Here is a 72,089-nt window from a genome sequence, read left to right on the forward strand (position 1 = left end):
TAACATTCCAAACACATTTTTGAAGACTTGACACTTTTTTTTTTTTTTTTTTTACTGAAAATGTTGCTGAATTATTATATTGTAAACCTAGGTTTATTCATTATTTTCATTGGGTGGATATTGAGAAATCTCTAAAACTCTCCTCATTTGCCATACATTTCAGTGGTCTGCTTGTGACTGTTTCTTCTCATTCTAAACGTTCTAGATTTTGTCACAAATCCTAAACAAGTCATAACCTCCTACCTTTAACCCTTATCTCTTATTGCATTATATCTTATAACTCCTCATTCACAATACTTACCCCAAAAGCAAACAGGAACGCTTAGTCACTCTATTCTTAAAATATGTTGAAGGCCAAACATTTAAAGCAGATATGAATTGTCCAATATTCCCACAATGTTCCAATGTTCCCAACATTTTTCCATAATGTCAAAAAGTGTTTATATTTTTTGTTTATAATTAAATTTTTCTTTTAATCATGTTGGTGATTTTATTTTAATCTTAATCATGTTGGGGGATTTTAGTTTTATCTTACATTTTATTGTAATCATGTTGGGTGATCTAGAAAGGTGTAACCACAGACAATTTCTTTTCCTAAGGTCACAACACTAACTCAGTTCTAGCATTGCTGTTCCTGCTAATACTGTACATATTACTTTGTCATGTTCCTCCGAGCTAATGCTGTAAAACTATTCCATTCAGCCACCACTGCACTATGTACTCTACATCTCCATAAAAGTTCAAACCAAGGGTCTCCTGGATTGCGCGACACATCCTGAACCAAATTAAAAATGCTAAGGGGAAACTAGAAATGCAATCCTGGTTTACATCAAATTTATATTTTTCTGAGAGTTTATTTCTGCTTTAACCCGTCACCACCTTGACCATATTCATACACCGGCAACCACCAGCTGGTGATCTCTGCATGTCCATTGGCACCTTCTGGCTGGTGAACTCTGCTAGTATTGACATTCAGCTTTAGAATACCAGATGGATGGGTATAGTATCTGAGCTGGATGGATGGTTACTTTCTGTGAGAAGCTTTGCTTTTATTAAATTTCTGTGGATGACTTTTTAATTAATTAAAAAGAGAGTACAACTTGTGGCGTGTTGTGGATATAACGAGTGTGGTGGGAGGGGGGAAAAGGAGGCCAAAATGTAATTTCTTTGTGGGACAATTTCCATATGATGCCTGAACATTGAAGTGGAAGATTTAACTCTTAATTTACCAGAAAGCACTGCTGAATCTCCTGTAATATAAATAGGTCTCCATTGGAGGTGAACTCCTGGACTGGCACATGGTGTCAGAGGTGGCACATAGTTTTGAAAAGCATGGCACATCCAGTACTGTATGCAGAGTGGAACGTGTGTTGTTAATCATGTTGGATTGATGGGATTGCACATTATCTACCTGTTTTTTTTATATTCAAGTTTTTTGTGCACACAGGCTTTTTATGAAATTCATTTTTTGGGGCTACATCTATTTCAAATGGAGAGGTTTGTACAGTATATATGTAATGGCGGGCTCCTGAAGAGCACGCGCTATGCATTTTTCAAAGTTAAACCATACCTAAACTGCAGTTTGGTTTAGGTATAATTGTCTAAATTGGACCTCTACATCAGTCTGATTGGACTGTGAGATGTTCAGCCTGGCCACAGGGGGCAGTGTCTCTTGTGGCAGGCGTAGAACTATGGTCTGGTCATGGGCTTAAGTTACTCTTTTTCGGAGCCAGGTCAGTGGGAGTGGCCCTCTCGCTGTGCCCTCTGGGAGATGGTATTTAAGATGCGGACGTCACGTGGTTTGGGGTTCCAGTCCAGTATGAGGTTCTGACTTCATGGTCCTGGTCCTCCTGACCAGCCCCCAGGAAAACTATGGGCCTGGGGTGCGGATCCACCCGACTTTAATGTCTCAGGGCTGGCTAGCCCAAGGCAAGGAAACTAAAGGAGGATTCTGAGGTGGTTGGGTGCTGTCTCCGATTCGGGAGAGACCCAGTGTACTTCAAGCATTCCAGGGGAGGACTCTTTAGAAGAACACCACGGACGGGTTGGTTTTCTTAACAAGAGCCTGGAAGGGCTGAAGTAACCGAGAGAATGCGGTCTTGTGGATATTGCCAAGTGAGCTGAAAGATGCAGGTATCCTACAAGTGTTCTACAGATTAGTTTCCCTACGTGTTCTGCAACAACGTCTGTGACAAAGACTTTGTTCCTGAGTAAGCACCTTGTTGGCTGCTAGGCCTTGTGAGAGAGGGACTGTCCAACCTGAGTGATCATCCAGCTGTGAATGGCTATTCTCTGGATGCAGTCAAAGTAAGCAAGTTCTTTAACGTTTTTGGACTTTGACATAGAGAGTACCTGAACTTCCTTTTCCAACCCTCTGATCCCAAGTTGAAAGACTGTTCAATGATTTGAGTTTTGCAAATAAAATCCATTCAACTGGATCTATTGTCAGTCTCAAGTTACTGGGCCATCTACCATGGGACATCCCCTAGACGTGTCACAAGGAGAACCCCAAAAATAAGCTCAAAAACAACCAGTAGCTCCTTTGGGGGTTATGTTATGTTTTTGATCACATGTATCCGATACATAATTTCTATCACAGATTTTTTTTGGATAGTGGTCAACATTTTGTTTGGTATTTTTATTTGTCAGGAAGGTGAACCACTTTTTTAGTCTTGGTTGGCTATACTTGTTTGCTTTTGCGTCACTTTTTTTTTTTAGTTTTTTCTTTTATTAATTTTATTATTTTGGTTTTTATGGACAGTAGTTGGTAGTAATTTTATTTTTACTAAGCAACACTACTTTAATTTCCTTAGCTCTCAAATCAGCAGCACTACAGTCTTGCAGTACTACGCTCATGGTGCCAAAATGAAATTTTCTATTTTTGAGTTTTAAATGGACAATTTATTCACAACAGATATTTTATCTTATGAATGGCAATGCATTGAATCACTCACTAGCCCTCACTTTGATATCCACCTGGACATGCATGACAATCTTTCCAAATGTGAATTATTTGGTTCTTATTTGGTTCTCCTATTGTAACTATGTCATGGTTATGCAATAGTGTTCGTCTGCTTACCTGTCTCCATGTGTTCATCTCTAGAGACCAGCCGACCCTCACCTGACTGTTTTTGTAATCCATCCTCTGGCATGGCTCCACCCTAGCTCCTATCAGAGAACTCTATATTAACCTGTGCACTGCAGGCCAACCCTGCTGATCAACCTTTGTGTGTTAGCTTCCTGTTACCTGCCGTGTGCTCTGCTGTTGTTCCGTTACCGACTTTGGCGTGTCCTTGACTATCCCTGTTTGCCTGTGATCCTGACCTTTTGGTGTGTCCCTGACTATTCCTGTCTGCTTGTGGACCTGACCTTGGCTTTGTCCCTCACCATCCCTAACCTCCTATTGCCTACTGTGGGTGTGAGCTGGGGGACCCTGGGGGTCGCGACCTGGAGCCAGTTGCAGCCAAGTCCATCCTCACCACTAGAGGCTCTGGTGAATACCTGCTGGCTTTTAGACTCCGTGCCCCAGGGAATCTTACGCTCTAACCCCGATGGGATCCATCTTGGTGTTCTGGCGGCCCTGCCTTCCTATCACCTTGACCCCTGTCCGCAGCAGTCAGCCGTAGGGTCCACAACCTTGTGGTGCACTCCTGATCCCTACAAACTACCATTAGGATGGTTTTCCACTCTCACTTTTATTATTATTATTATTATTATTATTTATTTCTGTATTATTAATATTATTATTATTTCATTATATTACAATATAGGATCCACCACTGTGCACCTATAACTAAAATACCAAGCAAAAGTTGAATTGGCTTATAGTGCAAAATCAAAAGAGAAATGAAAAATAACCTTTAAATCAAAAACACTTTTAAAACTGTAAAATTAATTTCCAAATATTTGTTTTGATTCTAGATTTTAAAAGCTAAGATGGAATCTGGTTTTCAACAATTTCCAGACACTCAGAACAAGTCTTCTGTCAGTGAAGTTTTCATTGTTGGGTTCAACATTCAAAATTACAGACTTTTTCTCTTCAACATGTTCTTAATTATCTACATCCTGACTTTAGCATGCAATCTCCTGATCATCTTGCTGACGCTCTTCTCTGAACTGTCTCGTTCACCCATGTATGTGTTCCTCTCAAACCTGTCACTGTCTGAGGTCTTGTTTACCAGCAGCATTGCTCCCCCCATGCTCCATGTAATACGTAGAGCTGGTGCTACATTTCCTCTTGTTGGCTGTTTCATACAGTTTTTCTTATTCGGGTCATTTGCCAGTGCAGAGAGTTTTCTTCTCTCCGTAATGTCCTATGACAGATTTTTGGCCATCTGTAAACCTCTCAATTACAGTTTAATTATGAATCCCAGGCTGTGTCTTTCTTTGATTCTTGTCTGCTGGACTTTGCCATTTTTAATTATGTCCATCCCTTTAAGTTTACTAAAAACATTGAACTTTTGTAGCTCGAATATCATTGACCATTTCATGTGTGACTTCAGTCCTTTACTGAAGCTGTCTTGTTCCGACACTTCCTTTGTTGAAATGGTTGCATCTTTGCTTTCACCATCAACAACCATGTTGCCGTTCCTCACAATCGTAACTTCTTATGGGTTTATCATCCAAGCAATCACCAGGATTTCTTCAGCAACGGGGAAAAATAAAGCTTTCTCCACCTGCAGTTCCCACCTTGGAGTGGCCTCCACCTATTATGCCACCATGATTGTGGTCTATGTGGTTCCACCTGGACATTTATTAGTTGCAAACAAAGTCCTATCTTTGCCCTATACAGTCATCGCCCCTCTACTGAATCCGTTCATTTATACCCTGAGGAACCAAGAGATCAAAGCAGCAATAAAGCAAACTCTGAAATCTAGAAGGAGAATATAAATGTTCAAAATGTTTACTTTTTGTTGTGGTCCAAAAAAGGAAAAAGAAACACAGTGCCGATTGGCTGTTCCTAAATAATTTAATATTTACTAACAAATACATATTTTTTCAAAATACACAATATAATAAGCATGTGTTTATATAGAATGGCAAAAACATCTAATCTAACTGAATTGCTCTACAACCACTGACTCCACGTATTGCCAAAACTATTGAATTGGTTTGATTGGTATCTTTCTGTTTCATTGGTTACTGGTGTTTTTTTGGGTTTTTTTTAAGCAAGCTCTTCCAGCCTTGATTTTACTCTCTGTGGCAACACTTTGTTTATGAAGTTGCCGGGTTATGTTCGGCTCTTTTGGGTGCATGTACCAAGAATTCCACCATCTCCAGGTTTCCTTGCCTACTCAAGATGCTCCGATGCCCTACAGTTTACTATCATAGTCGGCACATGTCTGCTTATCAGTTTCTTCATGCTGGTTTTGCTCTTGTCATCTTGACAAAACAATGTTGATTTTTGGATGTTAATACTTTACTGTGAAAACTCTTAGCCCTTGTACACACGATCGGAGATTCCGACGGAATGTGTCCGATCGGAGCGTTTTTTCGGATATTCCGATTGTGTGTGGTATGCATCGGACTGTTTCCATTGGAATATCCGTCAGAGCAAATTTTCCAACTTGCCGGAAATATTTTCCGACAAAATGCTCCGATCGGACATACTCCGTTCATGTGTAGCCTACTCCGACGGACAAGGTGCCACGCATGCTCACATTCAAATTCCGACACGGAAGTGCTCGTTCAGGTAAAACTACTGCTCGTAATCGATATAGCACATTCGTCAAGCTGCAATGTTAAAAATTCTTTCATGAGGCATTTTGTATCCCAGCAGGTTATGCATTGCTGACGGTGATAACACCCGCTTCTTCGACACTCCGGAGGCTGCAGCGGCGTGGCTGGATGCCCGCTGATTATCTGTGGTCAGCGGACGGGGTGGCTGAGCGTGATCGGTGGGTGGTAGCCAAGTATCCCTCTTCTTCATCAAAAGAATAGACCCGAATGGACCCCTGACACCATTTGTCCTCTGTCCCCGGCGCTTTCCTCCCCATTAACTCCTGGTTTGCCCTTAATGATTGCTTATTTGTCTTGCATTGCGGGATAAACTGCCGTTACTCCTGCCTGAGGAGCTTCACTGGAAGCCACTGACTTAACCCACCTTCTGGTTGGATGCACCCCCTGTTAACTCCACCCCCCCCTTTTCCCCCTCCAAGGGGAAGGACTATACCCATCTGTGGCCCACCATCCGGGGGTCTCAGTGATCTGAAGAGTCTACAGTTATGGGATGAAACCCTGCATCGGTTTGTATGGCTCGATGGCCTAATGTTTTGGTCATTGAACTTGGTTCGTATGATGTTGGGGTAGGGTTTTCTGTGTTTTGTGGGGAGGGGTTTTCTTGCTTTAAAGCTAAGTTTACATTTACTGCTGCTCGAATATTGATGAATATGTGTACTGAATTTGGGTTGGCCTGCACCTGCTGGTTCTCTAAGATCATCCTGATTTTGTTTCCCCCTGAGGTTCCATGATGGCTCCCTCAGATACCGAGTCGCTGACTATTATATCATGGAACGTCAGGGGACTCAACTCCAGATACAAACGTTCACTACTATTTCAATATTTAAAACTACATAACCCTCACATAGTCCACACACTTGACCGGTAGCAAGGTTCTGGCTCTGAAAAAACCCTGGGTGCAAAGGGCGCTGCATGCGACCTACTCCTCGTACTCTCGAGGGGTATCAGTACTGATTAGTAAGCCAGTGCCTTGTGTGCTCCATGACGTTCACCTGGACCCCCAGGGTAAATTTGCGATGGTGGTATTGAGCATTTATAATAAGAAATATGTCATTGTTAACGTCTATCTGCCTCCTCCGAGCCAGATGCACGTCCTGTATAACTTGTATGAGAGGTTGGCTCCGCATTCCCCAGCGTGTGTCCTGTTTATGGGAGATTTCAACGCCACCTTGTCCCGTGATCTAGATAGGCCCTCCCCACAATCGACTTTTAATCCTGATCTTGGTACGTGGGCCCAGGCAACAGATTTCCGGGAGGTGTGGAGATGGCTTCATCCCCGGGATAGAATGTACTCCTGTTTTTCATCCACGTTTAAAACATCCTCCCGGATTGATCTGGCGTTTGCTAATGACCTCCTCCTGGCTAACGTCCAGGAGGCTAGCTACCTTCCCTCCGGCTTATCGGATCACCACCCCCTTAAGTTAATTGTTCGGACCACCAAGATCAAGAATAAAGCCCTCTGGAGGCTACAGCCCCACTGGATCAGTAATGCGGCAGTTCATGATAGAGTTTCTCCCTCCTTGCAGGACTACTGGGTGCAAAATGCGGGGTCAGTCTCCTTGGGGATGACATGGGATGCCTCTAAAGCCTATGGTAGGGGACAGTATATCTCTGCAGTGGCGGCTGTTAGAGCAGAACTTGGGGACAAAGTGTCTGATTTGCAGCACAAAGTTGAGGAGGCACTGAATCAGTACTCGGCCTCGGCAACGGTCCCCAACTTCGAGCGCCTTTCATCACTTAGGCGGGAATTACACCTCCATGTCGCAGACACTACCAGGCTTGGTATACAAGACAGCAGACAGAAATACTTCGAATATGGTGATAAGAACAGCAAACTGCTAGCTATGCTGGCGCAGCAGGACAGGCCTTTAGCAGTTATACCAGAAATACTCACGGCAGAAGGGACACTGGTTACCTCTCCGGAGGATATTTTGACTGCCTTCACCAGGTTTTACTCCTCTCTGTATGTCTCCTCACTCCCTGAAAGCTTTGACCCCACACCAATGACCTTGTTGTTAGATACGCTGGCACTGGGATGGCTCTCTGACACAGAGCGACTACTCCTTGTCTCGGAGATCACACCAGAAGAGGTCCTGACAGCCATCAGGTCTTTCCCAGCAGGGAAGACCCCAGGGCCGGATGGACTACCCATAGAGTATTACAGAGCCCACGCGGAGCTGCTTGCCCCCAGGCTGGCTCAGATGTACCGAGCCTGTCTTCAACAAGGCTCCCTGCCGGCCTCTATGAGAGAGGCCCATATTGTTCTCATTCCGAAACCTAATAAGGATCCAAAGCAATGCGCCTCTTACAGGCCGATAGCACTCCTGAACTGTGATTTAAAAATATTGACTAAAATTCTGGCCACTAGACTCAATACAGTAATCAAATCTCTGATTGACTCCGGTCAAACAGGCTTTATGCCAGGTAGGTCCACTGACATCAATATCCGCAGATTGTTTTCTAACATTCATGCCCCCCATGATAATCAAGGTACTAGGACCATTGCCACCCTTGATATGGAGAAAGCATTTGATACAGTGGAATGGGTGTATCTGTGGGAGGTCCTTAGTAGAATGGGTTTTCCACTGCGGTTTATTGCCTGGATACGTACACTATACACCAGTTCCATGGCATGCATTAAACTGAATGGCTCCCTGTCACCCTCGTTCCCCCTGCAGCGGGGTACCAGGCAGGGGTGCCCTCTCTCCCCGGCCTTGTTCGCCCTAGCCATGGAACCTATTGCTGAGGCTCTTCGGAGTTCGGCCGAGGTCCGTGGTCTTCGGGTGGGCTGGCTGGAGGAGAGTGTGGCCCTCTATGCGGATGATCTTCTGCTTTTTTTTAAATGATCCTGGTGACTCTCTGCGGGGCGCACTTGGAATCATGGATGCCTTCTCTGCCTTCACCGGGTTGAAGGTGAATTGGCATAAATCTCAGCTCAATCTTGAACCTGTTCTGATAGAAATCAAGTCCAAATTAAAGGCGTGGGGCTATCTCCCCCTCTCTCTTATTGGCCGCATAAACCTTCTTAAAATGAAGGTCCTTCCCAAACTTACATACATATTTAGGAACTCCCCACAATGGCTGACTAAAACCTTCTTTAACTCTCTGAAACAACTTTTTCTCTCCTTCATCTGGGGAGCCAAGTCCCCTAGATTCAAATACACCACGCTCACCAGGCCTGTGGGTAGTGGAGGGTTAGCTCTTCCTGACTGTCACAAATATTTCCTAGCCACTCAGCTTGTAACCGTCCACTGGTGGCTGCAGCCGGACTTGACCAATGCTGCTACGGTCCTGGAGGCAGCTATAGTGGGGTCTCTGGAGGCCTTAAGGGGGTTGGTTTTCAGGGGGCCAAAAACACCTCACTGCCTCACCCCTTCTATGCGCACCACTTTAAGGGCGTGGACGGTGGGAGAGGCACTGAGGGCGTCCCTGCCGAACTCCTGGTCTCCTCACACCCCCCTGTGGCTGAATCCTAGCCTTCCACAGTTTAATACCATCCCGGACCCTCAGGCCTGGGCCAAGTGTAAAATACTGACGCTCGAGCATGTTGTTACCAACGGGGAACTCACTCCCTTTCATATCCTGCGTGATAAATTTAGTGTGCCTACATGGGCCCACTTCCGTTATCTTCAAATCGCGCAGGCTTATCGCTGTCAATTTTTGGGACAACCGGTCGTACTGGAATACTCTGAGCTTGAATCCGTCCTTCGGGTAAGAGACTTGGAGAAACCCATGTCTCAGATTTACGGGTCCCTACTGGTTGCGGCCGTCCCCGAGCTGTCCTCCGTCCGCAGGAAATGGGTGGAGGACATACCGGGGCTGGATGAAGATGACTGGAGGGAGATCTGGGATTTTCCGTTCTCCCCTTTGGTTTCGGCCAGGGACAAATTGGTCCAATACAAAATTGTACACAGAGCCCACTACACTCCCCACAGACTGCACCAGATGTCGCCGACGCACTCCCCGGCGTGCTGGCGCTGCTCCTATCAGCCGGGAGACTTCCTTCACATTTTCTGGGCTTGCCCAGCGATTGTATGCTTTTGGAAAGAGGTTCTCCTGGTGATAGTTAAGACCACTGAGGTTAATATTCCTTACGATCCTAAATATTGTCTGCTGGGGCTAGTGGAACAAATGTCGATCCTCAGGGCAAGGAAAACACTCATATCCCTGTTACTCTACTATGCACGCAAGGCCATCACCATGACCTGGAAACAATCGTCTCCCCCCTCTATCAAATTCTGGAAAAACCTGGTGAATGCTAGCTTACCCCTCTATAGGGCCACCTACTTGAGCAGGGGTTGCCCACAGAAATTTGAGAAGGTGTGGAATTGCTGGTTGGATGATTACACTACGGCAACGGATGTAGTGAATAACCCATAGTTCATCGTTATAGGTGTAGTACGGTTGTAGGCTGACCCACCTGCTCTTATGACACCCTATCCGGTCATTTTAACACTTAGCACGAATTATCCTACAATATCCTCTCCCCACAGTGGGGTATAGATAGATAAGGTTATGTTTGTGTTGATTTGCCCTGTTGCGGTCGGTTTCTGCATCAGAGGCAGAATATATGTTATGTAATGTGCCTTTTTGTGGCCTGTTGCCACATTTGGAAGTTTGCCCCTGTGTGAGTAATGTTTGGCCCCTGCGTGGGCAATTTTCTATGTAACCAAAAAATTCAATAAAAAAGATTTTACAAAAAAAAAAAAAAAATTCTTTCATGAAGTGCATTCTCTTGTTCTTTACAATGCTGCAAGAAGGAACTTCTTTTGATGCTCATAGTCACACACACTTCTCCCAAACGTATTTCATGACTCTTTTTTAACCATTTCTGGAATACAATTTTGGATTTCGTCACATCTACACAATTTTATATTTTCTTTATTCTTTTTTGGCTGCATTTTTTTTTCATAAATATCTCCTTTTTTGACAGTTTGCTCATCTTTCCATTTTTGGGGGTGTGTTTTGTGTGTCAACTTACCACAACAACATTATTATATTTTTTTAGGTTTTCTTTTGTAATCTACAGGAGGTTGTTTAGTGTTGGTGCCCCTTGTTATTCATGACACTTTGTATTTTTGAAATGTACCTGCCTGCTCACTAATAAACTGGCCTTTTTGAAGTCAAACACATACGCAAGTATTTCTTACAACAAACAAAACCTTTATTTAGGTGTCAGTAACAGATAAAGAGGGAGGCAGCGCTGGAGAAACTGGGGAGATTAACAAAGCCTTTGGCCCCCAAGGCACACATCTACTATTTAAATGCAAAACTTGGTAGCCTGAGGAGTACATATCTGAGGGAGAGAAGTCTGGTCCTGAAGTTCATGAAACCCGGAACAGCAGCAGATGACATCTATGTTCCCAGGCTGTGGTACTACAACAGGCTGCATCTTCTGTCAGACAAGACTGAACCCAGGTCATCACTCTCTGTTCTTCCTCCAACGCTTCCTTCCAGGCTGTGGCTGTGGTGCTGGAGGTGTGGCAGAAGGAGGAGGAGGAGGAGGGGCATGGGCCAAATCACACAAGTGTGTTATTTGTGTCATTTGGCCCAACAGATCCTTGTTGAGGGTGTGTATAATTACCTCCTCACACAAGAGCTGTTGCCCCTCCTCCATTTTCTCAAGCTTGCACGCAGCCAAGGCGGTAAAGGCCTCTTGATAGGTGGGTTTGGCTTGGAGGGCCACTGATGCCTCCCCAATCAGCCTCAGGGCCGACTCCTCCACATTTCCCCCCTTTGTCGCCCTTTTGCGTGGAAGGCGGAGGGGAGGGACCTGGCATTCTGTGAGGCTCCTTTGCCCGCCCACCACTTGGCTGCCGCTTACCCCCGCCTCCTCCTGGCTGCCACTTTCTACAGCCACCTCCTGGCTGCTGAATTCCACACCCTCCTCCTGGCTGATGTCTTCCTGTGTATGAAAAAGGGACATAGTTTTAGTTTTTGGTTCATCAAACACACACAATTTTCACATCAATACTGTTGCAAACTGTTAACCAATACAAAAGACTATCATTCTGTGCCCAACATTTTTCTTTCTTGTCCCCAAAGTTTTGGCCACTACTGTCTATTGATATGTGGAACACTTTCGAAAATCAGCAATTAGTGAGCAAAAATCAAGTTAACATCATTCATTTATACACCCAAAATATGTACAACAATACTATACCTGGCTCAAGCTGGGCTCCCCCAGTTCTTCCTGAGTGGAAGGTCCAGGTTGGGCGTCGGAAGACTCATCGGGTGTGGAATGTAGCATAGAAGGACGCGTGGAAGGAAGAGTAGAGAGTGATTCTCTGACCTCAGCCTGGTCTGACAGAAACTGCATCCTGTCATAATACCACATCCTGGGGACATAAACGTCATCTGCTGCAGCTCCAGATTGCATGGATTCCTCTCCTTCAGATATGTACTCATCAGGCCACCGATTTTCTTTTTTAAATAGTTGACGTCTGCCCTGGGGACCACCGGCTTCACAAACTCAACCAGTTTCAACATTGCTGCCTGCCTCTTTTGTCTGTTACTATATTGAGGGTGTGTTGGTTGCCACAGGCAGGGCATGTCTCTGTATTTATCGATGAACAGAGGGAGGAAGCTATGATTGTTGAACCCGTCCATAATGTCTGCAAGACACAACACAAGACAAACCCTAATGTCAGGCTAAACTCCACTAATGCAGGCCTCAATCTAGAAGCAGTATAGCCTAGTGATGTACCAAGTTAAAAATGTTACCTTCGTTTGCATGTTCGTCACCTCAGCTTCTCCCTCTGTTCACTGATCGTATGGACGACACACGCGTGTTGCGTTTTATATACAGTGCGCATGCGTGAAACTCCACCAGCCCCTGACGTTCTTTCTAGACTTTTCCCCGCCCCTTCACTTTCAGCGCAGTGGGGAGAGCAGATGGCGGAGAGAACGCAGGTACGCAATCACAGTTCAAATAACGAGGAGGAGGGTGAGGAAAGCCCGGAGCCTGAAACGTCCCAATACAGGAAGAGAAGATTTAAGGCCTCAAATATGTCTTTTGGAGAGATGTTGGAGATGGTGGACATATTGAAAAGGACCGACTATGATGGGAAGTATGGACCTTACCCAAACCCAAATATCAGAAAGGCTAAGATCATGACTAAAGTTGTGAAGAGTCTTCATAAGAATTTTGGGGTACGCCGATCCAAGGATCAACTGAGAAAACGCTGGTCAGACCTTAACCTGAGGGAGCACGAGCAGTACATAAGGATCAAGCGTGTTCTTGGAAAAAGTAAGTATTTGTCGTGTGTTCATATGCTTATTCTTGCTTGCATACTGCTCCATGTGCTTTGATTTCATGTTGTGCATTTTAAAATGGCCACTTTCAAGTTCATAGTTTCATTCGTTCGTAAGAAACATCGTTCTGCAGGTAAGTATTCCAGCTTAACAAAATGTCCACAATAATGTTCTCACCTTGGAACTCGGCCAAAAAACACAATTGTACAACACTTCCAAGCAATGTTTCATATTCCTATTTCTGCCCTCTGTGTGCTAATTTTTCTTTTTTTACATTCTCATAGGGGAGAGAAGACTCGGCAAGTATGAGGACACCAGGGACCACACCCCTCCCAAAGAAGGCCAAATAACAAAACCAGAAGCAAAGGAGCAGGAGGAGGAGGAGGAGGAGGAAGGAGAGATTGTTAAAGTTGGACAAATTGTCACCACAACAGGTGAGTGTAGGAGAACACAGCTTCCGGTAAGCTCATTAATGTATATCACCATATTTTTAATACATGGTGTGTTTTTTTGATTTGTTTTGTAGGTGATGTGGAAGAAGAATCCCGTTTTACCAGTGAAAGTGCCAGTATACAGCAAAACATCAATGATGTTAAAAATAAAATGAAGAACATCATTGATGTTTTGGGGAGAGTGTGAAACAGCCCAAACTAGCTAGGGTTTTAGTTTTGCTATTTTAAAACACAACTTTTGTATTTTTAGAAAATCCAAATTTGGAAGATGCACAGAGTGTGTAAACATGCGCTATCTCCCATCATGGGGGATCAATGTACGTGTCTTGTGTAAAGTGGCTGAGATTAAGGGGTTGCAGCCCCAAAACATGTACATTGATCCCCCATGATGGGAGATAGCACATGTTGACACACTGTGTGCATCTTCCAAATTTGGATTTTACAGGGGTGATACCCCATGTGATGAAGGCAATATCAGCCCAGTTTGTACATACTCATGTCTGATATTGTCTTCACTTTTCAAAGTTGAACTTTGTAAGTTCTTGTGTTCTGTATTTTACGGTTTGATACATGCCTGTTTACACAAAAACACCAAGTAAACATAAATTATCTGAAAGACTGTTTTTGATACACACAATTTGTTGGTTTGTTGTAAAAACATTTTCTAAACACACATGTGAATGAGCTTGGATTACTGTATAAAGTAAAATTATCATCAATGTGTGGCTTCCTTTTTCATTGCGCCAAAGATGTATTTGGAGTAAAATTTTGGAGTGCGGTGAGAATGGGTGTTATTTACTAAAGGAAACTCCACTTTGCTCTCCAAGTGCAGTTTCAGGTGTACTTTTGCAGTGCACTTGTAGCGCATAGTGGATGTGCCTTTAGTAAAAAACACCCACAGTGAGGTGTTAATTTGGACAATCATGCCATTTTCCTGCCATGGTGCTGAAAATGAGCACAATTTTGGTCAGTAATGCACTACATACATTAGTTTACAAAAACAAAGCGTGTGTGTAGCAGACCCACAACATAATAAGATTATCTGAAGAATAGACTGTCCTCTCAGCTCGCTCTGAAATTGGGTTTGCACTGTTGGTGAAAAAGGCACAACAAGAAAAAAAAAAAACTAAATTTACCTAGGAGACACCTAAAACCAAGCCAAGCAGTAAATGAAGGAGTTTCAAAGAAAAATGTATTGAGAAAATGCCTCTCAGACATTGTCTGGCATATCAATGGCCCCCCTACCCACAAAGTAGTCCATGTATTGGGTTCTAACCTCACGGGCGCTTTGGGGGGGCAAGCCAGGATGAGCAGGTTCAAGACCCGTGAGGTTATCATCATTTTCAAGCAAGTCTGCTTCTTGTTGGCCAACTGAGACCGCATAGTTCGCAGAAACTTTTTTAAGAAAATTGTGCAGAACACAGCACGCCAGCACTATGTGATTCAGTTTGTATTCCGCCATGTGAATAGGCGTTAGAAAAAGGTGGAACCGGCTGGCCAGTATACCAAAAGTGTTCTCCACCACTCTTCGGGCTCTGGACAGGCGGAAATTAAAAATCCTCTGGTCTGAGGTGAGGGCCCTCATCGGGAAAGGTCGCATCAGATGGTTCGCCAGGGCAAACGCCTCAACCGCGATGAAGATGAACGGGAGTCCTTCCTGATTCTCCTCTAGGGGTGGCAAGCCCAGACTGCCACTCTGGAGATGCCAGTAGAACTCCGTCCATGCGAACACTCCACCATCCGACATCCGTCCATTTTGCCCCACGTCCACATACAAAAACTCATATGTCGCAGACACCACCGCCAACATCACGATACTATGAAACCCCTTGTAGTTATAATAATACGACTCCGAGTTGGGTGGTGGGACGATGCGGACGTGCTTTCCATTAATTTCTCCTCCACAATTGGGAAAGTCCCAACGACTGGCAAAGTGGGAGGCCACAGTCTGCCATTCCTGTTGCGTTGAAGGACACTGTGGAGTGAAACAAGAACCAAAATTAGTAATTTAAACAATAAACATTGCAAGCAGATTAGACACCAACATTTTTGGACCGAATTAGTCTAACATTTTGGAAACTTGAGTATTTAAAGCCTAAAGTCTAAGGTCCCCTTATCAGAGTCATCACCCCCCATCCCTTCCCCACCCCCCATCCCCCCCATCTGATGGGCCCTTGCTAAAAAATGAGGGGGGGGATGTTTTGGACAGGTAACCCTCTCCACTTGATTGAGAGCTGAATGCCTAAATAATGTGTGATACTTTGGGAAGCCCCTCCTTAGTTACACTATTTGCAGCCCACCGGACAGGTAAGAAGTGTCATAATACCAAAAAGAAACCAAAATGGAAGCACATTTTGACATTCTGCTATCACATATCAAGATAATTAACCACTTGCTTACTGGGCACTTAAACCCCCCTCATGCCCAGACCAATTTTCAGCTTTCAGCGCTGATGCACTTTGAATGACAATTGCGCGGTCATACAACACTGTACCCAAATGAAATTTTTATAATTTTTTTCCCACAAATAGAGCTTTCTTTTGGTGGTATTTAATTACAGCTCGGAGTTTTATTTTTTTCTAAACAAACAAAAAAAATGCAAAAAATTAAAATAAAATTATGTTTAATAGTTTGTTATAAAGTTTTGCAAACAGGTCATTTTTCTCCTTCATTGAAGTGCGCTGATGAGGCGCCACTGATAGGCTGCACTGGTGGGCACTGATAGGCTGCATTGGTGGGCACTGATAGGCTGCACTGGTGGGCACTGATAGGCTGCGCTGGTGGGCACTGATAGGCATAGTTAAGGTGGCACTAATAGGCACAGATAAGGCAGCACCGATGGGTACAGATAAGGCGGCACTGATGGGCAAAGATGGGCACAGATAAGATGGCACGGATGGGTAGCACGGATGGGTGGCACGGAAGGGTGGCACTAAGGGGCACTGATAGGTACCACTGATAGATGGGACTAATGGGCACTGATAGGTGGCACTGATAGGTGGCTCTGATAGGTGGCACTGCTGGGCACTGATGGGCGGCACTGATGGGCACTGATGGGCACTGGTAGATGACACTGATGGGCATGGATATGTGGCACTGGGGTGCAGCACCTTTGTTGAGGCAGATTGTTGGCACTGCTGGGTGGCACTGTGGGCACTGCTGGGTGGCACTGCTGGGTGGCACTGTGGGCACTGCTGGGTGGCACTGTGGGCACTGCTGGGTGGAACTATGGGCACTATGGGCACTGCTGGGTGGCACTGACAGGGGGCACTTATATTTTATTGAGGTGGCACTGGCAGGGGGCAGGTGGGCACTGGCAGGGGGCAGGTGGGCACTGGCAGGGCTGGCCGTGATCGGCTCCATTGTATCACATGATCAGCTGTCATTGGCTGACAGCTGATCACGTGATAAGGGGTCGGGATCGACCCCTTGCTCGGATCGGTGATCAGGCGAGTCTCATAGACTCGCCGATCACAGAGCGCGCCACGCACGCCCCTCAGGGGGCGCGCAGGCCGCTCGTGCATGGGACGACGTCAATAGACGTAGTCCCGCCAAAGGAGGTCCGTGCTGTAGCCGTCATTCGGCTATAGCGCGGGTCTCAAGTGGTTAATAGGGGAAAAAAACAAAAAAAAATAGCATTTGAAAGTATTGAGGCAGGCCCTTGCACTACATGCTTAGGTGAATTCATCCATAAATGTGAGCAGCAAAAAGGTAGGTAGAGTGTGTATTGGGTTTGGTAAAGTCATCAGATAGAGGATTGCTATCAGCTGAGCTGGCAGTTGAGGGGAAGGGGGTTCCTAATGAGTTTGGCACAACCAAATTTTTTTTGAAAAGTCACTCTGCATGAATTGAAGCATACACATCACATTTGTAGACATTTTAGGGGGTGTTTAGGGGAAAGCAATACTATGGTGCTGACAAAAAACATTGGTAAGTGACTAGACTATAGTTTTATGGGCCAAGAAGAGCATGGTGGGGAAGTTAGTGAGGCAAATATGCCTGAGGACAAAGGGGCAGAGTATATGAATTAGAGCATATTGCAATGATGGTAATTAGGGAATGAGGAAAGAAATGCAAGACATTAGCAATCATGAAATACATAGAATGTGATGTTAAAGGTTAAAACTTACCTTCATATAGTCTTTCTGCAGGACCTGAATGATGGCAGAACAGGTCTCTGGAATAATGATCCCCAGAGCCTGGGGGGAGATGCCTGTAGAGAACTTGAGGTCCTGAAGGCTTCTCCCTGTCGCCAAGTAGCGCAACGTGTCGATGAGCCTCTCCTCCGGAGTGATGGCTTACCGCATGCAGGTATCCTGCCTGCTGATATAAGGGGTCAGCAAAGCCAGTAGATGGTGAACAATGGGGTCTGTCATCCAGAGATAATTCCTGAAATCATCAGGATTATTCTCCCGGATCTCACGGAGCAAAGGCATGTGCGAGAACTGGTCACGCTGGCGCAACCAATTCTTGGTCCACAAACTCCTCCCCTCCCTGTTCATGGACCGGGCTTGTGTCAAAGTAACAACCCCAACACGAAGCCCCTGCACAGCACAAACTCTACGATGAGTATGTAGACGAAACATGGTTTCAAAACGGTCGGCTCGTCAGAACGGACAACAGAAAGCACCGATAAACAGCAAGGCCTGAAAGAACGACCTGAATAGCAGAAGCAAGCAGACAATAAAAAATGCAAATCAAAGTGTACTATACCAAGATATAGTCCACAATGAGAAACAAATACTTACTGACTGCACGCACTGATTATCAGATATGCAAAGACAAGCGGAAACCGAAGAGCTGTAGCGATCTAAATCACTAATCTGAAAAGCGCGAATCGTCTCTCCCCAAAATTCTACTAACACGCGATACACGCGAGATCAGCAGAAGGAGCCCAAAGAGTGCCGGACGTGGTGCTGAACTTCCCTTTTGTGGGCCCGCCGTACATGGCTTACGTCACCGTGCTCTTGGCAACCGGAAATTCCGACAACTTGGTCCGACCGTGTGTATGCAACATCACTTCCGGACCTGGTCCGGAATTAAACCGTCGGAATAACTCCAGCGGATTTGGTCGTCGGAATCTCCGATCGTGTGTACAAGGGCTTATTGTTTCTCTTATGTTTTGCTGACGGTGACATCTTGAATCAAATGTGTTTTTAGAGGGTCCTATTGTATTGGTGCTTTTTGTTTATTGGGGAGCAGGTCAAATATTGAGTTTAATGGTGTATTCAACACTGATCTTTGTTTTGCGAGTTACACTCATTAACCACTTCAGCCCCGGAAGATTTGGCTGCTCAATGACCAGGACATGTTTTTTGATACTGCACTGCATTCCTTTACCTGACAATTGGGCCGTCGTGCGATGTTGCACCCAAACAAAATTGACGTCCTTTTTTCCCCATAAAAAGAGCTTCCTTTTGGTGGTATTTGATCTGTGGTTTTTATTTTTTACGCTATAAACAAAAGAAGATTGACAATTAAAAAAAAAAAACACATTGTTTACTTTTTGCTATAATACATATCCCACATCTTTTTTCAAAAAAATATTTTTTTCCTCAGTTAATACGTATTATTCTACATATTTTTCATAAGAAAAAAGTTCAATAAGCATTTATTGATTGGTTTGGAGGTGTCAGCGCCTTCGCTGTGATTATTCTGGTTATTGTTCTTTGTGTCGCTTTAAAATAATGGCAGAAAGTAATTATCTGAAGAGACACTAGCAGGCCTTTGATCTTCATATTAGCCCCAAAAACATCCCCCCTCACAGGGTTGAAAAGAGAGAAACTGAGAAAAATGTACTTTGCATTTACAGTAGAAATTACTCCTCTGCAATCTCCAGGTGGTTGATCACATGATCATTTGCTTACGAAGATCACAAAGCTATGATTACTGCAGCCAGTAATTAAGGGTTTCCAGTGTTGTGTAAAGCCTCACACACACGATCGGACTTTGTACAAACTTTCCTGTGGACTTTTGTACAAAGGGCGTTGGCCGTGAACTTGTATTGCATACATACGGCAGGACTTTCACTAAATCACGTGGTTTTTCTGCTCTTTACTGCCACCTTTGGTCAACTTCTGTATTGTTGTCTCATCTTTTGCATTGGTTCCACTATATTTTAGTTAGGGGTATCAGAGTAAAGGGGGCTGAATACAAATCCCCCCCCCCCCCACACACACACACACACACTTTTCACATATTTATTTGTATCATTTATTGTTTTCCTTCCACTTCACAAATATGTGACACTTTGTTTTGGTCTATCACATAAAATCCAAATAAAATACATTTACGGTTTTTGGTTGTAACATTAGAAAATGTGGGAAATTTCAAGGGGTATGAATACTTTTTCAAGGTACTGTACTTGGAGTACCATAGAAAAGAACTACAGATACAAGGTGGGAACCTCACAGAGAAAGAGCACTGACCCAGCCTTCCACAGATTGTATAAAGAGTATAGAGTACAAGATATTTATGTAAGAACAGAGACTAATCAGAAGTGGAAGAATCGCCCTACAGATACATAAACATGATAGTATCTCCGCCTCCTCTGCTCCAATGGTCAGACTTGTCCTGACACACCCTTCCTGCACTGCCATTCACTGGGACAGTTCGTGTCTTGCTGTTTATTCCCCCCAGCTCTTTTGCAGCAACAGAGGGAATGTGATCACTTATAAAAAAAAGAATGAAAAGGGTATTTATAATGTATTTAAATGAACTCCTTTGGGATGAATTAGTGCAGAGACAGGTGACAGGAAAGTCAGGCCTTTTCATCCAACATCAGTGCCTGACCTCACAAATGCTCTTCTGGCAGAATGGTCAAACATTCCCCATATACACCTTTCCCAGAAGGGTTGAAGTCCCGCGGACTCAATCGCCGCGGGCATACACGCGATCGTCTCATGGTGCGGCTGAACGAGGAGATGCCGTTGTTAACAGCATCTCCCCGTTCTGCCTAGCAACAAGTGACGCTGATCTCTGCTACATGTGATTGGAGCAGAGATAAGTGTACACTATAGTCGTGTATACACGTAGCCGTCTGTCCGACGTACTTAATCTGGCGGACTTCCCGCCAGACTGTCCGTCGGACTTTCCGAACGGGCTACTTGCCCACACACGGCACTTTTTCAGCGGACTAATACGGCGTACTAAGTCCGCCGTACTATCCGCCCTACTTTTGAAATGAACGGACTCGCCCACACACGCGGAGGAAAGTCCACTAATTTCGAGCGCGTCTCCAGGTAGGCGGGGCCCGCGAAGGAGACGCGAAGGAGACGTCGCTGGTACAATGTACCCCTACCCATTCACCTGTAAAATAAAAGTACAAAAAAAACACAACACACGAGATAAAATACTTTATTGCACAGCTCCGGGGGTCTTCAGTCTTCGGGGGTCTTCTCGCCGGACTCCTCCGCTATCTTCTTGTAGCTCTTTTGCTAGCGGAGGAGTCCGGCTTTCTTCCTCGCCGCCGGCCTCTTCTTCCGACTTCGGGGGTCTTGTCCCCCTCTTCGGTTCTTGTGCCGGGCCACCGCGCCTTCTTATAGCTCTTTTACAGTTGGTGGCCCGGTCTTCTGTCGCTGCCGCCGCCTTCCGTTCTTCTGTTCTTCTCTTCTTCTTCTTCAGATGTTGCCTCGCCGAGTCCTCTGCTCACAATGACAGGGAACGGGCACGCGGTGACTTATATAGGGACAAGGGGCGGTGTCTTCGGTGGATGTCACATGGGTTCATGTCACATGGGTTGATGTCACATGGCGACAGTCCCAGCATCCTCCGGGACTGTGACAGCGTAAGGGGGCGGGTCCATGTGACATCAACCCATGTGACATCCACTGAAGACCCCGGCATTGGGGTTCCCCTTTAAGTCCATACCAGGTGGCGGGGCCGGTGGCGTCTCCTTCGCAGGCCCCGCCTACCTGGAGACTCGCTCGAAATGAGCGGACTTTTCTCCGAGCGGGAAAAGTCCGTTCATTTCAAAAGTACCGCGGACTGGCATACACACGGCCGGATTGTCTGCCGAAATGCGAGCCCGGCGGGAAGATTGGAGTGTAACTCGGCATTCTAAGTCTGAGTTTGCCGGACTTTTCCACCCGCTTGTTTGATCGTGTGAACGCGGCATAAAACAAAGCCCAGCCCCCCACGGTTAGTAACACGCCCCTAGGAACACTTAACCCCTACACTGCCACCCACTGGTTAACCCCTTTACTGCCAGTGTCATTTACCCAGGAATCACTGCATTTGTACAGCAGTGATTGCTGTATAAATGACAATGGTCCCAAAAATGTGTAAGAAATGTCCGATGTGTCCACCATAATGTCGCAGTCACAATAAAAATTGCTGATTGCCGCCATTACTAGTACTAAAAAAAAAACTATTAATAAAAATGCCATAAACTATCCCCTATTTTGTAAACGCTATCACTTATGCGCAAACCAATCAATAATCGTGTATTGCAATTTTTTTTACCAAAAATCTGTAGAAGAATATGTATCGGCCTAAACTGAGGGAGATTTTTTTTTATATATATATATTTTTGGGGATATTTATAATAACAAAAAGTAAAAAATAATGTGTTTTTTTTCAAAATTGTTGTTCTATTTTTGTTTATAGCGCAAAAAAGAATAAACGCAGGGGTGATCAAATACCACCAAAACAAAGCTATATTTGTGGGAAAAAAAGGACGTAAATTTTGATTGGGAGCCACGTCGCACGACCGCGCAATTGTCAGTTAAAGCGACACAGTGCCGAATCGCAAAAAGTGGTCTGGTCTTAAGCCAGCAAAATGGTCTGGTCTGAAAGTGGTTAAAGACCCACACCAAAGAACAAAGTGGACCTCTCCTTGCTCCTCATCAGCTGGAATCTTCAACCCCACTAGACCTTCAGTCCTCTCTGAAACCTGCACTGTGAGGAATGAAGGTGTCGAATTAGGTTTGTCACAGCCAAGTACTTGCGTGCATTCTGCTAGCAGTACACCAACGTCCGATTGTAGCAGGCAAATTTCCTTGCCCCAGCTGCTGGACCGTCGAAAGAAGTTCACTCCCAGCCATCCACATGCCCAGCGGTTGAATGCTAGCTTGGCTAAATTGCTAGCACTTCAACTGCTGGCTTTTCAGTTGGTAGACTCTGCCCCCTTCCGAGTTTGTGCAATGTGCAGTTCCTCAGTAGCAGGTCCCCAAACGCCACTTTTTCTAACGGAAGGTGATTCCGGCTCTCTACCGGAATGTGGAAGGCAATGTCCATGCCTCGGGGGACAGGGTGGTCAGCGGTAAGGTGCATATTACCACTGGTCTAGCAGGCTTGGACAGGGACATTACCTATCTTTCACGCCCCATTGGGTCACTCTTCTGGCAGCTGGGAATGATGCAGGACAAGGTGCAGTAGTGTTGGAGGTTGTTCAGCCACCACGCCTCCAAAATGCTACTACTGGTGGTGACACACCTCTCTCCTCCACCCCTCCTCTTCTTCTTCCTCCATGGCCTCTTCCAGTGCTCTGTCCTCGGAACCAGTGGTGCTCTGTAGGCGTTCAAGGGGCTACGCAAGTACTGAGGCAAAAAGATGCCATGCCGTGCTTGCGCTGGTTTGTTTGGGGGACAGGAGCCACACTGGGGCAGATATTTTGTCAGCTCTGCAGGAGCAGGCCAAGAGGTGGTTGACGCCACACTAGCTTAAGCCAGGAATGGTGGTTTGCGACAATGGCAACAACCCCTTTCCGTCCTCCGACAGGGGCAACTGACCCATGTGCCCTATGTGGCTCACATCCTTAACCTGGTGGAGCTGCGGTTCCTGGGCAGGTACCCGGGCTTACATGATGTCCTGAGGCAGGCCAGGAAAGTCTGTGTGCTTTTCCGATGATCATTTAATGCCTGTGCTCGGCTGGCTGAGCTCCAAAAGGAGTTGAACCTGCCCAAGAACCGCCTTATATGTGACATGCCCACCAGGTGGAACTCAACGTTCGCCATGCTGCGGCTGCTGCACACACAGCAGAGGGCCATCAATGAATACCTGTGTGACTACGGCACCAGGACAGGGTCAGAGGAGCTTGTTTCTTTTCCCCACACCAGTGGGGCATAATCAGAGATGCATGCACTGTCCTGTCACCATTTGAGGAGGCCACAAGGATGGTGAGCAGTGACAGTTCATGCATCAGTGAGACTGTAACTCTTGTCCACCTGTTGGAGCATACGCTGCGTTGAATAATGGACATGGCACTTGAGGCAGAATAGAGGCAGGAAGAGGAGGACTTCCTTGCCTCTCAAGGCCCCCTTTATACAGACAGTGTTCCTGCTGTCCCACTCATCACACAGGAAGAGGACGAGGAGGAGGAGGAGGAGGTTTGTGTCAGCATGGAGGTGGAGCATGGCACTCAACATCAGCAGACTTTTAGGGAAGATTTACAGTCCCAAGAAACACGTGGACTTGTACATGGCTGGGAGGAGGTGGCTGCGTATCATGTTGTCCTTAGTGACCCAGAGGACTCAGGACCGAATGCATCAGGTAACCTATTCTGCATTACCTCCCTGATCCTGAAAAGCATGCGACAGAATCCTCTTATTCTTCGGATCAAGGAGAGGGAACATTACTGGCTGGCCACTCTCCTTGATCCATGGTACAAGGGTAAGGTTGCAGACCTTGTCTTGCCATCGCAGAAGGAGCAGAGGATGAGACATCTCCGGGAGGCCTTGCAGAAAGGTCTGTGCAACGCGTTCCCAGAGACTGGGAGGTTACAAACTCCTGGTCCTGGACAACGTGTTGCTGAGGCTTCGGTCAGTCACAGAAGGAACGGTGGAGAAGGTGGCCGTCTGACCGATTTGTTCAGACAATTTTTTAGTTTGCAGCCCCAAGGTATGATTGGTTCCAGCAACCATCGCCAGCGTCTGATTTACATGGTGCAGGAATACCTAGGGACAAGGTCAGACTTGAACACCTTTCCCACCGAAAATCCTCTGGCTTACTGGGTCTTGAGGATGGATCACTGGCCAGAGCTTGCACAGTATGCAATTGAGCTACTGGCCTGTCCTACATCTAGCGTTCTTTCGGAATGCACCTTCAGTGCTGCTGGAGGCTTTGTAACCGATCACAGGGTGCGCCCGTCCACCGACTCGATTGATCGACTGACCTTCATAAATATGAATAAGTCTTGGATCACCACCAGCTACCAAGCACCTGAAGCTAATGTAACCAAATATTTTTTTTTTTAAATGTCACATCCCTTCAAGACTGCCTATGCTGATGCTGAGTGACTGTTCTGTTATGTTGACTGACTGTCCTCTTCCTCCTCAATGATCCTGCTGATATCTTGGAAGAACATTTTTGGTTCTGGGTGACGCCACCAGCCCAATTTTTCAGCCCCTGCTTAACAAGGGCATGTAATTACAATTTTGGATGCAATGCTTTGCAGCAGGGCTCATTCCTACACTCCAACTAGAGTATATGGGAGAGGTTGCAGTGTCTTGGCACCAGTGCCTAAGGCCCAATTTTTCAGCCCCTGTTTAAGAGGGGCATGTAATTACAATTTTTGCTGCAATTCTTTGCAGCAGGGGCTCATTCCTGCACTCCAACTAGAGTATCTGGGAGAGGTTGCAGTGTCGTGGCACCAGAAAGCAGTTCCTAAGGCCCAATTTTTCAGCCCCTGTTTTACAGGAGCATGTAATTACAATTCTTGATATAATATTTCACAGCATGGCCCATTCCTGCGCCCACCGAGAGGACCTGTGAGGACTTATAGTGCTGTGGCACCAGCACAACCACCAAAGGCCCAATTTTTCTACCACTATTCAACAATGGCATGTAATTACAATTCTTGATATAATTGCTCACAGCAGGGCGCTCCAGTGCCCACCAAGAGTCACTTTGAGGGCTTACAGTGTTGTGGAAACACCAACACCTTAGGCCCCCAATTCTGCAGAGCATATAGGGCAGGAACCTACTTTCAAACATCCAACTTACAAATGTCTCCTACTTGTAAACGGAAGGAGACAACAGGAAGTGAGATGAAAAAAGACGGACGGCAAAAAAAATTATACAGGGGTGATAACCCTTCCCTATGTTTTCCAAAAAGCTTAAAAATAGTTTTTTTGACTGGAGCTACACTTTAAAAATGTACCAGTTCAAAATTACAAACAGATTCTACTTAACACAACAAACCTACACAGTCCCTGTCTTGTTTGCACCGCCTGTATACTGCTGTTCTATAGGGCCTGGGGGCCACACGCATTTCCTTTTTTTAATTTAGGTACGAGGTTCTCCTTAATATCTGTACAAGACCCAAAGGGGCTGGTAATGGGCAAGGGGGGCTACCCATGCCATTTTTCTCAATGATTTTCATCCGTATTGCCGGAACCAGATATTACATTAAAACCGCAAGCACTTTTCAATGACTTTTTTTCCGTTAAATGTCATTTTGTGCAGGGACTGTTCTAAACACGGGAAACACGTGGCACTTCACAGGCATACTATAGACATGGAGCTACACTTTAAAAATGTACCAGTTCAAAATTACAAACAGGTTCCCCACGCCTTTCCTTTTTTAAATATGGGTACGGGGTTCCCCTTAATATCCGTACAAGGGGCTGGTAATGGGCAGGGGGGGGGCTACCCATGCCATTTTTCTCAATGATTTTCATCCATATTGCTGGAACCAGATATTACATTAAAACCGCAAGCAGTTTTAAATGACTTTTATTCCATTAAATGTCATTTTGTGCAGAGACTGTTCTAGACATGGGAATCACGTGGCACTTCACAGGCATACTACAGACACCCCCCAGGCACGATATTTAAAGGAATATTTCACTTTTTTTTCACTTTAATTGTCATTAAAATCAGTGCTCCCAAAAAAACGTCCGTATTTAAAAAAAAAATTGGGCATTGACCCATGTCACCTGGGGCAGGAGCCAGGTCCCCAAATCCTTTTTAGGACAGTCTCTTGCATATTAGCCATTAAAATTAGCACTTTTTAATTTCGAACGTTCGAGTCCCATAGATTTCAATGGGGTTCTAAAGTTTGCATGAATTTCTGGTCCGTTCGAAAGTTCTGGTGCAAACTGAACCGGGGTCGGGGGGGGGGGGGGGGGTGTTCGGCTCATCCCTAAGACACAGATGCACAGAATAATTTATCTAAATTAGTAGAGAGAAATCATTGATTCCCTGGATAAAGAGAATTCATAGATAGATAGATAGATAGATAGATAGATAGATAGATAGATAGATAGATAGATAGATAGATAGATAGATAGATAGATAGATAGATAGATAGAAAATTCATTACTATAGGTTTATTATTGATTTATTTATATTTTTTGTAACCTTAGTTCTCTTTATCCAGGGAATCAATGATTTCTCTCTACTAATTTAGATAAACTATTCTGTGTATCTAAGGGATGGCAAGCTGTGAAATACACAGAGGAAATTTATATTTGATGGGACCAATTTACTCCAAATCCCTTACTAACATCATAGAAAATATATTAGCTCTGTGGTTCGAGGACTGGCAGTCTGCTCTATAAAATGGCCATTATCTGCATAACAAAAGAATCTTTTCTGCTCACTGGAGAATTCATCTGTTTTCTTTGATTTAATATTTTAATTTCTTCTCAGTTCAATTTCTTACATTTTTCTACTCTATCGAAAGAAAATCTAATCAGGTACATCAGTACACTATCATTGGCTAGTCTAGAATCAGTTCCTCTGTACAGGGCTGTCCACACTTCTCTATATTGGGTCATATTAAAGGTTTAATTAAGTAGCAAAAAATAAATAGGAACAACAAATAAAAAATATTTTAGAAACCTACTTAAAAGCTTATTTTTTTAAATTTTTTTTTAACATATAAAAAATATATTTTGGCCCAGATTAGCCAAGTTTATTTTGCTATTCTTTATAATTCTATTATTATCAGATGATGGAATAAGTGGGTGATACATAGATATCAAATTAATCTTGACTTTATTTCACATTGTATAAATACTGTATCTGCTGTCTTAATATAATAAAAATGTCATAATAAATGTTTTGCCTTTTTTCATGATAAATATTGCTTCTGAATGATGTACAGTTTATAAAGCTCTGATGTGTATTTCTCCATGCATTCACTAACATTCCAAACACATTTTTGAAGATCTGCCACTTTTTTTTTTTACTGAAATTGTTGCTGAATTATTATATTGTAATCCTAGTTTTATTCATTATTTTCATTGGGTGGATATTGAGGAATCTCTAGAACTCTCCTCATTTGCCATACATTTCAGTTGTCTGCTTGTGACTGTTTCTTCTCATTCCAAATGTTCTAGATTTTGTCACAAATCCTAAACAAGTCATAACCTCCTACCTTTAACCCTTATCTCTTAATGCATTATATCTTATACCTCCTCATTCACAATACTTACCCCGAAAGCAAACTTGAACGCTTAAGCCCCATACACACTATCAGATTGTCTGCTGAGTTTTTCCTTCAGATTTACCAAAACCATATAATATGAAGTCAAACCTTAGGAGTTTCAATTTGTATGCAATCAGGCAGGCCCTTCCACTACATGGTTTTGGTAAATCTGAAGGAAAAATTTAGCAGACAATCTGATAGTGTGTACGGGGCTTTAGTCACTCTATTCTTAAAATATGTTGAAGGCCAAACATTTAAAGCAGATATGAATTGTCCAATGTTCCAATGTTCCCAACATTTTTCCATAATGTCAAAAAGTGTTTACATGTTTTGTTTATATTTGCATTTTTCTTTTAATCATGTTGGTGATTTTATTTTAATTTTTATATTACATTTTATTGTAATCACGTTGGGTGATCTAGAAAGGTGTAACCACAGACAATTTCTTTTCCTAAGGTCACAACACAAACTCAGTTCTAGCATTGCTATTCCTTCTAATACTGTACATATTACTTTGTCGTGTTCCTCCGAGCTAATGCTGTAAAACTATTCCATTCACCCACCACTGCACTATGTACTCTACATCTCCATAAAAGTTCAAACCAAGGGTCTCCTGGATTGCACGACACATCCTGAACCAAATTAAAAATGCTAAGGGGAAACTAGAAATGCAATCCTGGTTTACATCAAATTTATATTTTTTTGAGAGTTTATTTCTGCTTATCACCACCTTGACCACATTCATACACCGGCAACCACCAGCTGGTGATCTCTGCATGTCCATTGGCACCTTCTGGCTGGTGAACTCATTTCATGGTGGGACAATTCCCATATGATGCCTGAACATTGAAGTGGAAGATTTAACTCTTAATTTACCAGAAAGCACTACTAAATCTACTGTAATATAAATAGGTCTCCATTGGAGGTGAACACATGGGCTGGCACATGGTGTCAGAGGTGGCACATAGTTTTGAAAAGCATGGCATATCCAGTTCTGTATGCAGAGTGGCACGTGTGTTGTTAATCATGTTGGATTTATGGGATTGCACATTATCTACCTGTTTTTGTGTATTCAAGTTTTTTGTGCACACAGGCTTTTTATGAAATTCATTTTTTGTAAGATCTTGCAGTACTTAGATCATGGCGCCAAAATTAAATTTGCTATTGTTGAGTTTTAAATGGACAATTTATTCACAACAGATATTTTATTTAATGAATGGCAATGCATTGAATCACTCATTAGCACTCACTTTGATATCGACCTGGACATGCATGACAATCTTTCCAAATGTGAATTATTTGGTTCTTCCCATTGTAACTACCATTAGGATGGTTTTCCACTCTCACTATTATTATTATTATTATTATTATTATTATTTATTTTTGTATTATTAACATTATTATTATTATTTCATTATATTACAATATAGGACCCACCACTGTGCACCGATAACTAAAATACCAAGCAAAAGTTGGATTGGCTTATAGTGAAAAATCAAAAGTGAAATGAAAAATAACCTTTAAATCAAACACACTTTTAAAACTGTAAAATAATTTCCAAATATTTGTTTTGATTCTAGATTTTAAAAGATGAGATGGAATCTGGTTTTCAACAATTTCCAGACACTCAGAACAAGTCTTCTGTCAGTGAAGTTTTCATTGTTGGGTTCAAAATTCAAAATTACAGACTTTTTTTCTTCAACTTGTTCTTAATTATCTACATCCTGACTTTAGCATGCAATCTCCTGATCATCTTGCTGACGCTCTTCTCTGAACTGTCTCGTTCACCCATGTATGTGTTCCTCTCCAATCTGTCACTGTCTGAGGTCTTGTTCACCAGCAGCATTGCTCCCCCCATGCTCCATGTAATACGTAGAGCTGATGCTACATTTCCTCTTGTTGGCTGTTTCATACAGTTTTTCTTATTCGGGTCATTTGCCAGTGCAGAGAGTTTTCTTCTCTCCGTAATGTCCTATGACAGATTGTTGGCCATCTGTAAACCTCTCAATTACAGGTTAATTATGAATCCCAGGTTGTGTCTTTCTCTGATTCTTGTCTGCTGGACTTTGCCGTTTTTGATTATGTCCATCTCTTCAAGTTTCCTACAAACTTTGAACTTTTGTAGCTCAAATATCATTGACCATTTCTTCTGTGACTTTAGTCCTTTAATGAAGCTGTCTTGTTCCGACACTTCCATTGTTGAAATGGTTGTATCTTTGCTTTCAACATTAGCAACCATGTTGCCGTTCCTCACAATCATAACTTCTTATGGGTTTATCATCCAAGCAATCACCAGGATTTCTTCAGCAACGGGGAAAAATAAAGCTTTCTCCACCTGCAGTTCCCACCTTGGAGTGGTCGCCACCTATTATGCCACCATGATTGTGGTCTATGTGGTTCCACCTGGACATTTATTAGTTGCAAACAAAGTCCTATCTTTGCCCTATACAGTCATCGCCCCTCTACTGAATCCCTTCATTTATACCCTGAGGAACCAAGAGATCAAAGCAGCAATAAAGCAAACTCTGAAATCTAGAAGGAGAATATAAATGTTCAAAATGTTTACTTTTTGTTGTGGTCCAAAAAAGGAAAAAGAAACACAGTGCCGAGTAGATGTTCTAAATAATTTAATACTTACTAACAAATATATATTTTTTAAATAATATGTTCAAAATACACAATATAATAATTGATTTTTGGACGTTAATACTTTACTGTGAAAACTCTAAGCCCTTGTACACACGGTCGGAGAATCTGTCGGAATGAGTCTTATCGGATCGTGTCGTCAGATAATCCTACTGTGTGTGGTATGCATCGGACTGATTCCGTCCGAATCTCCGTCCGACCCAATTTTCCAACATGTTGGAAATATTTCCCGACCAACTGGGCCGGACGGACGTAATCCGATCATGTGTAGAGCATTTTCATCGGACCAAGTGCCATGCATGCTCAGATCAAATTCCTACATCAAAGCTATTGGCTACTAGCCTGAACGTAGTCCCATCGTAACGAAATTACGTCATCACGTTCTGAAAGATCGGATTTTTCGCCAACTTGGCCCGACCGTGTGTATGCAACAGTTTCGGACACAATCCGTCGGACTAAATTCGACAGGCAAAATCCGACGGATTTGGTTGGCAAAATCTCCGACCGTGTGTACAGGGGCTTAGCCCTTGTAAACACGATCGGAGATTCCCAACAGAATGTGTCCGATCTGAACCGTTTTGTCGGATATTCCGACTGTGTGTGGTCTACATCGGACTGTTTCCATCAGAGTATCCGACGGACCAAGTTTTCCAACTTGTTGGTAAAATTTTTCCGACAAAATGCTCCGATCGGACATACTCCGATCATGTGTAGAGAATTCCGATCGGACAAAGTGCCACGCATGCTCAGATCAAATTCCTACATCAAAGCTATTGGCTACTAGCCTGAACGTAGTCCCATCGTAATGAAATAACATCATCACGTCGGATTTTCCGACAACTTTGGTTGTCGGAATCTCTGACCGTGTGTACAAGGGCTTATTGTTTCTCTTATGTTTTGCTGACAGTGACATCTTGAATCCAATGTGTTTTTAGAGGGTTCTATTGTATTGGTGCTTTTTGTTTTAATGGTTATTTTCAAATATTGAGTTTAATGGTATACAGTGGTGTGAAAAAGTGTTTGCCCCCTTCCTCATTTCCTGTTCCTTTGCATGTTTGTCACACTTAAGTGTTTCGGAACATCAAACCAATTTAAACAATAGTCAAGGACAACACAAGTAAACACAAAATGCAATTTGTAAATGAAGGTGTTTATTATTAAAGTTGAAAAAAAATCCAAACCATCATGGCCCTGTGTGAAAAAGTGATTGCCCCCCCTTGTTAAAACATACTATAACTGTGGTTGTCCACACCTGAGTTCAATTTCTCTAGCCACACCCAGGCCTGATTATTGCCACACCTGTTCACAATCAAGGCATCACTTAAATAGGAGCTGCTTGACACAGTAAGGTCCACCAGAAGATCCTTAAAAGCTACACATCATGCCGAGACCCAAAGAAATTCAGGAACAATTGAGAAAGAAAGTAATTGAGATCTATCAGTCTGGAAAGGGTTATAAAGCCATTTCCAAAGCTTTGGGAATCCAGCGAACCACAGTGAGAACCATTATCCACAAATGGCGAAGACATGGAACAGTGGTGAACCTTCCCAGGAGTGGCCGGCCGCCCAAAATTACCCCAAGAGCGCAGTGACGACTCATCCAAGAGGTCACAAAAGACCCCACAACAACGTCCAAGGAACTGCAGGCCTCACTTGCCTCAGTTAAGGTCAGCGTTCATGCCTCCACCATCAGGAAAAGACTGGGCAAAAATGGCCTGCATGGCAGAGTTCCAAGGAGAAAACCACTGCTGAGCAAAAAGAACATCAAAGCTCATCTCAATTTCTCCACAACACATCTTGATGATCCCCAAGACTTTTGGGACAATATTCTGTGGACTGATGAGACAAAAGTGGAACTCTTTGGAAGGTGTGTGTCCAAGTATATCTGGCGTAGAAGGAACACTGCATTTCATAAAAAGAACATTATACCAACAGTAAAATATGGTGGTGGTAGTGTGATGGTCTGGGGCTGTTTTGCTGCTTCAGGACCTGGAAGACTTGCCGTGATAAAAGGAACTATGAATTCTGCTGTCTACCAAGAGATCCTGAAGGAGAATGTCCGACCATCTGTTCGTGTACTCAAGCTGAAACGAACTTGGGTTCTGCAGCAGGACAATGATCCTAAACACACCAGCAAGTCCACCACCGAATGGCTGAAGAAAAACAAAATGAAGACTTTGGAGTGGCCTAGCCAAAGTCCTGACCTGAATCCTATTGAGATGTTGTGGTATGACCTTAAAAAGGCCATTCATGCTCGAAAACCCTCTAATGTAACTGAATTAGGACAATTCTGCAAAGATGAGTGGGCCAAAATTCCTCCAGGACGCTGTAAAAGCCTCATTGCACGTTATCGCAAATGCTTGGTTGCAGTTGTTGCTGCTAAGGGTGGCCCAACCAGTTATTAGGTTAAGGGGCAATCACTTTTTCACACAGGGCCATGATGGTTTGGATTTTTTTTCACCTTTAATAATAAACACCTTCATTTACAAATTGCATTTTGTGTTTACTTGTGTTGTCCTTGACTATTGTTTAAATTGGTTTGATGTTCCGAAACACTTAAGTGTGACAAACATGCAAAGGAACAGGAAATGAGGAAGGGGGCAAACACTTTTTCACACCACTGTATTAAACACTGATGTTTGTTTTGCGATTTACCTTGAAAAAGATGGAGTGAACTGAAAAGACACTCATTAACCACTTAACCCCCGGCAGATTTGGCTGCTCAATGACCAGGCCATTTTTTGCGATACGGCACTGCGTCGCTTTAAATGACAATTGTCATGTGAAGTTGCACTCAAGACTGTGTACAGGACGCCAAGGTTGGGTCCTGGACGGGTACTATGTACCGCCTATATTTGGGATGTGGTCCCTTTAAGGGAATAATGGTAGGCTCAGGGGGTCACCCAAAATGGGTGACAGATTCCGGGTGTAGTTTGCAGGAGTGGACTGATTCGCGGTCCTCTCTGTATTTTAAGAGAGGTAGTTGGGTCCCGGAATTTGGGAGGCTCTAAAGTGTCATTTGGGTGAGAAGGAGAAGGAGTTGAACACCTGTCTGAGGAGCTGTCTGGCTGTGCTGTTATATTGGCTGTTTGCTGTTTGCTGTTTTGGAGGCTGCATAAAGGTCTCTACAAGGACTCTTTTTGGTGAAGACCTTTTCTACAGAACTGTAGGTGTTTTTCCTTTTTGTATTATTTTTGTGCTGAAGACAAGCGGACTTTGATTTATAGTTTTACATGCTGAAGAAAAGCTTTATTTTTGATTTATTGATAAATAAATATATTTTGGTTTCACCTGACAATGGTTTAAGCACTTAATCCCGTGGAGCTAGTATCCCCAAACTTCACAACTGGTGTTTTGGATGCTGGCAAAAGTGCATTTGCAGCCGCAAAAAACATTTAAAAACTGACATTTAAAAGAGACTGTGTACAAATTGCATGTCTTGGGTGAAGCCTGCCCAGATGCTGCAAGCGGCAGGCAAAGACATGGAGGAGGTCATCAGGGCTTTGGCACAAGCCACCATGACTCAGCAGCAAGCCTCAGCAGACGCAAACCGTCGCCATGAGGAAGCGATGGCTCAGCAGCAGCAGGCCCTGGCACAGGCCATAGCTGCACAACAGGAAAGCACACGGCTGCTAGCCGCCCAGTTTACTTCTCAGCAAGAGTCCACTCAAGCACAGGTGGCTGCCTTGCAGGAGACAGTACAGCGGCTGGCTCAGGGACGTGAACAAGTGGCTGTTGCCACTGGCAACCAGGTGTCTGTGAGGGCCAGCCATTTTTTACAAAAATTAACGCCCAGCGATGATGTAGAGGCCTTTCTCACCACCTTCGAGAGGATAGCGGAGAGAGAGGGGTGGCCCCGTGACCAATGGGCCGGCATTATCTCCCCTTTCCTCACCGGTGACCCGCAAAAGGCCTATTTTGACCTCCCAGCAGAACATATCAGCGACTATGAGCGTCTGAAGGCAGAGATCCTGGCCCGCCTAGGAGTGACCACAGCTGTCCGTGCTCAGAGGGTGCATCGCTGGCGGTACAAGCCTGACCGACCACCCAGGTCACAAATGCATAAACTGGTTCAGCTAGTTAAAAAATGGCTGCAGCCAGAAAAACTGTCAGGCCCACAGATGGTGGAACAAATAGTAATGGACTGGTACCTGCGGTCCCTGCCAGATGACCTACAGCGCTGGGTAAGCCATGGAGACCCCGCAACCGCTGACCAGCTGGTGGAGTTGGTGGAAAGGTACACCGTGGTGGAGGACCTACTTGGGCCTGCCAGGCGCAGGGAACCCACACCAAGGGCAACCAGACCAGCCATAGCGCCTAGGAGAGAAGCCCTGCCAGATGCCGGGATCCGCAGAACCGCATCATCTGCTACAGAACCTCGAAGGGTGGTTCCTGTCCCAAGAACAGGAGACCTACAGTGTTGGCGATGTCGGTCCTGGGGACATACCCGGGCGCAATGCCCACTTCAGGAGGGGCTTATGGACTGCGGAATTGGTCGGAGAAGCTCCTTCTACGTGCAAAGAGTCTGCACCACTCACCTGGATCCAATCTCAGGACAATTCGAGTGTGAAGTGCGGGTGAATCACCTTCCTGCCAGGGCGCTACTGGACTCTGGTAGCATGGTAACATTGGTACATGCCAGGGTGATTGGGAGACTTGGCCCTGTAAGGAAAACCCTACGGGTAGTGTGCATCCATGGGGACACCAAGGAATACCCCATGGTTTCAGTGACTGTGTCATATGGCCATATCTCAGTTACCCAAGAGGTCGGGGTAGTGAGAAGTCTAATACATGACATTATAGTGGGGCGGGACTGTCCACTGTTTTTCGAACTGTGGAGCCAGGTACAGATGGGGCTGCCAGGACAGCCAGGAGAGTCTGAGGAACATGGGCCTGAAACCCCCACAACCCACCCCACTGATACAGATATACCCATTGGTGATAAAGATACTGTAGAGAATATTAAGTTAAAGGATGTGTCTGTTTCAGGTTGCAAAACCGAGTTAAACTCTGAGGGGGGGGAAGTCTTCCCGTTACAGGTTATGCTGGGGGAGGACGACGAGGACCTCTCCCCATTGCAGTCCCCGGTTGAGGAAAGTGAAGGGGAAACGTCCTCAAGGCCAGTACACCCAGATCTAGATGTACCCAGGGGTGCGTTTGGCACCGCCCAGCTGCGGGATCCTACCTTGGTCAATGCCAGAGAGCAGGTTTCTGTTGTGGATGGGGTCTCACAAATGCCAGGAGCAGACCAGAGGTTTCCTCATTTTGCCTTAAAGGGGGACTTGCTTTATAGAGTGGCTGAAAGCCGTGGGGAAATTATAGAGCAGTTGCTGGTTCCCCAACCGTATAGGCGGATGCTACTCGATCTAGCCCACAACGACGCACTGGGAGGACACTTGGGGGCAGAGAAAACAGAGGCCAGGATAACTGACCGGTTTTACTGGCCAGGGGTGAAAGTTGAGGTTAAAAGATATTGTGCATCTTGTCCCGTTTGCCAGTTAACTGCCCCAGTGCCCCACTATAGAAGCCCTCTGGTACCCTTGCCAATTATTGAGGTTCCATTCGAGCGGATCGCTATGGATCTCGTGGGACCCCTGGTAAAATCGGCAAGAGGGCACCAGTATATATTAGTCATCCTAGACTATGCAACCAGGTACCCAGAAGCAGTTCCTTTGAGGAAAACTTCCTCTAAAGCCATTTCCCGAGAACTATTTCAGATGTTTTCGCGAACCGGTTTTCCTAAAGAGATATTAACGGACCAGGGGACCCCTTTTATGTCAAAGGTGATGGCGGACCTGTGCAAACTGTTCCAAATTAAGCAGTTGCGGACGTCCGTCTATCACCCGCAGACTGATGGCCTAGTGGAGAGGTTCAATAAAACTTTGAAAACCATGCTCAAAAGAGTCGTCCAGAAGGACGGGAAGGATTGGGATATGTTACTCCCTGCCCTTTTGTTTGCCATCCGGGAGGTTCCACAAGCATCCACAGGCTTCTCCCCGTTTGAGCTAGTGTATGGGCGATGGCCTCAGGGGTTGCTGGATCTGGTAAAGGAAACGTGGGAAAGTGAGTCCTCGCCACACAAAACCATTGTGGAACATATATCTCAAATGCGAGAGAGGGTGGCTAAGGTGATGCCGCTGGTAAGGGAGCACATGCAGAGGGCCCAGGAAGCCCAAAGAAGGGTGTACAACCGGTCTGCGAAAGTCAGACAGTTCCAAGTAGGAGACCAGGTGGCTATCCTAATACCCACGGTGGAGAGCAAGTTCTTGGCCAAGTGGCAAGGTCCATTTGAGATAGTGGAAAAAGTGGGGGAGGTTAACTACAAGGTACACCAGCCAGGGAAAAGGAAACCATATCAGATCTACCACGTGAATTTGTTGAAACCCTGGAGAGACAGAGACCAGGTATCCGCGGTGGTAGCGGTACAGTCAGGAGACCAGGCAGGGATCGACCTGGTGCAGGTGGCTGCTACCTTAACTAGACCCCAAACCCAGCAAGCAAAGGAATTTCTTCAAAGAAATAGGGACATGTTTTCAGGGTTGCCAGGACTCACCAACGTCATTGAGCACGACATTGTAACCGACCCCAAGGTAAAAGTGCGGTTAAAGCCTTACCGTATCCCAGAAGCTCATAGAGTGGCAGTATCTGAAGAGGTGAAAAGAATGCTCGAGCTTAATGTCATTGAGGAATCACAGAGCGAGTGGTCGAGTCCAATCGTGTTGGTACCCAAACCCAACGGCACTCTTCGCTTCTGTAATGATTTTAGAAAACTAAATGAAATCTCCAAGTTTGATGCCTATCCCATGCCACGGGTAGATGAGCTCATTGAGAGGTTGGGGCCTGCCAGGTATATTACCACACTGGACCTCACGAAAGGGTACTGGCAGATTCCCCTGACCAAGGAAGCTAGGGAGAAAACGGCCTTCTCTACCCCGGAAGGCCACTTCCAGTACAAACGAATGCCGTTTGGTTTACACTCTGCCCCCGCTACGTTCCAAAGGGCCATGGACAAAACTCTGCGTCCACATCACCGGTACGCTTCGGTGTATTTGGATGACATTGTCATCTTCAGCCCTGATTGGGAGTCACATCTTCCCCGAGTACAGGCAGTCGTAGACTCCCTGAGAAGAGCAGGATTCACCATAAACCCAGAAAAATGTGCAGTTGGGGTGGAGGAAGCCAAGTACCTTGGGTACATTGTGGGTAGAGGGTTGGTAAAGCCCCAAATGAGCAAGGTGAAAGCCATACAAGACTGGCCCCGTCCCCTAACCAAGAAGCAGGTCAGAGCGTTTTTAGGCATAGTTGGCTACTACCGGAGGTTTATACCCAACTTTGCCACCATTGCTGCTCCCTTGACTGACCTGACCAAAGGCGGAAAGTCAGTGATGATAAAATGGAATAACGATGCTGAAAAAGCTTTTCAGAAGCTTAAGACGGCATTGTGCCAGGATCCGGTGCTTGTTGCGCCCGACTTCAATAAGGATTTTGTAGTACAGACAGACGCTTCAAATGAGGGGTTAGGAGCAGTCCTGTCGCAGGTAATCAACGGGGAAGAGCACCCCGTCGTTTTCCTGAGTAGAAAGCTGACGGCAGCGGAGAAAAATTACGCGGTGGTAGAGCGGGAGTGTCTTGCCATTAAGTGGGCCTTGGACTTCTTGCGGTATTTCCTCCTGGGCAGAAGGTTTCGCCTGGTATCCGACCACGCTCCGCTGACCTGGATGAGGCAAAATAAACACACGAATGCTAGAGTAACGAGGTGGTTCTTGTCTCTCCAGGAGTTCAATTTTGTGGTAGAGCACAGACCTGGGAGACTACACCAGAATGCTGATGCCCTCTCCCGGGTCCACTGCATGGTGTCAAATGGTGCCTCCAACACCTCCGCGTTGAGGCAGAGGGGGGGGATATGTACAGGACGCCAAGGTTGGGTCCTGGACGGGTACTATGTACCGCCTATATTTGGGATGTGGTCCCTTTAAGGGAATAATGGTAGGCTCAGGGGGTCACCCAAAATGGGTGACAGATTCCGGGTGTAGTTTGCAGGAGTGGACTGATTCGCGGTCCTCTCTGTATTTTAAGAGAGGTAGTTGGGTCCCGGAATTTGGGAGGCTCTAAAGTGTCATTTGGGTGAGAAGGAGAAGGAGTTGAACACCTGTCTGAGGAGCTGTCTGGCTGTGCTGTTATATTGGCTGTTTGCTGTTTGCTGTTTTGGAGGCTGCATAAAGGTCTCTACAAGGACTCTTTTTGGTGAAGACCTTTTCTACAGAACTGTAGGTGTTTTTCCTTTTTGTATTATTTTTGTGCTGAAGACAAGCGGACTTTGATTTATAGTTTTACATGCTGAGGAAAAGCTTTATTTTTGATTTATTGATAAATAAATATATTTTGGTTTCACCTGACAATGGTTTAAGCACTTAATCCCGTGGAGCTAGTATCCCCAAACTTCACAACTGATACGTATTCTTCTACATTTCAAAGGGATTTGTGACCTGTCCCAACCATAATTGTACATTGGCGAGCCTCCATCCCTAGGTTTGGGTAAAAAGGTTTGCATTTAAATGGAACTTTAAATGAGGCTGGTCAATGATTGATAAGCTGTTTGTAATACCTAGGTATTAGGGTCATAGTGAACCATCTTCCAAAGAAACATAACCATATCAATAAATTCATGTTACATATAATAATACCGTAATCACATGATTTACATAGTAATATTTGTATAAATTAATTTAATATAATTAGTTATTGGACATAATGATACAATCGATAAAAATAATAAGTCATACAAAAGGCATAGAGTGTAATTAATACAGCCATATCCACATAAAAATAATAATAAAGAGGACATTGAATTTGACAATTTTCTAAAAAAGTAAATGCATCCATTAGATGTTAACTCTACGCGTTTCATGGTTTTATACCAATCGTCAGGAATCAGATGCCTGTCAATATGAATAAACAACTAAAAATAATCAAGGCTCCTAAGGTAAAATTACGTGGTGTTCTGGAATCCATTTAATCTCAACCGGGGTTGAGGCAGAGAACATCCCTATTCTTCTACATATTTTTCGTAAAAAAAATTGCAATAAGCGTATATTGATTGGTTTGCTCAAAATTTATAGCGTCTACAAAATAGGGGATAGACTAATGGCATTTTTATAATTATTATTTTTTTTTTTTACTAGTAATGACTGGGACATTATGGCGGACACATCGGACACTTTGGCACATTTTTGGGACAATTGACAATTATATAGTGAACTGTGCTATAAAAATGCACTGATTACTGTTAAAATGTCACTGGCAGGGAAGGGGTTAACACTAGGGGCGATCGAGGGGTTAACTGTATTCCCTCACTGTGTTCTAACTGAAGGGGAATGGGACTTACTAGGGGAGATGACAGATCACTGTTCATACTTTGATCAGTCTCTTCTCCCCTCAAATAACGGAGCGATCACATGTAAACAAACCGGCGTGATTTCCAGTTCCTCCCTCCCCTCTTAGTCCAGTGTGAGCGGAGAGGGGAGGGATCGTGGCAGCAGCGCTGTGGGCTGCATGTGTGGTGCCCACAGCGCTGCTCAGTGACAGATCCATCGATCCATCCATCCATGCTCACCCATCCATACTCTGCATACCCATCCATACTCTGCATACCCAGCCATACTCTGCATACCCAGCCATACTCTGCATGCTCTCCATACCCAGCCATACTCTGCATACCCATCCATACTCTGCATATTCATCCATACTCTGCATACTCTGCATACCCATCCATACATACTCTGCATACCCATCCATATGCAGCATACTCATCCATGCATCCATGCTCACCCATCCATACTCAGCATACTCATCCATCCATCCTCATCCATACTCAGCATACTCATCCATCCATCCATCCTCAGCAAAACTAATCCATTCATCCATCCATGCTCAGCCATCCCATCCACCCCATCCATAATTAGCTGTACCCAGCCATACTCAGCCGTACCCAGCCGTACCCAGCCATACGCAGCCATACCCAGCCATACCCAGCTGGACCCAGCCATACCCAGCCATACTCAGCCATACCCAGCCATACTCAATCGTACTCGGTCATACCCAGCCGTACTCAGCCATACTCAATCGTACTCAGCCATACCCAGCCATCCTCATTTGTACTCAGTCATACCCAGCCGTACTCAGCCATACTCAATCGTATTCAGCCATACCCAGTCATACTCAATCGTATTCAGTCATACCCAGCCATACTCAGCCATACCCATCCATAATCAGCCATACCCAGCCGCCCACAGCTGTACCCAGCCATACCCAGCCATACTCAGCCTTCCTCAGCCATACCCAGCCATACTCAATCATGCTCAGTCATACCCAGCCATACTCAGCCATACCCGGCCATCCCATCTATACTCAGCCATACTCAGCTGTACCCAGCCATACTCATTCATGCTCAGCCACGGCTTGTCCATTCCCATTCATGTTCATCCATGCCACTACAGTGCCTCACAAAAGTGTAATAGGTAGTCAAATTAGATTTAAAACGTATGTCCCTAGAACACCTTTTGGTGCTCCCTGCATGTTGGTCCTCTGTATGTAGCCACGCTGTGGAAAAGTCTCACACATGTGGTATCGCCATACTCAGGAGGAGTAGGAGAATCTATTTTGGGATGTAATATTTAGTATGTACATGCTATGTGTTAGAACTATTGTGTAAATGGACAATGTTGTGTAAAAAAAATTAGTTTTCATTTTCTTTACACATTTTTCAAAAACTTGTAGAAAAAAATTACATGTTCAAAAGACTCAATGTGCCTTAATAGATTATACATTGGGTTGATTTCTTTCCAAAATTGGGTCATTTTTGGGGCGTTTACATTGTCCTGGTTCTCCAGGGCCTTCAAAAATGTAAGAGGTAGTCAAGAAATGATAGGTGTAATTTATGCTCCAAGAATGCCTGATGGCTCTCCCTGCATGTTGGGCCTCTGTATGTGGCCACGCTATGTAAAATTCTCACACATGTGGTATCACCATACTCAGGAGCACTAGTAGAATGTGTTTTGGGGTGTAATTTGTGGTATGCATATGCTGTGCATGAGAAATAACTTGCTAATATAACAATTTTGAGGAAAAAAAAGAAAAGAAAATCTTGAATGAATGAATGAATGAAATACTTGTATAGCGCACAATGCAAACTGAATCGCCTCTAGGCGCTGTGGCGAGCTTTGATCATCTGCTAAAAGAGGAAGGTCTTGAGTTTTTTCCTAAAAGCCTGGTGATTTTCTTCCAGGCGGATGTTGATTGGTAGAGCATTCCATAGCCGGGGACCTTGGACAATGAATCTCCAATCCCCCTTAGATTTGTACCGGGCTTTGGGCACGAGGAGGAGGTTGTTGTTGGCTGATTTTGATTTTGAAAAGAATTGTGGGAAAAATGACAACTTCAAAAATCTCACCATGCCTCTTACTAAATACCTTGGAATGTCTCTTTTCCAAAAAGGGGTCATTTGGGGGGTATTTGTACTTTCCTGGCTTCTTAGGGTCTCAAGAAATGAGATAGGCCATCAGTACTTCAGGTATGATACATTTTCTGAGATTGGCACCATAGCTTGTGGACTCTATAACTTTCACAAAAACCAAATTATATACACCGATTTGGGTTATTTTTTACCAAAGATATGTAGTGGTATAAATTTTGGCCAAAATATATGAAGAAAAATTACTAATTTGCAAAATTTTATAACAGAAACGAAGAAAAATTCATTTTTTTACAGAATTTTTCGGTCTTTTTTCTTTTATAGCACAAAAAGTAAAAAACCCAGCGGTGATTTAATACCACTAAAAGAAAGCTCTATTTGTGTGAAAAAAAGGACAAAAATTTCAAATAGGTACAGTGTTGTATGACTGAGTAATTGTCATTCAAAATGTGAGGGCACCAAAAGCTGAAAATTGGTCTGGTTATTAAGGGGGTTTAAGTGCCCAGTGGTCAAGTGGTTAAAGAGGAACTACAGTCCCCTGTGTATTGGTCCCTCCCCTCTGCGGTACCATTATGCGAGATTTGCCAAAGGGCTCTGCCCAGCACATCATGTAAAGCCCTTCAGCACATCTACACATATTATTTGTAAAAAGAACTCAAACACAGGGAACAGCACTGTAATAGCAAAAGAACTATGATAATAAACAGGTCTGAAACATATCAAGTGAACAAGTGCTCATTTCAGTCCAATATATGAAAAGTTTAAATAGAATAAAAGTGCTCTGTGCCACGCCAGAACACAATAAACCTGTGGGGTGAGCCAGGAGAAGGAGCTCTGGCAGTTGATGAGAGCTGGTATTGCACTGATCTTTTTGGGCCATATCAATCTTATCTTGGGAGCCATTATTCATGGAACTATCTAAGCCCTTGTACACACGGTCGGAGAATCCATCGGAATGCGTCTTATCGGACCGTGTCGTCAGATAATCCGACTGTGTGTGGTATGCATTGGACTGATTCCGTCCGAATCTCCGTCGGACCCAATTTTCCAACATGTTGGAAATATTTCCCGACCAACTGGTTCGATCGGACATACTCCGATCATGTGTAGAGAATTTTGATCGGACCAAGTGCCACGCATGCTCAGATCAAATTCCTACATCAAAGCTATTGGCTGCTAGCCTGAACGTAGTCCCATCGTAACGAAATTACGTCATCATGTTCTGAAAGATCGGATTTTTCGACAACTTAGTCCGACCTTGTGTATGCAACAGTTTCGGACACAATCCGTCGGACTAAATCCGACGGACAAAATCCAACGGATTTGGTTGGCAGAATCTCCGACCGTGTGTACAGGGGCTTAAGGTATGCTGCCAATCCAGAAAAGAGGGTGAGTCCGGAAAATATTGCACCAACAATATCATCTCTGTCATGTCAGGAATTAATTAAATTAACTGATGGAATTAGAATTTTTTTCGGTAGATATAATAAAATATTTTTTTATTATATCTACCGGAAAACAATTCTAATTCCATCAGTTAATTTAATATAAATTCTCTTTATCAGAGTCGGTTTAACCAATCCCCCATGTCCGCCGTAGGGGTCCTTCTGTCTGCAATCCATTTTTCAAGTTCAGGGTGAGTTGATGTCCTTTTTCCAACTGCATAATGAATTTGTTTATGTATAAATGGCTATTTTTTATGATATGTAGCTCTTGTTGATATATTATCTATTTAAACGCTATCTACTATGTCTTGTATAGATATCCTCCTGAGGAAGCGGTTTTCCCCGCGAAACTAGTAGAGGAAATCCTCTGCACCACTAAGTTTGAACTCTTCCTGTGGAGAAACCGTCAGGAGCCCTTTAACTGCGGTGTACACAATATTGCATTTTAATGAGTGATGTTTTGTTATTTCTCTGTGTCTTTATTAAACAATATGAAATTGTAATAGGTTCTTGCTTTATTTATTATCAAGTACCGGTATAGTCCAATTTAAGATATTGTGGTCTGGAACTGCTTAAGGCTGGGTTCACACTGCTGCGGGGGGAGATCCGGATGTGATTCGCACCGCAAATCACATCCGATCTCCGTAGCGATGCGAGTACAGCCATACAGATAGTATGGCTGAATTCGCATCGCTCCCGCAGCAAACTCGCACGGGACCCTTTTTTTGGTCCGCAACAGAATCGGATCGCATGGGGGTTCACACCATGCGATCCGATTCCTGTGCGAGTCGGCAGATCGCACTGCGATATGCGGACGGATCTGGGGGTGTCATTAACATATCATTGACACTCCCAGCCGTCCGCATAGGGCAGTGTGAACTGCCGGCGGGAGGTGTGCGATGCGGGAAAACGCCGCGGATTCGCGGCGTTCCCGCATCGCAGCGGTGTGAACCCGGCCTAAAGGTCAACGTGAGTGGCTACCCAGCATTTCCATACCAATCATTCCTTTAGGCTGGGTTCACACCGCTGCGATGCGGGAACGCCGCAAATCCGCGGCGTTTTCCCGCATCCCACACCTCCCACCGGCAGTTCACACTGCCCTATGCGGAGGGCTGGGAGTGTCAATGATATGTTAATGACACCCCCAGATCCGTCCGCATATCGCAGTGCGATCGGCCGACTCGCACAGGAATCGGATCACATGGTGTGAACCCCCATGCGATCCGATTCTGTTGCGGACCAAAAAAAGGGTCCCGTGCGAGTTTGCTGCGGGAGCGATGCGAATTCAGCCATACTATCTGTATGGCTGTACTCGCATCGCTACGGAGATCGGATGTGATTTGCGGTGCGAATCACATCCGGATCTCCCCCCGCAGCAGTGTGAACCCAGCCTTAATACTATGAATTTTTGGATGATGGTACTTATATGTTATGTGATCTATGTGAATCAGAGGCGATACTTATAATTGTTAATTTTTATATATTGGACTAATGTGAACACTTGTTCACGTTATATATTTTAGGCCTGCTTATTGTCATAGTTCTAGTGTCATTACTGCACTTTTCCTCGTTTTTTTTGCTTTTGTTTTTTTTTACCCATCACTTGTGGGATGCTTAGGTATCTTCTACCAGCAGCTGAGCTTAGGTTTACAAATAGTTTGAATGCAGGAGATTTTGAGAACATTTAGTTACATTTGCACATGTGCAAGAGATTTCCTGTGTGTACGCAAAGATGGCAACAGTTTCTGATTATTATAATTGTTGTTTTTGCACATGCGCAGATGCTAAAAAGAAACATGTGTGTGTGTGCAGATGTTCAGAAGAAGCATGCGCATGCGCAGATGTTCAAAAGAAGCCTGCAAATGTGCATATGTTCAGAAGAAACATGCAAATGTGCAGATGTTCAAAGAAGCATGAGCATGCACAGATGTTCAGACGAAGCATGAGCATATGCAGATGTTCAAAAGAAGGCTGCAAATGTGCAGATATTCAGAAGAAACATGCACATGTGCAGATGTTCAAAGAAGCATGTGCATGCGCATATGTTCAGAAGAAGCATGAGCATTTGCAGATGTTCAGAAGAAGCATGAGCATGTGCAGATGTTCAGAAGAAGTATGTGCATGTGCAGATGTTCAGAAGAAGCATGCGCATGTGCAGATGTTCAAAAGAAGCCTGCAAATGTGCAGATGTTCAAAGAAGCATGTGCATGCACAGATGTTCAGAAGAAGCATGAGCATGTGCAGATGTTCAAAAGAAGCCTGCAAATGTGCAGATATTCAGAAGAAACACGCAATGTGCAGATGTTCAAAGAAGCACGTGCATGCGCATATGTTCAGAAGAAGCATGAGCATTTGCAGATGTTCAAAGAAGCATGTTCAAAAGAAGCCTGCAAATGTGCAGATGTTCAGAAGAAACATGCACATGTGCAGATGTTCAAAGAAGCATGTGCATGCGCACATGTTCAGAAGAAGCATGAGCATTTGCAGATGTTCAGAAGAAGCATGAGCATGTGCAGATGTTCAGAAGAAGCATGCGCATGTGCAGATGTTCAGAAGAAGCATGCGCATGTGCAGATGTTCAAAAGAAGCCCGCAAATGTGCAGATGTTCAAAGAAGCATGTGCATGCGCATATGTTCAGAAGAAGCATGAGCATTTGCAGATGTTCAGAAGAAGCATGAGCATGTGCAGATGCTCAGAAGAAGCATGAGCATGTGCAGATGTTCAGAAGAAGCATGTGCATGTGCAGATGTTCAAAAGAAGCCCGCAAATGTGCAGATGTTCAAAGAAGCATGTGCATGCACAGATGTTCAGAAGAAGCATGAGCATGTGCAGATGTTCAGAAGAAGCATGAGCATGTGCAGATGTTCAAAAGAAGCCTGCAAATGTGCAGATATTCAGAAGAAACATGCACATGTGCAGATGTTCAAAGAAGCATGTGCATGTGCATATGTTCAGAAGAAGCATGAGCATTTGCAGATGTTCAAAGAAGCATGTTCAAAAGAAGCCTGCAAATGTGCAGATGTTCTGAAGAAACATGCACATGTGCAGATGTTCAAAAAAGCATGTGCATGCGCATATGTTCAGAAGAAGCATGAGCATTTGCAGATGTTCAGAATAAGCATGCGCATGTGCAGATGTTCAGAAGAAGCATGCGCATGTGCAGATGTTCAGAAGAAGCATGAGCATGTGCAGATGTTCAGAAGAAGCATATGTGCAGATGTTCAGAAGAAGCTTGCGCATGTGCAGATGTCCAGGTGAGACATACAATTGTGCAGATGTTCAGAAGAAACATGTGCATGTGCAGTTTTTCAGAAGAAACATGCGCAGATGGTCAGAAAAAGCATGTGCAGATGTTAAGAAATAGCATGTGCAGATGTTCAGATGAAGCATATGCAGATGTTCAGAAGAAACATGTGCAGATGTAGCACAGGGTTTATAGAACCCAAGGTCCTGTGGCACATTTGTGCACCTGCAGTAGGGCGGTTCACACAATTATCACCATCACCTAATAAACTTTCTTGTGTAAAGGATTAGCATCAAATGTCGAGTTTGAAGGACACCGCCACTCGCTGGTTCTTCTTTTTAAGGGCTTTGTTTGCGCATTTTTATTAAAAGAAAGTCCAACAAAGACAGGTTTTCCTTTGCAAGGGTTTCAGCATTCCTTTTCATCAACAAAACTACATTCAGCCTAGTTGGCTCTCACTTGCAGCACTGCTGCTCTGGCCTTACACTCCAGGCCCTTGTCTGTCTCCTACAGACTGTTTCACCGACCACCTTGGTGCACACAGCTAGCAGCCTCTTGCTGCACTGGCTCCCCCATGGAGCCCTCCTGACTCCTGGTACTCAGACTTCCTATCTGCCGGGGTGGAGCCCAGAACCATGGTCAGGTCACCACTAAAAGCCCAGCACACACCTGACCAATCTGTATGCTGGCTGTTCTCAAAATCCGGACCCAGGACTTGGAATTCCATCCCACCCGGATCTCTCAGAAATCTCTGAGCTCCGGGGTCACAAAGTAGAAAACACTGAGGAAACTGAAAGGCCATTTTCCTATTCATGTTACCAGGGGCAGATCCAGAGTCCAGTCTCGGGAGGGGCACTGCTATAAAATATGTTTTTTTGGGGACAATTTATATGGGAAACGGCTGGTATTGGTGCTTCAATCATAACAGCACCATGGTTCTTATGGTGTCAGGATGATTGAAGCACATAATTTCTATTATTACATTGTAATCTAAAATTAAATGGTTCAACTCACCATAATGCAGAATCAGTGGGAGCCCTGAGGGTGTCCTGTGCCATGTCGCCTGCCACCAAATGTGGATTGTCACTTGCCACGTCAATTGTCACAAAATGCGGATTGTCACTTGCCACATCACCTACCACACACTGCGGATTGTGACTTGCCATGTCACTTGTCACCAAATGCGGATTGTCACTTGCCACATCACCTACCACACACTGCGGATTGTGATTTGCCATGTCACTTGTCACCAAATGCGGAATGTCACTTGCCACGTCACCTGCCACACATTGCGGATTGCCACTTGCCACGTCACCTGCCACACATTGCGGATTGCCACTTGCCACGTCACCTGCCACACATTGCGGATTGTCACTTGCCACGTAGCCTGCCACACATTAGATTGTCACTTGCCAAGTCACCTGCGGTGGGTGGAGCCAACACTAACTCAGGGGCAGCAGAGGCCTGTAGCGTGGACAAGATGGAGGGAGGAGGGTGCGTGCCGGTGGGTGGGGACAACACAGTCAGGGGCGGACTCGGCGGAGAAAGAAGAATGCTGGCTCTGCAGTCACAGAATGACTGTGGACGCCAGCTGCTGGGTATGTGACTGCAAGTAACTTCTCTCCTCTCCCTCCCTGGCCTGTTCTCCAGCAGCTCCAATGCTCCATACAGTGACTGTGAGTCACGTCGGCTTTGAGAGTGAGACTGGAGTCCGACGTGACTCACTGACGTCACTCGTTGCTAGACGGCAGGCGGCCCAGTGCAGGGGAAGAGGCTCCACCCACCTGTTCCTCCTGCTGTTATCGAGTCTCTCTCTCTGCGCCACTGATTGGCTGATGTGAGAGAGACTCAGCAGAGGCAGCGGCAGCCGCAGAGCACTCGAAGTGTGACTCAGACATGTCATGTCACCGTATTTGGGGGGGGGGGCAATTGCCCTGTTGCCCCCTGCCCCTGGATCCGTCCCTGCATGTTACATGCTCCCTGGAGCCCCTCAACCCATTCTGGGTCACATCCTCCTTCTAGACCCTGCCAGGGCAATGCTCTGCCACACCTGCAGCGCAAATAATTCAAATAAATACATATAAGTATCTGCAGTTGTGGGGGGGGGGAGGGGGGTGGTGTCAACATGATATCTACTTAAGGATGAATGTCGGTTTTAAACTTGCTTAAATGTATACCACCTCTCCTTTCAATCCCTGCAAATGCCTCCTCCTACTTATGTGTAATACAGTGACTTTGTATGTATATAAAATGGTAAAATAAAATAATAAAAGGATAAAAATGTAAACGTCCTCACATTCTTTTTTGTATTCAGTTTTTTTTTCCCCACATATTACAGGTTTTGTTTAATACATCTACTGTTGTATAATAATCCCAATTTTCAATAACCCATATCTAGTTCACTTAAATTAAAGTGATAGTAAACTCACTTTGATTTTTACCTACAGGTAAGCTTATAATAAAGTAGGTAAAATGAATATCTCCTAAAAGTGCACAATTTAGCACAATTTAGGAGACATTCCTTTGAGCAGCAGTCAGTGATGTCACCGGCGCATGCGCTCTGATGGAACGGCATACCCATGCCTTTTCTTCAGAGTCCTGTGCCATGGGCAAGACTCCAGTGCACATGCATGGGATTGACATCGTCACGGCTCGGCCAGTCAAGCGGCCGCAGCCCATAAACCCAGAAGGAAGACAAGGTGACGATGGAAGCCTTTACAGCAGCAACAGTTCACTGCTGCGGGGCTTTGTTTCAAGGTAAGTCTTTATTAATGTGCTAGTATGTGGTGCATACGGTGCATAGTAGCACATTATGATTTTGCCTTGTGGGAGGAAACTTTTTTCTTATGTTCTCAAAGTTTACTACCTTTTTAGTGTTATCTTTACAACTGCAGAGAGATAAGTCATTGGTTAAACATATATGTGGAAATATCTGATATATTTTGTGGCATTTTTTAAAAGTTGTATTGGGTTTGGTTGTCTCCTTAACTAGATGCTGACCGCCAGCTGTCAAATGACGGCCAGGCGGCGCACCTATTGTGGCGGGAGGCCATCATATGACGGCCTCCCGTTTAAACAGGGAATGCACGCGATCGTGCGCGCGCATCCCTGTTTCTTCGGTGGCGGCGTGTCACGGAGACACCGCTCGCCACGAAGGGGGTGAACACCCATTGATTATGGCTGTTTACCACGTGATCGGCCGTGATGAAGTCACGGCCGATCACAGATGGTCACACCCCGACTGTGCACGGCGCATGCGCGCGATCGTGAGCGCGCTGCGCGTGCACATCGGTGGCAGCGTGTTCCCCGGGAACACTGCTCATCACCGATGCTGGTAAACAGCCATTGGCCGGCTGTTTACCCACGTGATCGGCTGTGACCTTTCACAGCCGATCACTAAAATGTAAACAAACCGCGGTAACGAGATGTTACCGGGTTCTCCTCCTCACACACCGATCGTGTGTGAGGAGGAGATTGCGGTAACATCTCGTTACCGCCTACAGTGTACACCAATCATACTGATTGCCCCCCCCAATAAAGAGGACCTGTCACCACCCCTCATAGTACCCGTCAATCACAGTCCATCAGAGTATTTGAGTACCTGTCACAGCCCATCAGAGTACCCGAGTAACTGTCCCAGCCCATCAGAGTACCTGAGTACCTGTCACAGCCCATCAGAGTACCCGAGTACCTGTCCCGGCGCATCAGAGTACCCGAGTACCTGTCCCGGCCCATCATAGTACCCGAGTACCTGTCCCAGCCCATCAGAGTACCCGAGTACCTGTCACGGCCCATCAAAGTACCCGAGTACCTGTCACGGCCCATCAGAGTACCCGAGTACCTGTCATGGCCCATCAGAGTACCCAAGTACCTGTCATGGCCCATCAGAGTACCAGAGTACCTGTCACCAGGCCATCAGAGTACCAGAGTACCTATCTCCAGCCCGTCAGAGTACCCGAGTACCTATCTCCAGCCCATCAGAGTACCTGAGTACCTATTTGCAGCCCATGTCTCATAGAATATATGTTGGGGTATTTGCTTTTCAAAATGGGGTCATTTTGTGGGTAATTTCACTATCCTGGTGGTCCAGGACCTTCAAAACTGTGATGGGTAGGAACGAAATGAGATGTGTCATTTATGCTCCTAGAACGCCTGAACGTACTACTTCAATGTTCAGCCTCTCTATGTGGCCAGGCTGTGTAAAAGTCCTACATATGTGGTATCGCCATACTCGGGAGGAGTAGCAGAATGTGTTTTGAGGTTTAATTTTTGCTATATACATGCTATGTGTTAGAAATATCTTATAAATTGACAATTTTGTGTAAAAAAATGCGTTTAAATTTTTTTCCACATATTCCAAAAACTTCTTGAAAAAAATTAACCATTCAAAAGACTCATTATGCCTCACAGATTATACGTTGGGGTGTCTGCTTTCCAAAATGGGGTCATTTTATGGGAAATTCCATTGTCCTGGTAATGAGATGCGTCATTTTTGCTCGTAGAACGTCTGAAGGTACTACATCAACGTTGGTGCTCTGTATGTGGCCAGGCTGTGTAAAAGTCTCACACATGTGGTATCGCCGTACTCGGAAAGAGTAGCAGAATATATTTTGGGGTGTAATTTGTTGTATGCATATGCTGTGTGTGATAAATAACCTGATAATATGACAATTTTGTAAAAAAAAATAATAATAAAAAAAAATCTTCATTTTGCAAAGAATTGTGGGAAAAAATGACAACTTAAAAAAACTTATCATGCTACTTACTTAATACCTTGGAATGTCTACTTTGTAAAAAGGGGTCATTTGGGGGGTATTTGTACTTTCCTGACTTGTTAGTGTCTCAAGAAATGAGGTACACCTGATGTACTGAAGGCCTGATCAGATGTGATCAATTTTCAGTGATTGGCACCATAGTTTGTAGACTCTATAACTTTCACAAAGACCAAATAATATATACTAATGTGGGTTATTTTTACCAAAGATATGTAGCAGTATAAATTTTGGCCAAAATTTATGAAGAAAAATTACTAATTAGCAAAAATGTATGACAGAAACAAAGAAAAAGGCATTTTTTTCACAAAATTTACGTTTTATTTTATTTATAGCACAAAAAATAAAAAACCCACTAGTGATTAAATACCACTAAAAGAAAGCTCTATTTGTGTGGAAAAAAGGACGCAAGTTTCATATGGATACAGTGTTGGATGACTGAGTAATTGTCATTCAAACTGTGAGAGCACTGAAAGCTGAAAATTGGTCTGGTCAGGAAGGGGGTGTAACTGCACTGTATTGAGGTGGTTAATGTATGGTGGGTCTGTAGGAGCATTTCAGTTGGTAGCATTTCATCCATGAAAGGGGCCCATTTCTGTTGAAAGCGGATCAATTTTCTGTGATTATAGAAGACCAGATTCAATTTTTCTATTTTAAGGAGAATCAATAAATCAGCTTTTAAGTCCTTGATGGTAGGAGGAAGAGAGCATGTCCACTTTTTGAGGATTGCTCTCTTGTTGTGTTGTAAGATTTTGATCTATGCACTAGGCAGATCTTGATTGAGAGCTTCTGGGGTTCCAAATAGCAAAAGGTAAATGTGGGGGCGAAGCCCGATGATTGTCACCACAAAGAGCTCCACTTGGTTCCAGTAGCGTAGAATGAGAGGGCAGGACCAGAGCCTGTGTAGCAAGGAGGGCTTGTTAAGGTTACCTAGGGGGCAGTTGGAATGATCTGGAAGTTCTTTGGAAGTAAAATGAGGAATGTAGGCCCAGTGTACAATTTTGAACTGCTGTTCACACCAGAATGAATTCATTATAAAAGCACATAGGGATGAGCTGAACACCCCCCTGCTAACGGACCGAAAGTTTGCGCGAACATTCGAACACCGTAAAGTCTATGGGACTCAAACGTGAGAAATCAAAAGTGCTAATTTTAAAGGCTAATATACAAGTTATTGCCCTAAAAAGGGTTTGGATACCCGGGTCCTGCCCCAGGAGACATGTATCAATGTAAAAGAAAGTTTTAAAAACTGACGTTTTTTTCAGGAGCAGTGATTTTAATGATGATTAAAGTGAAAAAAAGTGAAATATTCCTTTAAATATCGTGCCTGGGCGGTGTCTATAGTATGCCTGTTAAGTGACGCGTGTTTCCTGTGTTTAGAACAGTCCCTGTACAAAATGACATTTCTAAAGGAATAAAAGTCATTTAAAACTGCTTGCGGCTGTAATGTAATGTCTGGTCCCGGCAATATGGATGAAAATTATTGAGAAAAACGGCATGGGTAACCCCCACTGCCCATTACCAGCCCCTTTGGGTCTTGTATGGATATTAAGGGGAACCCCGCACCCAAATTAAAAAAAGAAAAGACATGGGCCCCCCAGGCCCTATGTACTCTGAACAGCAGTATACAGGTGGTCCAAACAAGACAGGGACTGTAGGATTGTTCTTAAGTTGAATCTGTTTGTAATTTGAAACAGGTACATTTTGTAAGTGTAGCTCCAGCCAAAAAAAAAAAAAACTATTTTTAAGCTTTCTGGATAACATAGGGAAGGGTTATCATCACCCTTGTAACATTTGTTTTGCTGTCTTTGCCCCTGTTCCGAAGATTTCAGCTCACTTTCTGTCCCAATGACAATTGGATTTTTTTAGGGAAACAAGGATTGGTGATAAAGCATCAGTGGAGACGCCTTTTCCCCATATTAACTCTTACAGGAGAGAATTTGTCTTCCTAGGGGTAGATTTCCATCTCACTTCCTGTTATCTCCCTCCATTTCTATGTAGGAGTCATTAGTAAGTTGGATGTTTGAAAACAGGGGACCATCTGTATATACTCTGCCTTATATACTCTGCAGAAATTTTGGCCTTAGGTGTTGGTGGTACCAGAACACTGTAAGCCCTCACAGTTACTCTGGGTGGGCGCTGGAACGGGCCGTGCTGTGAAATATTATATATATAATTGTAATTACATGCCCCTGTTGAACAGGGTCAGAAAAATTGGGTCTTTGGTGGTGGTTTGGTGGTGTTCCTGTAAGCCCTCACAGTTACTCTTGGCGGGTGCTGGAACGGGCCCTGCTTTGGTGTGGGTCTTTTAAGTACTGTTGCTAACGGACTGCATGGGAGCTCAACATAAGTCTGGTCAAGCATGTGCTGTTTTATCCACACTTACGCTTCAAACAGCAGCGGTGTAATCTGCTGCACACGTCTCAAAAAAGGCCAAGGCCAAAGAACTTTTGAACAAGCTGAGGTTAGAAGCTTATTGGCTACCATGTACAGCTGCACCAGATTCCCAATGCGCAAGCTTTAGTAAATCTATCCCATGGTGACTCAGTAGCTATCATCACCCACCACTTCCCAAGTTCTTGGTTGCATTAATGCAGGAGTAAAGGAATGTTTCAGGAGATTATCTGAGCTTTTTGATGGCTCTTATTATGTAATTTTGGCTTGAGTTCACTCCCTCACCTCTCTCATACATGTCCTAAGGCAGATCTTCGCTCTTCTAGTGATATGTCATGTGTTATTTAACCGCATGCTTAGTTGTCTACTGTACTGTATTGTTGAAACACAAAAACAAACTACACTCATATTACAAGAGCAAGCGTTTTCTGCAGTGGGTTACCTGGATTATTCAACAAGAATTTAACCACTTCCCGACCGCTGCACAACGATATACGTCGACAGAATGGCACGGGCAAGCATAAGGGCTTACATGTACGTCCTTGCCTGCCCGCAGGTCGGGGGCCCGATCGGGCCCCCGCCCGGTGCCTGCAGCGGTCGGTATTCATTCGGGAGCGATCCCGGACGAGGGGACGGCCATTCATTCATGGCCACCCCCTCGCGATCGCTCCCGACGAATGAAAATGCTCCGTGACATCACTTCCTCTCCTGTAATGTAAACACAGGCAGAGGAAGTGATGTAATCTCTCCTCCGTGTCGGTATTTTTCGTTCCGACACCGAGGAGAGAGGATCGGTGAGTTGCACCAACACGACACTACACAGTAGAACATGCCAGGCACACTCACACCCCCCCCATCACCCCCCCAATTACCCCTGCCCCCCAGTCACAGTGACACCAATGTCATTTTTTTTTTTTGCATTGGTGTCATTTGTGACTGTAATAACTGTTAGGGCAGTTAGGGTTAGCCCCCTTTAGTTCTAAGGTACCCCCCTAACCCCCCCAATAAAGGTTTAACCCCGTGATCACCCCCCGTCGCCAGTGTCACTAAGGCTGGGTTCACATTGCAGCGGTTTATGAGAACGGATGTGATTCGCACCGCACTGCAATGCAAATCACATCCGATCTCTGTGTGATTCGAGTTCAGCCATACAGATAGTATGGCTGAATTCGTGTCGCACCCGCCGCACCCGCCGCAAACTCGCACGGGACCCTTTTTTTGGTCCGCAGCAGAATCGGATCGCATGGGTGTTCACACCATGCGACCTGAGTTTGTAGATCGCACTGCGATATGCGAACTGATCTGGGGGTGTCATTAACATTTCACTGACACTCCCAGCAGTTCGCATAGGGCAGTGTGAACTGCCGCCGGGAGGCATGCGATGCGGGAACCCGCCGCGGATTCGTGGCGTTCCCGCATCGCTCCAGTGTGGTCCCAGCCTAATAAGCGATCGTTTTTCTGATCGCTGTATTAGTGTCACAGGTGACGCTAGTTAGGCAGGTAGGTATTTAGGTTCGCCGCAGCTTTTTATAGCGCCAGGGACCCCCATATACTACCGCATAAAGCCCCCTGATTGCCCCGTAGTTAACCCTTTCACCAGTGATCACCATATAACTGTTACAGGTGACGCTGGTTGGTTAGTTATTTTTTTATAGTTTCAGGGCACCCGTCATTTATTACCTAGTCTCACTAGTGTACCCCTAAATTTAGGGGTGTCTACTTTCCAAAATGGGGTCATTTGGGGGGGGCTGTGCCATCTTGGCATTTTATGGCCTTCAAAACTGTAACGCCCTTAGAAAGCCTGAAGGCGGTGCTTGGTTTTCGGGGCCCCGTACGCGGCTAGGCTCCCAAAAAGTCCCACATATGTGGTATCCCCGTACTCAGGAGAAGCAGCAGAATTTATTTTGGGGTGTCATTTCACATATGCCCATGGCATGCGTGAGCAATATATCATTTAGTGACAACTTTGTGAAAAAAAAAAAAAAAAAAAGTTTGTAATTTTCCCGCAACTTGTGGCAAAATATAAAATATTCCATGGACTCAACATGCCTCTCAGCAAATAGCTTGGGGTGTCTACTTTCTAAAATGGGGTCATTTGTGGGGGTTTTGTGCCATCTTGGCATTTTATGGCCTTCAAAACTGTAATAGGTAGTGAGGAGTGAAGTCAAATATTTGCGCCCTTAGAAAACCTGAAGGCGGTTCTTGGTTTTCGGGGCCCCGTACGCGGCTAGGCTCCCAAAAAGTCCCACATATGTGGTATCCCCGTACTCAGGAGAAGCAGCAGAATTTATTTTGGGGTGTCATTTCACATATGCTCATAGCATGTGTGAGCAATATATCATTTAGTGACAACTTTGTGAAAAAAAAAAAATTAAAGTTTGTAATTTTCCCGCAACTTGTGGCAAAATATAAAATATTCCATGGACTCAAAATGCCTCTCAGCAAATAGCTTGGGGTGTCTACTTTCTAAAATGGGGTCATTTGTGGGGGTTTTGTGCCATCTTGGCATTTTATGGCCTTCAAAACTGTAATAGGTAGTGAGAAGTGAAATCAAAAATTTACGCCCTTAGAAAGCCTGAAGGCGGTGCTTGGTTTTCGGGGGCCCCGTACGCGGCTAGGCTCCCAAAAAGTCCCTGTATCCCCGTACTCAGGAGAAGCAGCAGAATTTATTTTGGGGTGTCATTTCACATATGCCCATAGCATGTGTGAGCAATATATCATTTAGTGACAACTTTGTGTAAAAAAAAAAAATATATATTTTTTTTGTCATTATTCAATCGCTTGAGGCAAAAAAATAAAATATTCAATGGGCTCAACATGCCACTTATCAATTTGCTTAGGGTGTCTACTTTCCAAAATGGGGTCATTTGGGGGGGTTTTGTACTTCCCTGCCATTTTAGCACCTCAAGAAATGAGATAGGCAGTCGTAAACTAAAATCTGCGTAAATTCCAGAAAACGTACCTTAGTTTGTAGATGTGACAACTTTTGCGCAAACCAATAAATATACAATTATTGACTTTTTTTTTACCAAAGACATGTGGCTGAATACATTTTGGCCTAAATGTATGACTAAAATTGAGTTTATTGGATTTTTCTAATAACAAAAAGTAGAAAATATCATTTTTTTTCAAAATTTTCGGTCTTTTTACGTTTATATCGCAAAAAATAAAAATCGCAGAGGCAATCAAATACCATCAAAAGAAAGCTCTATTTGTGGGAAGAAAAGGACGCAAATTTTGTTTGGGTACAACATTGCATGACCGCGCAATTACCAGTTAAAGCAGCGCAGTGCCAAAGTGTAAAAAGACCTCTGGTCATTTACCAGCAAAATGGTCCGGTCTGAAAGTGGTTAAACATTCTGGAAATATTTCTTCTTTGACTGGAAACTAATTTTTTACAAATTTAGATTTTTCCTTTTTTTTTTCTTATGAAGTATTTTTTTTTTTCATCTAAAGTTTATTCATTGAGGTTTTGTCGTACCGTTACTAAAATTTTTAAAGAAAGCTCCACCAATTATTCACCAAATCATTGGCTTTACCCTCTTTGCAGCTACCATGATGATGGGTTCCTACTCTCATTTTATTATTATTATTATTATTATTATTATTATTATTATTATTTTCATTAAATTAAATTAAATTAAATTAAATTATTATTTTACATTATCGGACCCACCACTGTGCACCTATAACTAAAATATCAAGATAAGGTTGATTTAGCTTATAGTGAAAAATCAAAATCGAAATGAAAAATAACCTTAAAATTAGGAAAATATAAAAAAATAAAAACCTGTAAAATAAATTTCCAAATATTTGTTTTGATTTTTGATTATAAAAGATAAGCTGGCATCTAGTTATTGACAATTGCCAGACACTCATAACAGGTCTATTAGTAAAGTTTTTATTGCTGGGTTTAGGATTTTTGCTATACCCGAATAAAAGTGATGTCCTTTTTTCCCACAAATTTCTTTTAGTTGGTAGTTGATCACCTCTGTGGTTTTTATTTTTTGCACTATAAAAAAAATACAGACAATTAAAAAAAAAATCTAATTTCTTCATCAATTTAGGCCAATATGTATTTTGTTACATGTTTTTTGGTAGAAAAAAAAACAAAATCCCAATAAGCATATATATTGATTGGTTTGCACAAAAGTTATAGTGTCTATAAACTATGGGATCGATTTATAGACTTTTTATTTTAATAGCGATGATCAGCAATGATCAGCGTTTTTTAGTGGGACTGCGACATTGTGGCGGAAAAATTTGACACTAAGTGACACTTTTTGGGGACCACTGACACCAATACAGTGACACTGCTAAAAAAAGCACTGCCACTGTATAAATGACACTGGCAGGGAAGGGGTTAACACCAGGGGCAATCAAAGGGTTAAGTATGCTCCTTTGGAGAGTTTTCTAACTGTGGGGGGAGTGGATGCACTGCACTTAGCAGAAACACAAGATCTATATTTTCCTCCCTGACAGAACGGTGGTTTGCCTTGTTTACATAGGAAGAACTCCATTCTGCCTTTCCTCCAAATGATCGGCGGGTCCCGGTGGCCATTGTGGCCACCAGACCCACTGATTGGCTCCCTCTGTGTCCAATCACAGTGGGACCAGCTCTCCAGCGGCGTGCATGTGCATCCCAGATTGCGTGCACAAAATCACGTACAGGTACATGATTTTGCACAGCCGGGCCGCCGTGCTGCAGTATATATGAGGTGGGCAGTCCGAAAGCGGTTAATTACAGAGTATTTCTTTCAACATGTTCTTAATCATATATATCCTGACTTTATCGTGATCAACACATAATCACTTGATCACTGTGTTGATGTTTTTTTACATTCTCCTATGTTTGTGCCCCTCTCCAATCTGTCACTGTCTGAGGTCTTGTTCACCAGCAGCCTTGCTCCCCAATGTTTCACGTAATACATAGAGATGGTGCTACGTTTCCTCTTGTTGGTTGATTCTTCCAGTTTTTCCTATTTTGGGTCACTTGCTGGGGCAGAGAGTTTTCTTCTCTCCATAATGTCCTATGACAGATTTGTGGTTATCGGTAAACCTCTCAATTACAGGTTAATTATGAATCACAGGTTGTGTCTTTCTCTGATTCTAGTCTGCTGGACTTTGACATTTTTGATCCTGTCCATCTCTTTAAGTTTCTTAACTACTTCCCACCTGGCCAATGTACATATACGGCCAGGTGGGAGCTCTCTACTTCTGAGCGGACGTTCCTGAACGTCCATCAGAAGTAGGGGGATCGCGCGCGCGCACGTGCCCTCGCAGCCGCACGATCCCGATGCGCCCGTGTTACCTGGATACGGCGCATCTCGGATCGGCAGGAGGGCTCTGTGATTGGCCCTCCTGATCACATGACGGCCGTGTTCAATCACGGCTGTCATGTGATGTAAACAAACAGCCGGTTGCTAGGCAATTGGCTCCTCCTCTCCTTACACGGAAGTCGTTGCTGAGGAGAGGAGAGCAGATCGCTGCAGCCGGCTGATGATCAGTGAGTATGAGCTGTTTTTTACAGCTTTTTACTCACTGATCACCAGTCTAGTGTAAAACACACCACACAGTATAAACACAATGTCCCCACATATGTCCCCAAATAATAAAAACACATGTCCTCCACATATGTCCCACTAAAATCACATGTCCCAATGATTATCTGCACACATATGTACGTGATCACCTGCACACATATGTACATGATCATTTACGTACATATATCCGTGATCACACAAACCAATTATTATACACTTAACCAATTTTTTTTTTTACCAAAGACATGTAGCAGAATACATTTTGGCTTAAATTTATAAAAAAAAATCGATTTTATTGGATTTCTTTTAAAATAGAAAGACGAAAATATAGTTTTTTTTTTCCAAATTTCCGCTCTTTTTTCGCTTATATCGCAAAAAATTAAAAACTGAGTCGTGAATAAATAACACCAAAATGAAGCTCTATTTGTGAAAACAAAATGATAACAATTTAATTTGGGTACAGCGTAGCATGACCGCGCAATTGTCATTGAAATTGCGAGAACGCTGAAATCTGAAAATTGGGCTGGGAAGGAAGGGGGCGAAAGTGCCCTGTATTGCAGTGGTTAAAAACGTTGAACTTTTGTAGCTCAAATATCATTGACCATTTCTTCTGTGACTTTAATCCTTTACTGAAGCTGTCTTGTTCTGACACTTCCATTGCTGAAATGGTTGTGTCTTTGCTTTTGTCATCAGCAACCATGTTGCCATTCCTCACAATCGTAACTTCTTATGGGTTTATCATCCAAGCAATCACCAGGATTTCTTCAGCAAAGGGGGAAGAAGAAAGCTTCAGTTTCCACCTGGGAGTGGTCTCCATGTATTATGGCACCACGATTATGGTATATGTAGTTCCACCTGGACATTTATTGATTGCAAACAAAGTTCTATCTCTGCTCTTTACAGTACGTACTCCACTATTAAATCCTTTCATTTATAACCTGAGAAACCAAGAAATCAAGACAGCAATAAAACAAACTTTGATATACATAAGGAGAATCAAAATGTTCAAAATGTTTACTGTCTGTTGTGGTACAGAAAAGGAAGAAGAAACAAAGTGTTGAATGGAAGTCCTAAATAACGTATTACATACTAATACAGTAAATAACTATTTCAAAAGTAACATGGTTAGTAACACAACTGTTCATTGGAGAATGCTATCATATCATTAAAAATCCTATCATACAAAAATCCTATCTTGTTGCCTTGTCCTACAACCACTGTCTCCATTTATTGCGGACGCTATTGAATTGGTTTGATACTTGTTATTTTTTTTTGTTTTGTTTCAATGTTTCCTGGTGTGCTTTCCAGCAAGCTCATCCAGCCCTGATTTTTCACTCTTTGGCAACACTTTTGCTTATTATGTTGCCAGATTATGAGTGATTCTTTTGGGTGCATACGCTGGAAATTCCACCACCTCCAGGTTTCCCTGCTTAAAGTGGAGGTTCGTACACATCCTGCAGCTGCTTGCTTTTAATAATAGGACACTTACCTGTTCTGGAGTCCAGCAATGTCTGCACCACAGCTGGTGCTTCCATCAGTTGTCGGGTGCTGCCACCACCATTACGGGTACGCGTACCCGGCAGTGTAGCCTTTCGGCTTCATGCTGAGAACCCTACTGTGCATGCATGAAGCCCGCTCCTCTGTCCTACTGGCCCGGTGACAGGGGAAGGAGGAGGGAGCACCAGCCGTGACGTCAATAGCCAGAAGAGCGGAAGTTCCACTTTTGAGTGGAACTCCACTTTAAACAACATGCTGTGGTGCCCTAGCCTTACCGCCACAGCCTCCACAAGTTGGCTTGGAAGTTTTTTGCATACTGCATTTGCTAATTTGTCATCATGATGTATGTTTTATATGCTTTTACTTTAATATGTGTATAATTGTATTATATCTCTGATTGTTGTTGACACTATTCTTGATATTAGATCTTGGATCTAATATGCTGCTAGGAATTATATTGTTAGGACAATTTTAGATTTTTTTTTTTTTTACATGAGGTGGTACTTGCATTATTGGGTAGAGGGACCATAATTGAGTTTAATGGTTTATTAAAGTGGTTGTAAACCCTTACATATGCCCAGTGAAATGACTCAGATGATAAACAGATGAGGCAAATCCTCCTACATAAGTTTTTATCTGCCTCCTCCTTTTCTCGAGAACCATCCCAAGTACAGAATTTAGACAGCAATTTATAGCTCCCGAATGCAGGGGTGGGGATCTGACATCACACACTGCACAGCAAAGCGAAGAGAGTTGAGTATAATCTGAGATCTGAGTGGAGAATATGAACACATCTCCCTCTACGCAGTCTATTAGTTAAACATGCACAGCTAAAGGATGTCAATCACAGTCTGTGGGAAGAAGGGGAGAGCGATCTTTCACCTGGATTGCTTGGTGTTAGCATAAATGATCAAAACAAAATAAGAGAAGCAAAATTGCCCAGAATCTCGGGAGAAAAACTACAGGACCTGGAAGATCACAAGAAGAAAAGCAATAAATAGCACAGCAATAGGAAAGAGCCCTGGACCCGACGGATACACAATTAAATACTACAAAACGAAAAAAGAAGAAAATTTGTTGGGACTTTAAAAGAGGAATAAGGGGGCCGTTCGAGTCCCCTCCTCCATCCCCGTTCAATATATTAAATAAAAGAGCACAAATGGCGGGACTTTTCCATGAAGCACACGGGAGCAAAGAAGTAAATTAAAACAAAAAAATTTATTCAAATTGTCATAGAGTATTCATATTAATTGATTCCATGCATACTGCTATGTATTAATATTGTTACACTTATACAATTCATTAGAAAATATTGCACATTGATCGACATTTCAACAAGGAGTTAGTACATAAATTATGAGATACAAACAATAATTGGAACACGATTTTGTAAAATGGAATTGGTGACTGTACAAATATCGTAAAAAAACACTGAAAATAAAATAAAAAAGAGAACAAATGAAGAAGGAACAATCATAAAGAGGATTCATACGTATATACACGCGGTTGTTGTTAGCTCTACGCGTTTCAAGGCCTTATAGCCTATCATCATCAAAACCGCGGTAGAGATCTATGAATGAAAAAAAGGGGAATAAATAATTTTTGGATATTGTAAAAAATTCAAAAGGGCCAACCCCAGACAAGGGAGAATACCCTTGAACTCAATTAGCCCAGTTACTTACATGAGGGTCCTCGCAGTGGTGGCACAGACAGAGTGAGATCCCCAGACCAGCCGAACAAAGCCCCGTCCAGGGAGTTGAGGGGATGTGGTACAGCAAGCAGCAACCCAAAATGGACAGCGCCCCATGTGGGTCAGGATGTGTACAACCAAAGTGATGAATGAAAAAAAAAACCCTGTGTTGGATAATTAGTGCAAAAACGAAAAACAACAAAAAATAAATAAATAGTGAAAATATGTCAGGGCTAAGGAGAAAGTGGGGGAAGGGGAAAGATAATCAATAATGAAAAAGTGAAGATGAGTGAAAAAACAAATACCTGAGTGACCAGAATTGAGAGCGAGAGTGCCTATATGTATCTGATATGGATGATGAGGATGATGTGATCAGTGCTAAGTGTATAACCCAAATGAGGAAGGGGCCCATATAGGTGCCGTCGCCGTAACCACGCCCCCATCATCACGCATGAGACCACTTATGGGATGGACTACAAAACATTTAAAGAACAAATAATTCCAAAAATATGTGTATACCTGAATAAATTAAGATTGGGGAGGAAATGAGGAGAGAGTCATTATTGGCGTATATTATGGTCACACCTAAGGAGGGAAAAGATACAACACTATGCTCTAATTATGGACCAATAGCATTGCTAAATGCTGATACAAAACTGTATGCAAACATTTTAGCGACAGGACTAAAAAAGCTGATGCCGGAGTGGATCCATGCAGATCATACAGGGTTCATACCAAGAAGAGAAAGTAGAGATAATTGTATAAGAACATTACTATTGTTACAGAAAGGGAGAGGAGGAAAGTCCCCAGCTCTATTGAGGTCAATAGATGCTGAAAAGGCATTTGACAGGATGGAATGGGGTTTTTTAATGATGAATACAATAGAAAATCTGGGAATAGGACCTAAAATGGCCAAATGGATTAAAATGATATACAATCACCCTACCGCATTGGTAAAGGAAGTATGTCACCATTCTTCAATGGAACAAGACAAGGATGTCCATTGTTACCTCTCCTATATGTACTGTCCTTGGAACCCTTATTGGAAACCATACGGAATAGTACAGATGTGGGCGAGGTGAAGATAGGAGAAGAAGAACATAAGGTCATGGCATATCCGGACAATATCTTGTTCTATATCTCCAACCCTAGAACAAGACTCCCAAACCTAATAAAAGAACTGAAGAGATATGGGAAACCAGGCCTTCTTGTCCAACCTCAGTTCCTGACCTCACAAGTGCACTTCTGGAAGAATGGTCAAACATTCCCATAGACACACTCCTAAACCTTGTGGATGGCCTTCCCAGAAGATTTGAAGCTGTTATAGCTGCAATGGGTGGGCCAACTCAATATTGAACCCTATGGTTTGTGTAAAGGCAGGTGTCCCAATACTTTTGGAAGTATAGTGTAGGTTACCTTGCCGTGTTTATTACTTATTTGTAATATTAAAATCCATGGTTAATCTGTGCAATTAAATTTCCCCTTGTGGTACTTTGCTTAAAAAAAATAATAATTATAATTAAGTAAAACCACAATTAAGACTTTGGGGAGTTTGTGGATTTATTTCCTTAAGAAAAACCACATGAGTGTGCAGAGGAATAATGTAAAGTCAGGAGGATTGGATACAGTGTTTATATCCTTATAAAAGAAATCAACACAGCTGATATTATCAATGCAGCCTGCAGGAAAACGAGGCCTGCCATTGTATTAAAGCCATATTTATTAATGAGAACAGAAGAAGGAAAATTATTCTCTAATGTTTTTAATTTGCTGATATTTTTATTTTTATTTTTTTGTCTTTCAATTCTGATTTAGTTATTTTATGGTTGTGCAGTTATATTATGTGGAGGAGCTATTAGGATTATTTTTGCTTAAAGATATTTTTTTTCACTTTATAACTTGTATTTGTGTTTGGTCTCAACTTTTCTTGCATGACTTTGGAAGAATAAAACAAAATTGCTTACACAATATAACAACCCTCCGATCAGCTAAGTTGTGAAAGTCATGGGTTCAGAGCTAGAATCGAAAATAGACCTCACACCTTGAGCTTTAGATTTTATATTTTAGTACCATGTTTTTTTTTTTTTCTAAGCTTATTCACACACAAAATAATAACCCATGAGATGGCAACTCACTAAACTGTGGTCCCATAGCAAAATGTTGGTGAGCTACTTTTAAATTAGACCTCATTAGAATCCACACTCAGGTGAAATGTTGCCTAAAAAATAAAAAATAAATTACATTTACATTGTTATTAAAATTCACTTTTTCATCTTTTTTTGTGATCTTTTTTATTGTAATAAGAATATTACAGTAATTTGACAAATCTGAAAAATAAATAACTTCTCAGATTTGTAATATTTCCACAAACCTCAAAACTAAAATATTAAAAAATGTGATTTGTTCCTAAAATGCTCTCCTTTATTTTTACTTAAATTATGTTATTCTTAATGAGAATGTTAATTGACATATCAGGAAAAAAAATAGCATGACAACGTTAAAGACCTTAAAAACAAAAATATTAAAAATTACGAATTGCTCTCCAAATGATCTTCTCTAAATGTCTTTAAATAGTTTTTTTATCTTAATAAGAATTTCAATTTTTTTTTTTTTATTATTTTTTTTTTTTTAAGTTTTAAAGTTTTATTGAACATAAAACAGCATGTACAGCTCAAATCACATAAGAGTTGTGGGATACAACGTATTTGTCAATGCCGTAAAACTTAACATATCACAAGAATAATTCTGCGCAATAGATTATAGAGAAAGAAGAATAGGATATAGAGGTGTCAGGCAGTAGAGCGTGATACCCTAGTGAGAAGAGGATAACTGGCGGGGAGAGACTGCCTCAATTCTCTCCCCCTCAGAACATCCAAAAAAAAAGGTTGAGGATGAGCGGAGAAACAGATGAGTATGTCATTAGTGCAGAATAAGTTGGGCAGTTGACGCAGGCCTGAGAAAGACTATGAGACTATTTATCTAACGTAAAAAAAATACTTATACGCTATAAGCAAGCATACCGCAGAGGGCTCAGTCCCGTCACTTATGGGGGGTCTTTTTTTTTTTTTTTTTTTTTTTTTTTTTTTATATTAGTAAGGATGTTAATTGACAAATCAGAAAATAACTAAAATCTCAGAGTTGAAATATTGCCACTGAAGGCAGGAAAACTGAAATATTTCAAAATGTAAATTGTTCTTAAATTTTTTCTTTATCTTTAATTAAATTGTTTTTATCTTAAAAAGGATAATAATTGACAAATCATAAAAATAAATAACATCTCATCAGTAGATATGATTGGCAATCAAACTAATGTGACATCATTTATTTTAAAATGTTTGCCCAATAAGGATGTTAATTGACAAATCAGAAAAATAAATTGCATCTCAGAGTTGAAATATTTCCACTAAAGACCTGAAAAATAAAATATTTCCCATTGTATTTTGTTCTTAAAATTATCTTCTTTATCCGTCTTTAAATCTTTTTTTTTTTCTTAATAAGGATTTTATTTGACAAATCCCAAAAAGAAATAAGATGATGGAGTTGAAATATTTTCACTAAAGGCCCAAAACTAAAATATTTTAAAATGTAAATGGTTCTGAATATTCTCTTTTTTTCTTAGAATTTGTATTATTATTAAATAAAGATGTTAATTGACAAATCAGAAAAATAAATAACATCTCAGAGTTGAAATATTGCCACTAAAGGCCTGAAAACTACAATATTTCCTATCATGGTTTGTTCTTCTTTATCTTTCTTCAAATCTTTTTATCTTAATATTAATTTATACATCTGAAAAAAAAAATTGTTGATACATTGCAACTATGGACCTGCAAACTAAAATATGTTTAATAAAACTGTCTTCTTTATATCTCTTTAAATCTTTTTTATCTTAATAAGGATTATAATTTACAAATCAATAAATAAATAACATCATGAAGTTAAAATATTGTCTCTAAAGCACCAAAATGAATCGTTCTTAAAATTCTCTTCTTTATCTTTCTTTAATGTTTTAACATTATTTATACGATAGTAGTTAACAAATCAGAAAAAAATAAATAACACATCAGATTTTAAATATTGTCACTGAAGGCTCTAAAAAAAAAATCAAAATATAAATTGTTCTTAAAATTCTCTTCATTATCTTTATTTAAATATTTTTTATCTTAACAAAGGATCTATATGAACTATTTTCACTATAGGCCCAAAACTAAACTAAAAATATTTTAAAATGTAAATCGTCCTTAGAATTTGTATTATTATTAACAAAGATGTTAACTGGCAAATCAGAGAAATAAATAACATCTCAGAGTTGAAATATTGCCACAAAAGGCCTTAAAGCTACAAAATTTCCAATCATGGTTTGCTGTTCTTTATCTTTCTTTAAATCTTGTTATCTTAATATTAATTAATATATCAAAAAAAAAAAAAGAAAGAGTTGATATATTGCCATTATGGACCTGCAAACTAAAATGTTAATTTGTTTTTAAAAATATGTTCTTAATATCTCTTTAAATCTTTTTATCTTTATAAGGATTATAATTTATAAATCAACAAAGAAATAACATCATGATGTTAAAATATTGTCTCTAAAGCCCCAAAACTAAAATAATTTAAAATGAAAATTGTTCTTACATTTTTCTTAAAATTCTCTTCTTTTTCTTTCTTTAATGTTTTAACATTATTTATAGGATGGTAATTGACAAATCAGAGAAATAAATAACACATCAAAGTTGAAACATTGTAACTGAAGGCCCTAAAAAAAAAATCAAAAATGTCAGTTGTTCTTAAAAGTCTCTTCATTATCTTTATTTAAATATTTTTCATCTTAAAAAAAGGATCTTATTTGACAAATCATAAAAGAAATAACATTGCATCATCAATGTAGATATGAATGGCAACCAAACTACCGTGACAGAATTTATTTTGGAAGGTTTGCCCAATATTCGGACACTGGAGATTTCCTTGTTTCTCACCATACTTTTCCTTTACACTGTAACACTGCTTGGAAATTTTTTTGTGTTGTTATTGATTTGCACTAATAATAATCTTCGCACGCCTATGTATTTCTTTCTTGCTAATTATGCTTTTCTGGAAGTGACCTTGGCATGTGTGGTTTCTCCTAAAGTCATGAGTAACTTGTTGTCTAGGAAGAAAAGCATTTCCTATGCCGGCTGCTTGGCGCAGTCCTATTGGTTTTTCTTGCTGGCTACCGCTGACATGATACTAATCGCCGTCATGTCTTACGACCGATATCTCGCCGTGTGTAATCCCTTGCGTTATATGAATATTATGACCTGGAACAAATGCATCATTCTAGTGGCTCTCTCGTGGTTTGGTGGCTTCCTTTCCGTTAACATTGCAGCAGTTCTAAAAGGGGATTTGCCGTATTGTGGTCCAAACAAAATAAATCACTTCTTTTGCGACTCCGTCCCCTTAATGGAGCTTGTTTGTATGGATACGTATTTCATTCAGATTATCGACTTCCTTTTGTTTGCCGTAGTCATTATAGGAAGTCTCATTTTTATTGCCTTCACATATACGTACATACTAACGACGGTCTTCCGTATCCCATCTGCCGATGGCAGGCAAAAGGCCTTCTCAACATGTACATCGCATTGTACCATCATGATCATTGTATATTCAAGCAGCATATTTCTGTACGTCACCCCAAGAAAGGGCGGTTCCCTGGAGTTCAATAAGTTGATAAGTGCTATAGACATTTTCCTCATCCCTGCGACAAATCCATTCATATTTACACTTAGGAACAAGCAGGTTCAACAGGCAATTACTAAGTCATTAAAGAATTTTCAGAGATACCGACTTTCTGTGGTGGTCTAGGACTCATAGCACTCATAGGACTCAAGCAGCCACCCATGATGGGATACGACTGGACTTTTTTTTGATTTGAGGCTTGTGATTGAATCCAGATGTTATGTGGATCATAAATTTAGTGTAGAGGTTTTCCCGAAGGATGCTCAATTTGCTGTGATTCCTCAATGGGGAGGATTCTTTGAAAGTGATTTTTTTTTGTATTAGTTGAAAACTTCTTATGGTCATTTTCATCTACCAGCCAATTATAACTCTTATCATCTCCTGGAGGTTTTGCTAGCCAGCTGAAGCATGGAGTAATGCAATTATAACATTACTCAATACTCTGCTCAATACTCTGCTCATCCAGTCCACATCCTGCAGGTCAACGTCCATCTTGGTCCTTTTGGATTAGTGATGCGAGGATACCGAAATCGATATCAGTAGTTTCACAAGTACTCATTAAAATGCTCCCGATAACGAAACCAATACTTTCCAGTGTGATTTTCGCCCATACATAATGAATGGGGGTAAATCACACTGGGCACATATATATATATATATATATATATATATATATATATATATATATATATATATATATATATATATATATATATATATATATATATATATATATATATATATATATATATATATATTGGGCACAAGTGCCACCGGCACCTGCTGATCATTCTGTACACAGGCAGAATGGTAGCCTGCCTACATGTAAACAGTGCAGACGGTATGGATCTTGTGTTTCTGTAAAGCAGAATCCATGCCTTCCTCTAGTAAAAGCACCTGTAGCACTGACCCCCGAAGGAGCAGCTTATTTTATTGGGCTTACCGTTACCTTCTTGACCTCGTGTACGTCTAGGGGTTTCCCGAGGTAGATGGTCCAAAGAACTGCAGAAACTGACACTGGATCCACTTTTGGGATATTTATTTGACAACAAGTAGACAGAACAGTCTCTCCATGAAGGGTAAAGGGCTGGGTAGGAAGTTCAGGTACTCTTGGAACTGCAAAAGATAGGAAGTCTCTCACTATAGAAATCCAGAGAATTACCGCTCACAACTGGATTCTCACAGCTACTGGCTAGACCTCCTCTCACTAGGCCTAGCAGCCGATAGAGTGTTTAAATAGAGCAAAGTCTCTGCCACAGACTTGCTTGTAGAACACTTGTGAATAAAGTCTCTGCCACAGACTTGAATGTAACTGAAGGATGTAGATAAATCTAGAGAGCTATCATACGGTACCAGCATCTTGCAGCCGGTCTAGCGAAACCGTATAAGTGTAGATTCGCTTGGTGTCTTTCAACTGAGCCTCCGGGCTCTTTCTGAGAAGCCAGCCTTCAGCGTGGCCTTCTCCTGAAGAGTCCTCCCCTGGTTGCCTCTCCAGTTGCTGGGCCTCTCCACAGATGAGATGGCAACGGACCACCTTTGAATCCTCCTTCCAATTACTTTGCCTCGGGCTAGCCAGCCCCGAGACTCGGAATTGGATGGATCCGCACCCCAGGCCATGAGGGCCATGGGGACTGGTCAGGAGGACCAGGACCAAACAGACAGAAAGATCTTCTGGACTGGAACCCAGAAGCACGTAATGTCAGTACGTTAAGTACCCTCTCCCAGAAGGCACAGCAAGGTGACACTCCCACTGGGCTGGTTCTGAGAAAGAATGGTACCCAATATGCCTAACTGCATTCTCACACTTGCCAGTAGGGACAGTGAAACCTGTAACCAAGCAGAACCCAGTGCAATCCAGCCAGACTGGTACTGAAACCACAATTTGGTATAATTGACCCTAAAACCCAACTGTGGCTTTAGGAATTTTAAAATAGAAAAAACACATAGCGCGTGCTCTTCACACCTCCCCCACTTCACTGAATCACAGGTTAGGCACATTTGTAACCCTTTGATCACCCCTGATGTTAACCCTTTTCCAGCCAGTGTCATTAGTACAGTGATAGTGCATATTTTTAACACTAATCACTATATTAGTGTCACTGGTCCCCAAAAAAGTGTCAAAAGTGTCAGTTGGTTTCCGACTTGTCTGACATAATATCGCAGTCTGGCTATAAGTCGCTGATTGACACCATTATTAGTAAAAAATAAATAAGTACAAATTCCATAAATAAATCCCATCGTTTGTAGACACTATAACTTTTGTGCAAACTAATCAATATACATTTACTGGGATTTTTTTACCAAAAATATGTAGCAGAACACATATTGGCCTAAATTGATGAAAACATTAGATATAGAATATGTTTTATAGCAGTAAAGTAAAAAATATTGCTTTTTTTTTTTTTTCAAAATTGTTGAAATTGTTAAGCAAGAAAAATGGGAATATAAATCACCATTAATTGAACTTTCACTTTACCTGGTAAAGGGGTATTTTATGGAAATTGGATAGGAAATACACAATTAAAAGATATAGTGAATAAAGGGAAAATAAAATCCATACAGGAAATAATGCACAAAACTGAAACTATAAAGATAAATGAATGGGGGTATTTTCAGCCAAAGCACTTCACGACTTCATTACCACAACCAATTCGATCCGAGGGGAACTTGAATCCAATAGAAATATTATGTAATTAACAGTCAACACTGAAGCACGGAATATCATGGATCTATAGAATGCAGAGATGGTGGGGGGAGGGGCTGGGTGCACCTCCATTCATTGGAATATAGGAAGCGGAGTTGGGTATATGACTGGAAGAACAACAAGTGACTTAATTTCTGGGAGCAGTACATGATTACCCGACCGATAAAAACACTAAAGAAATTAATTATAAATGCTTAGCAAAATGGTATATAACCCCCGTCAAAGCTCAAAAATAGCAGCAAAGTAAATGTCCCTTATGTTTGAGAGGTTGTAATCAGAAAGATGCTACGCCCCACATTTGGTGGGAATGTACAAAAATAAAGGAGTATTGGCAGGATATACAATGTTATATAAATTACAGGAGAGGAAACACCAAATGACCCATAGGTATGCTTATTCTATAACACAAATAGTACAAAAAAATATATAAGAGAACCCTGACACCATACCTACTGAACGCAGCAAAAGGGATAATACCTAAAAAATGTCTAGACCCGCAAGAACCTACCAAAAAGAATGGTTCGAAAGAATAGATCATATATTTAAAATTGAATATCTTAGCCCTTGTACACACGGTCGGACATTCTGACAACCAAATCCGTTGGATTTTGTCCGACGGATTTTGTCCGAAACTGTTGCATACACACGGTCGGACAAAGTTGTCGGAAAATCCGTGATGACGTTATTTGGTTACGACGGGACTACGTTCAGGCTAGTAGCCAATAGCTTTGGTCTAGGAATTTGATCTGAGCATGAGTGTCCCTTTGTCCATCGGAGTAGGCTACACATGATCGGAGTATGTCCGATTGGAGCATTTTGTCAGAAAATTTTACCAGCAAGTTGGAAAAGTTGGTCCGTCGGATTTTCCGACGGAAACAGTCCGATGGAGACCACACACAGTCGGAATATCCGACAAAACGGTCCGATAGGACACATTCCGTCCGAATCTCTGACCGTGTGTACAAGGGCTTAGTAGTAGAGAGGAGGGCCAGGTAGAAAGATACAATAGTGTATGGGAGAAATGGATAGAGCTTAAGAAAACTAGGAAATATACAGAGAAATTGATGGAAGAGGTGTTGGAAGGGAAGAGTAAAAATGGAGAATAATAAGAGGAGGAAAGGGGCAGAGGAGACCAACAATGAGAGGGGAGGGT

At 42.9% G+C, this 72,089-nt stretch overlaps 3 protein-coding genes and 1 pseudogene across 3 annotated transcripts in view; all 4 read left to right on the forward strand.

Moving 5' to 3' along the window:
- The window catches only part of LOC143925329 (olfactory receptor 11A1-like), a 5,677-nt gene extending 684 nt beyond the window's left edge, over positions 1–4,993 (forward strand). The window contains exon 2 of the mRNA XM_077449907.1: positions 3,922–4,993. Within this exon, the coding sequence (XP_077306033.1) occupies positions 3,937–4,890 (954 nt within the window). The 5' untranslated portion in view covers positions 3,922–3,936 and the 3' untranslated portion in view covers positions 4,891–4,993. The remainder of the gene's footprint in view (positions 1–3,921) is intronic.
- A 21,950-nt stretch (positions 4,994–26,943) lies between these two features.
- Positions 26,944–30,419, forward strand: LOC143925330 (olfactory receptor 1E5-like). Its single transcript, XM_077449908.1, has 2 exons — positions 26,944–27,085; positions 29,400–30,419. Exon 2 carries the CDS (start codon positions 29,415–29,417, stop codon positions 30,366–30,368), a length of 954 nt encoding a protein of 317 aa, XP_077306034.1. The 5' UTR covers positions 26,944–27,085; positions 29,400–29,414; the 3' UTR covers positions 30,369–30,419.
- Positions 30,420–46,089: 15,670 nt separating this feature from the next.
- LOC143925581 (olfactory receptor 1468-like) lies at positions 46,090–60,394 on the forward strand (annotated as a pseudogene).
- A 6,347-nt stretch (positions 60,395–66,741) lies between these two features.
- LOC144000358 (olfactory receptor 6M1-like) lies at positions 66,742–70,186 on the forward strand. Its single transcript, XM_077494150.1, has one exon. The coding sequence runs from the start codon at positions 67,408–67,410 to the stop codon at positions 68,356–68,358; it is 951 nt and encodes a 316-aa protein (XP_077350276.1). The 5' UTR covers positions 66,742–67,407; the 3' UTR covers positions 68,359–70,186.
- The last annotated feature ends 1,903 nt before the right edge of the window (positions 70,187–72,089 follow it).

The sequence above is a fragment of the Lithobates pipiens genome, unplaced genomic scaffold (assembly GCF_037356315.1).
Source record: "Lithobates pipiens isolate NorthernLeopardFrog02 unplaced genomic scaffold, aLitPip1_a1.2 Scaffold_22, whole genome shotgun sequence".
Taxonomy (NCBI): Eukaryota; Metazoa; Chordata; class Amphibia; order Anura; family Ranidae; genus Lithobates; species Lithobates pipiens.

Excerpts from the sequence above, each read along its gene's own strand:
- LOC144000358 (XM_077494150.1), top strand. The coding sequence starts at position 67,408 with ATGAATGGCAACCAAACTACCGTGACAGAATTTATTTTGGAAGGTTTG.
- LOC143925330 (XM_077449908.1), top strand. The coding sequence starts at position 29,415 with ATGGAATCTGGTTTTCAACAATTTCCAGACACTCAGAACAAGTCTTCT.